At 36.1% G+C, this 63,330-nt stretch overlaps 6 long non-coding RNA genes across 6 annotated transcripts; 4 read left to right on the top strand and 2 right to left on the bottom strand.

Annotated features, from left to right (window-relative positions):
- Nucleotides 1-7,140: 7,140 nt before the first annotated feature.
- On the top strand, nucleotides 7,141-8,134 carry LOC131150827 (uncharacterized). Its single transcript, XR_009135611.1, has 2 exons — nucleotides 7,141-7,446; nucleotides 7,848-8,134. It is a non-coding gene; the product is annotated as an uncharacterized LOC131150827 (long non-coding RNA).
- Nucleotides 8,135-19,374: 11,240 nt separating this feature from the next.
- On the top strand, nucleotides 19,375-20,339 carry LOC131150826 (uncharacterized). Its single transcript, XR_009135610.1, has 2 exons — nucleotides 19,375-19,655; nucleotides 20,048-20,339. It is a non-coding gene; the product is annotated as an uncharacterized LOC131150826 (long non-coding RNA).
- A 7,970-nt stretch (nucleotides 20,340-28,309) lies between these two features.
- On the top strand, nucleotides 28,310-29,272 carry LOC131150825 (uncharacterized). Its single transcript, XR_009135609.1, has 2 exons — nucleotides 28,310-28,562; nucleotides 28,980-29,272. It is a non-coding gene; the product is annotated as an uncharacterized LOC131150825 (long non-coding RNA).
- Nucleotides 29,273-32,290: 3,018 nt separating this feature from the next.
- LOC131150824 (uncharacterized) lies at nucleotides 32,291-33,596 on the top strand. Its single transcript, XR_009135608.1, has 2 exons — nucleotides 32,291-32,490; nucleotides 33,312-33,596. It is a non-coding gene; the product is annotated as an uncharacterized LOC131150824 (long non-coding RNA).
- Nucleotides 33,597-35,313: 1,717 nt separating this feature from the next.
- LOC131150822 (uncharacterized) lies at nucleotides 35,314-37,320 on the bottom strand. Its single transcript, XR_009135606.1, has 4 exons — nucleotides 37,086-37,320; nucleotides 36,948-36,993; nucleotides 36,786-36,848; nucleotides 35,314-35,661 (listed from the first exon to the last, which is right to left on the bottom strand). It is a non-coding gene; the product is annotated as an uncharacterized LOC131150822 (long non-coding RNA).
- Nucleotides 37,321-42,750: 5,430 nt separating this feature from the next.
- On the bottom strand, nucleotides 42,751-44,724 carry LOC131150823 (uncharacterized). The gene is made up of 4 exons (XR_009135607.1): nucleotides 44,511-44,724; nucleotides 44,373-44,418; nucleotides 44,211-44,273; nucleotides 42,751-43,085 (listed from the first exon to the last, which is right to left on the bottom strand). It is a non-coding gene; the product is annotated as an uncharacterized LOC131150823 (long non-coding RNA).
- Nucleotides 44,725-63,330: the final 18,606 nt, after the last annotated feature.

Here is a 63,330-nt window from a genome sequence, read left to right as displayed (position 1 = left end):
CTTTGATCATGGCTCACCGAAATGGTGGTAGCCAAATTAACACCAATAGGTTAATTGGGTGTTTGTTGTGTGATCCTACGGTCTCCATTGGCGAGTTCGCCCTCATAGCCTCTCACACTTTTATTTATTACTTCTTTTTTCTTTTTCTTTTTCTTTTTCTTTCTTTCTTTGTTTATACTTTTTCTTATGAATGCTTCGGTGCCAGTTAAATGTTTCTCGACACCTAACATGATCGTAAGCTGTATTAATGTGGTCTTGACCAGACCTTAAAAAGGTTAATTCTTCCCTTTTGACCGGTTTTCTCACCAAAACAATTGGGTCCTCTGAACCGGTATGAAACTAGTTTAGCCTTTTATTTTATTTTATATTTAAACTTTTAAAAACCCATAAAATTCATAAAAAAATCATAAAAATTACAAAAGATTCAAAAAACTCAGGAGAAAATTTTAAAAATATTTTTGTGACTTGATTTTCATTGTTTTTACTTAATTATTTTTTGTTATTTTAAAATTCAGGAAAATATGGAAAAATCACCTAAAATCAAAAAAAAATCAGAAAAAATGTTTTAAGGCTCAGAGAATTGTTTCCATCCCGAATAAATTCCAAAACCTCTCGGAATATTACTTTGCACTTAGAAAATTTTATAAAGATTTCAAAACCCCGAGAGTGTATTTTTGTAAACTATTTTCTCAATTTTCCATCCCTATGATTTAAAAGGGAGACATAAGCTTTTCGGAGTACAATATGCTCTAGTTCTAAGGGAATATTTATATAGTATTTTATTTTGTGCATTTTCTTTGATTTTTGAAAGGGGTAATTTTCAAAAACTTATTAAACTTGATTTATGGAATAACTTTTGATTAATTAGGTACCGTTCGTAAGAACGAGTGCATAGGGGGTGCAGATACCTTCCATTCGCGTAACCGTACTCCCGAGCCCGACTCTGGTGATGCAAACTGATTCTACCTTTAATTGGGTAGTAATAAAGTGTTTTAAGCACACTTCAAAAGGTTAGTGACAATTCCATTACATTATATTTTCCAAAAAAATATTTTCTTTAAAATTCACATATTTTTCCAATTCGCAGTCGCACCCACTAGTGATGGCAGGTTCGGGACGTCGCGACAATCCTTACCACCTTAGCTTGTGCCCGAGGGCTTGTGTGTGTGTGTGTGTGTGTGTAGGGGGGGGGGGGAGAGAGAGAGAGAGAGAGAGAGAGAGAGAGAGAGAGAGAGAGAGAGAGAGAAGGAGTTTAAAAAAGTGTTAGTGGGAAGGAGTTTAGAATAGTGTAGTGGGGCCCTGTACCTCTACCAGAGCGAGAAAAAAATATGAATGTTTTTTTTAAAAAATTAATGGGTCTGCCTGGTTCCTACCTCTATCAAAGAGAGGGAAAATTTTATTTTATTTATTTTATTTTTAAACTAGTGGGGCTTATGCGGGCCCTTCTTATGGAGAGAGAGAGAGAGAGAGAGAGAGAGAGAGAGAGGAAGGAGTTTAAAAAAGTGTTAGTGGGAAGAAGTTTAGAAAAGTGTAGTGGGCCCTATACCTCTGCTAGAGAAGGAAAATTAAAAAAAAAATGAAAATCTGAATATTTTTTTAAAAAATTAGTGGGTCTGCTTGGTTCCTACCTATATCAAAAAGAGGAAAAAATTTATTTTATTTATTTTTTAAATTAGTGGGGCTCATGCGGGACCCTTCCTATGTCAGAGAGAGAAAGAGAGAGGAGTTTAAAAAAGTGTTAGTGGGAAGGAGTTTAGAAAAGTATAGTGGGGCCCTATACCTCTGCTAAAGAGGGAAAACAAAAAAATAACAAGAAAATCTAAATATATTTTTTTTTAAATTAGTGGGTCTGCTTGGTTCCTACCTCTATCAAAGAGAGGAAAAAATTTATTTTATTTTATTTTTAAATTAGTGGGGCTCATGCGGGACCCTTCCTATGTCAGAGAGAGAGAGAGAGAGAGAGAGAGAGGAGTTTAAAAAAGTATTAGTGGGAAGGAGTTTAGAAAAGTATAGTGGGGCCCTATACCTCTGCTAAAGAGGGAAAACAAAAAAATAACAAGAAAATCTAAATATTTTTTTAAAAAAATTAGTAGGTCTGCTTGGTTCCTACCTCTATCAAAGAGAGGAAAAAATTTATTTTATTTTATTTTTAAATTAGTGGGGCTCATGCGGGACCCTTCCTATGTCAGAGAGAGAGAGAGAGAGAGAGAGAGAGAGAGAGAGAGAGAGAGGAGTTTAAAAAAGTGTTAGTGGGAAGGAGTTTAGAAAAGTATAGTGGGGCCCTATACCTCTGCTAAAGAGGGAAAACAAAAAAATAATAAGAAAATCTAAATATTTTTTAAAAAAAATTAGTGGGTCTGCTTGGTTCCTACCTCTATCAAAGAGAGGAAAAAATTTATTTTATTTTATTTTTAAATTAGTGGGGCTCATGCGGGACCCTTCCTATGTCAGAGAGAGAGAGAGAGAGAGGAGTTTAAAAAAGTGTTAATGGGAAGGAGTTTAGAAAAGTATAGTGGGGCCTTATACCTCTGCTAAAGAGGGAAAACAAAAAAATAACAAGAAAATCTAAATATTTTTTTTAAAAAATTAGTGGGTCTGCTTGGTTCCTACCTCTATCAAAGAGAGGAAAAAATTTATTTTATTTTATTTTTAAATTAGTGGGGCTCATGTGGGACCCTTCCTATGTCAGAGAGAGAGAGAGAGAGAGAGAGAGAGAGGAGTTTAAAAAAGTGTTAGTAGGAAGGAGTTTAGAAAAGTATAGTGGGGCCCTATACCTCTGCTAAAGAGGGAAAACAAAAAAATAACAAGAAAATCTAAATATTTTTTAAAAAAAATTAGTGGGTCTGCTTGGTTCCTACCTCTATCAAAGAGAGGAAAAAATTTATTTTATTTTATTTTTAAATTAGTGGGGCTCATGTGGGACCCTTCCTATGTCAGAGAGAGAGAGAGAGAGAGAGAGGAGTTTAAAAAAGTGTTAGTAGGAAGGAGTTTAGAAAAGTATAGTGGGGCCCTATACCTCTGCTAAAGAGGGAAAACAAAAAAATAACAAGAAAATCTAAATATTTTTTAAAAAAAATTAGTGGGTCTGCTTGGTTCCTACCTCTATCAAAGAGAGGAAAAAAATTATTTTATTTTATTTTTAAATTAGTGGGGCTTATGCGGGACCCTTCCTATGTTAGAGAGAGAGAGAGAGAGAGAGAGAGAGGAGTTTAAAAAAGTGTTAGTGGGAAGGAGTTTAGAAAAGTATAGTGGGGCCCTATACCTTTGCTAAAGAGGGAAAACAAAAAAATAACAAGAAAATATAAATATTTTTTTTAAAAAATTAAAGGGGCTGCTTGATTCCTACTTCTCTCAAAGAGAGGAAAATTTTTATTTTATTTTATTTTTAAATTAGTGGGGCTCATGCGAGACCCTTCCTATGTTGTGAGAGACAATAAAAAAAAAAGTCTGGATGAGAAAAAAAAATTCTTTTTAAAACAAAGTTGATACTAAGTTTCAATGCTCGTTTGATTTTATATTTCAGGATTTATATATTATATAGATAATGACAACAACAACAATAATAATAAAATAATATTTGTAAAAGTAATGATAATTATTATAGAGGTAATGAAAAAAAAAATAATAGTAATAAAAAATTTATTTTTTAAATTTATGGACACTCACATTCCCTAAAATTTACCATAATGATAAGGATCTTTCCTTAAATTTTAAAAATTCCACGGACCTTTCATCAAGTTTAAATTTATGGACACTCATACTCCTTTTTTATTAGTATTCAAACTAAATTTTAAAAAATATATATATTTTCAATTATGCCCACAACCCTTGGGAGCTGCTAGCTTCCTATGCATGATATCTTTTTTCTTTTTTCCAGTTATGTTGTCAACCCTCAACCCAAAGATTGCTATATTTTTTACTCTATTATTTGAAATAGGTAAAATTATAGGAAATTTGATGGGAGTTGCAACTATTGTATCAATGAGAGTCAAAAATTTATTTTATTTTTTTGTTTAAATTGATATGGATATAAAATTGAATGGAAATGTCTATTTTGTTTTGAAGGTAGGCAACTTAATAAGGATAAAGAAGGGGGAGGAGGAATTTTTTCAAAAGCAAATGAATCATGTCGCAATATATAACTAAGAGCAAAAAGGGAAAAAATATTTTTAAAACCAAATTGCACCCTGGAAGCATATAATTTGGGACAAAATGAGCAAAAAATTATTTTTAAAGACATTATGTCAATAAGGGCAAAAAAGGAAGAAAAAAAATGTTCAACCACATCATGTCTAAGAAGCTAGCAGCTCCTAAGGATTGAAGACATAATTGAAAAAATATATTATTTTTTAATTTCCTTTTGAATATTAACAAAAAATTGATGAGGCGATATAGATGTTGATAGATTTAAACTTGAGGAAAGGTTTGTGGAATTTAAAAAACCTTTAGGAAGGTCCTTATCTTTTTTCAAATCTTAGGAGAGGTGAGTATCTTTGTCCTAAATGCTTTTTTTCTTAAGAATGATAACAACAATAATAAAAAAAATAAATAAACAATATTTTTTAAACTTTTCATAATAATAACAATAATACAAAATAAAATAGAATAAATAATAATAACGAAGGGAAAGTAATTGTTCTTTTTTTTTTTTGAAAAGCACTATTTACACCCCAAAATTTACCAGTGGCACTCCACATTTATTTTTTCAATTACTAGATAATAAATTTATACATTAATTTTTCTAATGAAATGACAAAAGTATCCCTTTTTTTTTTGGCTTTTTAATTACAAAATAAAGAGTCAAAAGTTAAAGTTATCAATTGAACAGTCATACCTTCTAGAGTTCCTAGCAACTTTGTTTGGTTTATTTCAGTGAAGATTCATCGTATCATAAGGTGTCACATTATTTTGTTAAGGGTTCTATTAACGTGGGTCATAAGACTATAATAATGACGGCAACCTTAAGGTCTGTGTAGAACTTGAAGAGCATTAGGAGAGGAAATAAAAATATAAAAGCACCACTTTTCATGCTTGGTTATGAAGCAAAGTGAGAAAGAAAAACATAATGTGCAGTAAATAAATTAATAAAAATATGATTTTATGCATTCTTATTATTTGAATTTTCTTAATATTTGACGATATTAAAATAAACTTTTATTTTGAAAGTATTTTATACACACACACACACACACACACACATATATATATATATATAATGGAAAATATTTTTTCTTCTTATTTTCTATTTCTCTCCTTTACTCAAACAAAATTCTTAAGCCTTATTTTGAATTTGGAAAAAAAAAAAAAAACAAGAAAAGGAAAGGAAAATTTGAAAAGATCCACTCTTTTTTTTTATGTGTTTAGTTGTCAATAAAAATGAAAATGAAAAAAAAATAAAAAATATATTATACACCCCATTTTGTCCGATGATTATATAGCAAAACTTTAAAGGTTTAAAATTTATTTTTTAATTTTTAGTCATTTCTAACTATTTGTTTTAGGTGTCATTTATGGTTTTCATCTAATCAAATATCTCATTTTGACTCTCTCAGCCTCGCGCTTTGAATTGAAATTTCTTTCATGGGATTTTTGTATCATTTATTTTACATTCATCCATAAACATTACAAGTACAATATTCAAAGGAAAAAAAAAAATACAAAGAGAGGAAATTTCCATAGACTTCTTTATCACATGCATACACGAAAGGGAGTTTTAAAGTTGATTTCACCTCTTAAGGTATTTTGGGTCAATTTTGTGATTTAAAGTCATTGTGGACCCATTACCTGTATTGCAGCCTAACGATTTGGGGCCCAGTGTGGGTTAATTGAACTTGAAGAACATTAGGAGGGGAAAGAAAATATAAAAGCTCCATTTTTTATGTTTGTTTATGAAGTAAAGAGAGAAAGAAAGATAAAACATATTGCAAATAAATCAACAAAAATTTGATTTTACACATTATCAATATATGAGTTTCCTTCGAATGGATAAGTTGGGTTTCACTTCCATTCGTCGTTAGTTCAACTCTCGTGTTTTTGTTTAGTGGATTTTGATTTGTTTTTTTGTAATTTTATTTAGTCCTATTTAGATTTTTTTCTTATTAGTTTTGTTTGGTTTTGTTGTCCTGATTTGGTTGGTTGTTGATGTTGTTTTTGGGAGGGTTTCAATTTCATATCTGTAATCTCTCCTTTGTTTGCCTTATAATCACGGTATTCTTTCGCCAAAAGTGAGGGCATATCAATAAATAAAAAGAGGTGCCGTCCTCTTTTAGTATATGTATATATATATATGAGTTTCCTAATATTTGACGATATTAAAACAAATTTTTATTTTAATAGATTTGATACAAAAAGAAAATATAATGAAAAATTTTCTTCTTATTTCCTTTTCCTTTCTTTACTCAAACAAATATTTTAGGCATTATTTTGAATTTGGGGAAAAAAAAAAGCAAGGAAAGGAAAATTTAAAAGGGATCTACTTTTTTATTTCTATGCTTAGTTGTCAAGAAAAATGAAAATGAAACAAAAATAAAAATATATATCAAACAAATGAACAAATAATTAATTTTGCACATCGCTAATATTTGATTTTAAAAAACATTTAATCATATTATACTTAAATTTCATGTTAATAGTATTTGAAATAGAGAAAAAAATACGACGATAAATGATATCCTTCTTATTTTCCTTCTATTTCTTTTTTCAAACAAAATTTTTTATGCAAATGGGCTCTTAACCTAAATGGAACCTACTTGTTAGATGTCCCTTAGAGGATAACAAATTCAAATCTTTAAAATATTTTGTTTTATTCAAGTCATGCCCTATATTTCTATTTTAGTTGAATAACAGGAGGTAATCCATCTCGCATTTAACCCTTTCCCATAAGAAATTATTCAGGAGATCTCCTCTCCCATGTGTTCATGTGTCTATTTATTAAATTATACAAATATTAAAAATAAGTCCCCCTCTTTATATATATTATATTAAAGAATGTAACACCAATTTGTCATATATGTAACATTTAAAATATAGACACATGGATAGATGGAGGAGGAGGTCCCCTGTATAATTTTCCTTTGCCACCATTATCGATTTAAAATAATACTATGAAAATTTTAACAAGTTAGATATCTCTAAAGGGACAATAAATATGAGTGTTGAGACTCATGTGCATATTTTTTATTTTAATTAAACAACTTGTCTATTATTCTTGTCGGGTAGGATCAACACATTAATTAGTCTTTATAATGCAATCTATATAAAAGGTGCTTCGAAAGGAAGTAATTCATCCATCTAAAAAATTTTGTTTTTAAAGTTTATTCAACTTTTTCTTGAAAATAATGGCATCTTTGAAGTTTTTCATCTGCTTATTCTTTTTAATTATGACTCATGTCTATGTTGAAGGAGCTGTTGATCGATTGTCAACTACCATTGACAATAATAGCAAAGGTGATTTTTCTTGCTCTTTTCGTATATTTTTTTTTTTTGAAAAAAAATATATTCAAGAACAAATCTTCTGTTGGGTTTGTATGTTGTGTCGGGGGAGACCTTGATGGTTGCGTTGCCAAGGGAGATCCCTTGCCAGGAGAGATCCTAAAGTGTGAGGAAGAGATTGTTAGATTATCTCGCATTGGTTGTGGAAATGGCTAGTGAGAAAGTCTTACCTTTTGAGCTAATTTTTGAGATTGAGAAGGTTCTAGACAACCCAACATCTTCTTTACTTTGTATTTTAATGCTACGAACATGATGAGATATATATATATATATATATATATATATATATATATATATTGAAATAAAAAGTTGTTTAGTTTGATGTTTTAATTTGGTAAAATAATTTGCGAATGCAGCGGCGGGTTGCGAAACGGGTTTACTGTGCCGATATGGATGTTGCGAGTGCATCGACTTTGAATGCAGGAAATGTTGTGCTGCGAAAGAGATTATTACAAGCTCCTTTGGGATTGATGCGACCAAACCTTAATGATGGATGGTTCAGCAGGGCATGGCAATATTGATCTACAACCATGTTTGTTCTTAAACTTTATATGTTTATTTTGATGGGAAAATGCTTCATGTACCTGCATTAATTTATTCTATTGGAAGAATAAAAATGTAATAAAATAATAATTCCCTTTTATCTCTTTGGATGCATCTTCTGCCAACTTAGAAAAGAATTTCATCATATTTTTGTTGTTGTAAGACAAATATGAGCATCTATATGGATGTGGGTATGCAATATATGGTTAAAAGTTAAGAAAAAGCAAATGTAGGTGATGCTTAAAAGGAAAGTTTTGTTAATTTGGAAACCTATTTTCTATTATACTTTTTGCCTTACTACATATTATTAAAAATAAAAAATTATTCTAATATAATAAAAAATGAAGAAAAAAAAATCCAATATTAGTGATGTTTAAAATCAAAATTTTATCTCCACCAATTCCCTTCCACTAATTCCACATTTAACCTCTTCAAGTCCATCTTGATCTGATGTTGTACAACAACCGCTGAATCTAACGCACCCACCAATTTTCGACTCAAAGCATTAGTTACCACATTAGCCTTTTCTGGGTGGTAACTAATAGTATAGTCGTAATCTTTAATCAACTCAAGCCAACTTCTCTACCTCATGTTCAATTCCTTTTAGGTGAAAAAGTATTTAAGACTCTTATGATCAGTAAAGATCTCGTACTTTTCACTGTATAGGTAGTACCTCCAGATCTTTAATGCAAAAACTATAGCTGTCAGCTCCAAGTCGTGCATCAGATAATTCTTTGGCGAGAAGCGTACGCAATAACCTTTCTTTACTACATCAAGACACACCCGAGTCATTTCTGAGATGCATCACTGTAGATCACAAATCTGCCATCTCCTAACAGAATGGTCAACACTATAGCAGTAACTAGTCGTTGCTTCAATTCTTGAAAACTCTGCTCGTATTCACTAGTCCATTCAAATTTCTGGTTCTTTCTCATAAGCAGCATTAAAGAACCTGATAGCCCCGAAAACCCCTCAACGAATCGGTGATAGTATCCTGCCAAAACCAAGAAACTTCTAACCTCGTGCACGTTCTTCGGTCTCGCCCTATCAACTACGGCCTCTATTTTGCTCGGGTCCGTTGAAATTCCTGCCGTAAACACTATATGTCCCAGAAATGCAACTTTTTCCAGTCAGGACTCGCATTTCTTAAATTTAGCAAATAGTTTTTTTTCCCTAATGACCTAAAGTACCAGTCTCAAATGAGCTTCATGCTCCGCGGGGCTCCTCGAATAAACCAGGATGTTGTCGATGAACACCACCACAAATTGATCCAAATACTGGTGGAAGACCCTGTTCATCATATCCATGAACATTGCAAGACCATTTGTCAATCCAAACGGCATAATCAGGAATTTATAATGGCTATAACGAGTCCTGAATGCTGTCTTTGGAACATCTTCCACCCTAACCTTCACCTGATGATACCCAGATCGTAGATCGATCTTAGAAAAAACTTGTGTGCCCTTTAGTTGGTCAAACAAATCGTCAATATGGGATAATGGGTACTTGTTCTTCACTGTCATCTTATTTGTAAAGACCCAAACTATAATAAGCTGGGCTTGTCGACAAAGGAGTCACGTTCGTTGATGAAGTGTTTTAAAGCCTCCTCGACAAAATTTAGAGCCTCGTCAACGAGCAAATACCGAGTGGGTCAGAGAAATATCCGGAATTGGGCTCGGTGACAAAGGAATGGCGACGTCGACGAGCTATGTGGCAGATTCGTCAAAGAAGATGCTGCCTCGTCGATGAGTTTGACTCGGTCAAAGGTTCTATAAATATCCATTTTGGGTTACTTAGAAGCTAAGCTTCTTCCCAAAGCGCTCTCTCTCTCTCTCTCTAAACCAGCGAAAACTCTATCTCTCTCTAAGGTTCTTCGTCGTTCGAGGTCTGTTTCTAAAAACGGAAGTTGCTGCGAGGATCAGAGGAGGAAGTTCTACAAGTTTAACAGATCAGATCGTTGTTTCAAAGATTTTAGGGTTTTCCAAAAAATCGAGGTAGGGATCTGATCTCAAATTTGATTGAATCTTGGGATAAAAGTCAAAATTATAGTAAGATTATGTTCTGTGGTTTTTAGGTTTTGAGGATCTCAGGTTGTCTATTTCGATCGGTTTCGTATGTAGTTTCGTTTCGAGTTTAAGGTAAAGGGAATTTGATTACAACAATATTTTTTTAAAATTAAACCGCTAACAAGTTAGTTTATACTTATATGTATGATTTGACTGCCTATTTGCTAAATTCTACCGAGTAGAAATGCCGATTTTACAATTTTTAACAAAAACGAGGATTTTGGCGTATGATCTCCAAATTTTACAAAAATCACTTCTTTACATTTATACTGTAGTAGGAGATGCTTGAATCCTTTACTTTTTCATTTAAATGATGTTTACTAGATTTTTTTTATCATTTAGTGAATTTTTGGATTAAACTCGTGTGATAATGCTGAAATGGAAATGTATGAATTTTCTATACTATGTATATGGATTATGGGAACGGAGTTCCAACTTGTTATACTAAGAATGTGGAAAACAGAGGCCGGTTATATACCGAGCTGTATTAGTGAAACAAAAAAGGGTAAACCGAGTGGATAGGCGCCAGTTTGAACCCGATGTGATTATCTAAATTTGTGAAAATACTGAAATTGCACAGATTACTATATTTTGATATAAATTATATATATGATACTGGAACCACAACTTGCTACCAAAAGCAGTTGAAAAAAACTTCAGTGATGGGGTTGAAAAATACTCTAAACTATTATAAGCATAGTTCTGATGCTGGTAGTATAATGCAACCATACATAAGGGATCGGTATGGGTGCTTTAGATGGTTGACCTGCAAGGAGTTAGTAAGCTACTGGTAAAAATAAACCAGGGGGCGGTCGGACTATAAAAGATGCTCGACTTTTTCTACACGAATAGGACACTGTCAGAGGTATCAGTGCACAACTTGGGCCACGAGGGTAAACAGGAAAATTGTCATACCAAGCTGGAAGTGTTTTAAAATTCATATGCATGATTTAAATACTTGATGTGCAGATAAATTTTATATGTTACAGTATTATAAAAATGTTCCAAATGCATGAGTTTTTATGAAAATGTGCATATATTCAGTCACACACTATTGTAACACTTTCTTCCTTACTGAGAAGTGTCTCACCCCATTATATAACCTTTGTTTTCAGGTCCATCGGTACGTCAGTCCAAGTAATTAGAGGGACTGGGGAGGTTGTTTTTGTTTTAGCCTACTTAAGCGTTCAAATCATGTATTAAACTTTGATGAAGTTCGTATTTTGGAGGATTGTAATAACTGGTTATATTTTATGTCTAACTTTGTATATTTGAGGATGTAATAGTAAACTCTGGTACAAGTCTAGTAGAAATCCCAATGAATGTTTATATTTTTCCGCAACATTTACATTGTAATGAGGTACGGTTTACACCCGTATATCCCTATTTAGGTCGGGTTGTCTACGTATCTTGAACAGGTACAGGTATTGTGTATTCGGGTTAACGATGCTGGTTTGTATAAAGGATCGGGTTGTTACATTATTAATTTCCCGGTAGTCGAAGCACGTTCTCATCGACCCATCCTTCTTCTTCACAAACAACATCGGTGCTCCCTAGGGTGACACGCTCGATCTGATGAACCCCTTGTCAAGTAGTTCCTACAACTGCTTCTTTAGCTCCTTTAATTTTGCTAGAGCCATTCTGTATAAAGCCTTAGGAATTGGGGCTGTCCCTAGATTTAATTCAATGACAAACTCCACCTTGCGATCAGGAGGCAATCCTGGTAAATCCTCAGGAAAAATATCCAAGAACTCCTTTATCACTAGTATATCCTCCAGCTTAAGTCTTTCCTTTAGTGCTTCTTTTACAAATGCAAGGTACCCCTGGCTACCCTCTAGAAGTAACCTCTTTACCTAAATTGCTAAAAGGATTTGTGGTGCAGAGCGCACACATGACCCGAAGAATTTAAACTCTTGCTCCCCAGGAGGTCTAAACACTACCTCTTTCCTATGGCAATCAATGCTCACATAGCTAGATGTTAGCTAGTCCATCCCCAAAATGACATCTAACCCATACATGTCAAAAACTATTGAGTTAGCAGGCAGCAACATTCTCCCCTAAATTTCCACTCGGTAGTCTTTGATCACCTTACTACACACAAAAATTGACCCTGTCGGCGTGACCACGCCTATCTCGGCATCTAACAACTATGTATTTACCTTATACAATTTAACAAATCCCCGAGATATGAAGGAGTGCATCGCACCTGAATCAAATAACACAAGTGCACCATTCAACAAAAATTGAAATAGTACTTGTCACCACATCGTCGGCGTTCTCCGCATCTCCTGGCGTAAGCAAGTACACCCATGCCTGGGCGGTGCCCCTCTGGTGACCACCTCGGGGTGCCTGGTTACCTCCCCGATACTAATGTTGTGGAGGAGTGTGAGTCAACATTGCGCAGTAGTCCCGCACCATATCTCTAGCCCCACCACACCGGTAGCTGCTAGCTAGTCCACCCCTGCACTAGCCCCAATGCCCCTTATGGCATCTAGGACAGGCCTTTTCTTCTGGTTTACTGCTAGTCTCTCACCCTCTTGAATGCTGGCCTCAACTATCATGGTCTTCAGACCACTAACTTAGAAAAATTCTAAGTCATCAATGTCATCACCTGTGCGCGTATACCCTGCCTCAAACTTTTATCAAACCTCTGGGTCTTCTTCTGCTCATCCGGGATCATATATGGAGTAAAGCAGGATAGCTCCACAAACTTGGCCACATACTGCTATACAGTTAAGTGTCCCTGAGTCAAATTTAGGAACTCCTTTGCCTTAGCTTCTCGGCTAGTAGTAGGGAAGTACCTGACAAAGAAAACCTCCCTGAAATGACTCCAGGATATAGTTGCAGGTCCTGGACGCTGTTCCTCCACCAGTTTTGCCAACCTCCGCCACCTCTTTTCTTCCCCCACTAATTTAAAAGTGGCATACCACACCTTTTGCTCCTCCATGCACTCCAGCACACCCTGCAATTCCTCAATCTCCTGAACCCAATCCTCAGTTGCGATTGGGTTCGCTCCTCCTGCAAATGCCAGCGGATTCGTTCGGGTAAACTACTAAAAAGTGCAGCCCTGACCAACCGGTGGTTGATCTCACTCTCTAGAGTCCCTCCGATTTTCCTTCCTGGCCTGCCGCGCTATACTTTGCAGCACTGCTAAAGCATCCATATCATCCTCACTGGAAGTATCCACGTGATTATCCCCTCCAGCTACGATGTCCTTCCCCCTGGAATCCATCCTAAATATAGGATAGAAACCGATTTAGAAATTCCACATTTACTATGGTTGATGTTAATATGGAATGAAGAAGCATTATAACATATGAGTTTGTAGTTAAAAGAATCATTTCACAATCCTTCCACAAAACCGTCAAGATATCGGCCTCTAATCATAACTCTGAAATTAAACACCTACTCAACCGACCTAACATCCCTACCTAAGTTTCCAAGTTCCAGTCTCTCAACCCAGTAATGAAACCATCAATAGATTTACCATGGTTTTCCTAAAATCGTCATTCTAGGAAAAACACAGAAAACCATCAAAGGATTTCCGCCCCTAAGCTTCTAGACCATGACTCACCTAATCTACCCATTCCTATCATTAACTTATCTCAACCTATACTCTAGTAATTATCAACTATCAAAGTCTGCAGAACTTAACAAACCTAGGCTCTGATACCAACTGTAATGCCCCGACCTGCCACGTGGGGCAACCCGGGGTGCTACTTTAGTGACGTATGTATACCTAATACTATATTCATCATATAAAAGCAGCGAAAACAAATAACACATTCTCCAAACATTATCAGATTTCTAAACTACCTTTATGCACAAAGGTCTCCAAATATCCATATTATAGACCATAAAACAGTACAAACAAAAACAACTCAATCCATACATCCCACGTACATACACTATACATCTAACTCAACCCGTCTAGCCTTCTAAGCACGATCCCTAGTGTATCTTGAAAAGATGATTTATATATTAGGGTGAGACACTTCTCAGTAAAGCAGATTAAGTTAATATCAGTGTGTGGCCAACATGAGTTTTTAATGTGTACAAAATATCATCAGTTGTTAATAAACCACGGTTATAAAATCATTTTCAAACCATACCCACACACACACGCACACCATTTTTTATAAGTGAAAGCTCTTGAGAATAGGGGAGATTACACGCTCATACATGTAGCTCCCCTTTACTCTAATACGATATGCGACCTGCTAGGGTTACATCTGATACTTATCAGGGTCCTCGCCTTTCTCAGCAAGCCCTCGGGCAGAGAGTTTACTTTGCCATAAATATTTATGCATTTGTTTCCTCAGTATAAACAAATTCAATAAATAATAACACCATTTACATAAATTAACAAATATGCATAAAAGACACTCCCTAGGACTAAACACCATTTACCTCCCCCATGGTATGGATTGTGTAGCCCAAAGGTTGGACTTATGCCCTAGGGGATCATCCAAGACACAGTCAAAGTAATCATCTGCAAGTATGTTTGCAGGCATCCATAACCAAGTTGCAGGTTCGCTAGCCTTACCACTTCTTGTTCCGACCCCCAGGAAAGGTACTTCATCCTTACGCAGGCTAAACGGTGGAGACCACCCTATACCTCTCAGTACAGTGTGGGCACACACGGTCTTAATATAATTTCCTAGCAACGGTACTGTTAGATTTGGTGTGATCCCAAGAGGGGAGGTGAATTGGGTTTTAAAAACTTTTTGGCTAATTTAAATGTTTCCCTGATTCACCACATATCATATCCCATTCAACATATACACATATATGTAAAATGATTTTAACACTAAAAGCAAACATACACATGTGCAATATCTTATTTAAATTAAATGAGTGTATGCAAATAATTATGACATTAAATAAACATTCATACACATGCTGAAATTAAAGTACAGGAATTTAAATAAGATAGAGAGGGCGACACCGGATTTGTTATCGAGATTCAGTCAAACCAGCCTACATCCCCACCTTGGGCATACCCCCCAAGGATTCTACTAAACCTGCTCACTTACGAGTGGAGTAGAAACTATTTACATCCTCTCCTTACGGAGCAAGGAAAATCCCAACTCAATTGCTAGACTAAGTCGAACTAGTCTCACTTACGGGGTTGAGACTCTCTAGTTCAATTTTCGGACTGAACCGAACTAGTCTCACTTATAGGACTGAGACTCTCTAGTTCAAATAACGGGCTGAACTGAACTAGTACAATAAAAAAAATTTTGTACAAGATAATGCTTTTGAAAATACAAGCAAAGATGTACACGTTTAAGCTCATAAAATACGTGCACTCTCTAATGGTATGTAGTAATGCTCAGTAGAGTAAGGGTGCCATTAAATGATTTTTTACAAGTAGAATGTGTATAGAAAATGAGTATTATGTTCTCCAACAAAGATTTATATGCAAATGAGAAATACTTAGAGAATCTAGGAGTTAAGCTCAAGAAAACATTTGTGCAATAAACAATTTTTTCCCAAAAATATTTATCAAAGAAATAACTGGGAGAAAACCTAAACAATACTCTCAAAAATATTTTTCAAAGATTTGGTGCCTAGTGAGAATATGTGCAAATAAAATGCCCTAAATAAAATACTCTCCTCAAAGATGATTTTGAAATAAATGCATGAAAGAGAGTTAGAGAGATTTGTATAAAATATTTTGTTCCAAAAGAATGATTTAAATAATAAAAACATTTTGGGGAAACTTTGATTATTAATGGATTAAAGAGAAAATTTGGGTTAATCAAAGTAATGAGGGGGTATTTATAGAATTTGTGAAAATTATGACCGTTGGGGACACGAAGGTCATTTTAGAAAAAGATTAATGATGTTTAATTAAAAATAACCTAGTTTACCGCCAGTAAAAAATTCAACAACCTGACAGGCTCGGTCAACCGTACATGAGGTTTTGTTGACCGTATTATCCAGTTCGGTCGACTAGGAAAAAATTGAACTGAAAGTATGGTCGACCACTTGAAGGTTTCAAAGGCGATTTTCCAAATCCGCACAGTTCGGTCAACCGGGTCAATTTGAACTACGAGATTCAGTCGACCAAGTGGTTGGCATTTCCCACGTGGGGGTTCGATTCACCAGGGCGTTGCGCATATATTTCTAGTCGGTCGACCGAGCGGTCAACTTGTTGACTCAAAGATGTTCGGTCGACCAGGGCTACCTATATATATCCGGTCGGTTGACCGAGCGGTCAACTCGTTGACCCCAGACACTTTCGGTCGACTGAAGTTCTGTGTATTCTAATTAGGTCGACCGAATAGTCAACCTATTGACCCTAGTGAGTTCGGTCGACCGAAGCTTATATATAGCTTCAAGTTCGATCGACCAAGGCTTTTCAAATGAAATAACTTTCCCCAGCCTGTCGCAAACTCCCTGATGCTTAATTTGAAACTTATTCAAAATCTTAATATCTGACTTCTTCAATTTTTGAAAAGAATTGTTGCTTTCAGCAATAAAACTAACCCAGAATTGAACATTTCTCCACATCTGATCTGCACTTTGATAAACTCCTTCCATTCTCGATTTATATTTTCGATTCTAGAGGCACCACGTAATCAAATACAGAATCAATCTGATTAAAGTACCTTTAATAGACGATTTTTTAGCATAGTGAAACCAATTTGCAATTTTGTTTTTCCAGAAAACGTTGGAAAGGAATCCCCAACGCCACGCTAGCCCGACGCCAAACCTCTGAAACCACCTCACCTAAAGAAAGAATATGATCAATGTTTTCCTGACTTCTCTGAATGCAACAATCACAAACCGAAGTCATCTATATTCCTTTGACCTGAATTATATCATCTACAACCAAACATCTAAATCAGGCTCTCTATAAATACATTGAGATTCTTCTAGGCAATAAATAATGTCAAAACCAGTCATTCCACACAAAATTAATACTTCTGCTCCTTACTATCTCCCAAACCGTTTTGGTAGAGAAATTATCGTCAAGGGCAAGTTTCCAGACAAAAATATCTTGCCCACTTTTACCCGCTGGCACCTAGAGAAGATCCACTTTTTTTTTTTTTTTTTTTTCTATGTTAAGTTGTCAATAAAAATGAAAATGAAAAAAAATAAAAATAAAAAATATATTATAGACACCCCATTTTGTTCGATCATTACCAAAACTTTAAAGGTTTAAAATTTATTTTTTAATTTTTAGTCCTTTCTAACTATTTGTTTTAGGTGTCATCTATGATTTTCATCTAATTAGGTCTCTCGTTTTGACTCTCTCAGCCTCGCGCTTTGAATTAAAATTTCATTCATGGGGTTTTTTGTATAATTTATTTTACATTCATCCATAAACATTACAAGTACAATATTCAAAGGAAAAAAAAAAAAAACAAAGAGAGAAAATTTCAACAGGGTTCTTTATCACATGCATACCCAAAAGGGAGTTTTAAAGTTGGTTTCACCTGTTGAGTTATTTTGGGTCAATTTTGTGATTTAAAGTCATTGTGGACCCATTACCTATATTGCTGTCTAACTTGGGCTAGAGGTGATTTGGGGCCACTGTGGGTTAATTGAACTTGAAGAACATTAGGAGAGGAAAGAATATATAAAAGCTCCATTTTTTATATTTGGTTATTAAGTAAAGAGAGAAAGAAAGAAAAAACATATAACAAATAAATCAACAAAAATTTGATTTTACATATTATTAATATATGAGTTTCCTTCAACTCTTGAGTTTTTGTTTAGTGTATTTTGATTTGTGTTTTTGTTTTATCTAGGTCTATTTAGATTTGTTTCTTTTTAGCTTTTGTTTTGTTTTGTTGTCCTGATTTGGTTGATTGTTGATGTTATTTTTGGGAGGGTTTCAATTTCATTATCTGTAATCTCCCCTTTATTTGTCTTGTAATTACAGTATTCCTCTGTTAAAAGTGAGAGCATATCAATAAATAAAAGGAGGTGTCGTCCTCTTTTAGTAATATATATATATATATATATATATATGAATTTCCTAATATTTGACGATATTAAAACAAATTTTTATTTTAATAGATTTGATACAAAAAGAAAATATAATGAAAAATTTTCTTCCTATTTTCTTTTCCTTTCTTTACTCAAACAAATATTTTAGGCCTTATTTTGATTTTTTTTTTGGGGGGGGGGGGGGGGAAACAAGGAAAGGAAAATTTATAAGGGATCTACCTTTTTTTTTTTTTTTTATTACATAGGAACTCCAACCACCAATGAGCCCTTCAGACCCCCTGGTGCGGCACCAAACCTATGGATTTGCGTTCTCCACCCCCAGGTCTCGCTGATCAGGGTAAAGTCCAGAATGCGAACACAACTTCTGTGCATCAGTTGGACGTTCGGTCAATTCGACCCACGAGACACATTTCCATTACCATCCACGGACCCCCGCTGTCTCACAGAACGAACTCTCACCATCCACGGTTCCTGCTGGCTCACAGAATAAATTCTCACCATCCACAGGTACCACTGGTTCCATGAGTATATCTACCTGGAATTGAACTCCTGTTACTCCTTACTTGCTAATGTTTTTCCACCATGTCATGCCTGTGGGGGTAGGGATCTACTTTTTTATTTCTATGCTTAGTTGTCAATAAAAATGAAAATGAAAATATATAAATAAATATATATATATATATATATATAAAGAACAAATATTTAATTTTGCGCATCGCTAATATTTTATTTTTAAAAACATTTAATCATATTATACTTAATTTTCATGTTAATAATATTTGAAATAGAGAAAAAAAATCGACAAGAAATGATATTCTTCTTATTTTCCTTCTATTTCTTGTTTCAAAAAAATATTTTTATGCAAATGAACTCTTAACCTAAATGGAACCTACTTGTTAGATGTCCCTTAGAGGATAACAAATACAAGTCTTTAAAATATTTTGTTTTATTCAAGTCGTGCCCTATATTTCTATTTTAGTTGAATAACAAGAGGTAATCCATCTCGCATTTAATCATTTCCCGTAAGAAATTATTTAGGAGACCTCCTCTCCATGTGTTCATGTGTCTATTTTTTAAATTATACACATATTGAAAATAAGTCCCCCTCTTTATATATATTATATTAATGAATGTAACATCAATTTGTCATATATGTAATATTTAAAATATAAACACATGGACAGATGGAGGAGGAGGTCCCCTGTATAATTTTCCTTTGCTGCCGTCATCCATTTAAAATAATACTATGAAAATCTTAACGAGTTAAATATCTCTCAGAGGACAATAAATATGAGTGTTGAGACTCATGTGCATATTTTTTTATTTTAAATAAACAACTTGTCTATTATTCTTGTCGGGTAGGATCAACACATTAATTAGTTTTTATAATGTAATCTATATAAAGGGGGCTTTGAAAGGAAGTAATTCATCCATCTAAACAACTTTGTTTTTGAAGTTTATTCAACATCTTCTTAAAAATAATGGCATCTTTGAAGTTTTTCATCTGCTTATTCTTTTTAATTATGACTCACATCTATGTTGAAGGAGCTGTTGATCGATTATCAAATACCATTGACGATAATAAAATAGGTGATTTTTCTTGCTCTCTTCGCATATCTTTTTTTTTTTTTTAGAAAAAAAAAAATATTCAAGAACAAACCTTTTGTTGGGTTTGAATGTGGTGTCGGGAGAGACCTCAATGGTTGTCTTGTCTGGTGAGATCCCTTGCGAGGAGAGATTCTGATGTGTGAGGGGGAGATTGTTAAGTTATCTCGCACCGGTTGGGAAGATGACTAGTAGTTAGTTATTATGCATGAGGGAAAGTCCCACCTTTTGAGTTAGTTTTTGAGATTAAGAAGGCTCTACACCAACCAACATCTTCTTCACTTTGTATTTTAATGCTATATATATATATATATATAATGAAATAAAAAGTTGTTTAGTTTGGTGTTTTAATTTGGTAAAATAATTCGCGAATGCAGATTTTCGTTGCGCTGCGTATTCACGGTGCCCACATGGATGTTGCGACTGCATCGACTTTGAATGCAAGAAATGTTGTGCTGCGAAAGAGATTATTACAGACTCCTTTGGGATTGATGCGACCAAACCTTAATGATGGATGGTTTAGCAGGGCATGACAATGTTGATCACAACCATGTTTGTTCTTAAACTTTATATGCTTGTTTTGATGGGAAAATGCTTCATGTACCTGCATTAATTTATTCCATTGGAGGAATAAAAATATAATAAAAGAAGTATTCCCTTTTGGAATTATCTTATCTCTTTGGATGGATCTTCAGCCATACTTTGTAAAAAATTTCATCATATTTTTGTTCTTATATGTTAGAGGATTCATCCTCAAAATCTAGGTGTTAAGGAGAGAGAGTTAAGATGATCTTATATTGGCTTTGAAACTGCTCACAGAGACGATATGGGACTGGACGGACATTAATACTCCTCCTCGAGCTCATGGAAAAATGAGGCAATGAGAGTTTATGGGGGAAAATGAGACGAGGAGAAGTCTTGCCCACGGAAGAGTTAAGTAGCCCAATGCTTACCTTTGATACCATATTAGAGAGCTCATTCTCAAAACTTAGGTATTAAGAAAAGAGATTTAAGAGGATCTTCTACTGCCTTTGAAACTGCTCACAGAAACGATGTCGGACTGGACGGACATTAATATTGTAAGACAAATATGAGCATCTATATCCATGTGGGTATGCAATATATAATTAAAAGTCAAGAAAAAGTAAATGTTGGTGATGCTTAAAAAGAAAGTTTTGTTAATTGGGAAACCTATTTTTTATTATATTTTTTGCCACACTAAATATTATTAAAAATAAAAATTATTCTAATATAATAAGAAATGAAGAAAAAAAAAATCAGATATCAATGATGCTGAAAATCAAAATTTTATCTATTAATTTGGTATATATTTTGTTTTTGTTATCACTGGCAATTAGTTCATGACTAAATATTAAATAAAAAAATTATTCTTTCATATTTTTATTTTACATTTCTAACATTTTCAAGTTCCAGTGGATTCTAAAGGTTTCTATCAAAGTTGGATTTAAGAAAAACTTTTAAAATATAGAATATATTGCTACGATTATAAGGCTTATATTTAATCAAATAATTAAATTTCATAATTTAATTTATAAAATTAAATTTTTATATTTTTATAAAAAAAAGTGTAGTGGGGCCCTCTATCCTAGCCAGAGAGGAATCAGTCGGTCTGCATGCTTCCTAAAAAAGCAAAATCTGGATGAGTAAAAAAAGAATAAAAAAAGGAAAAGAAAACGCTGATTCACTCTATGCTCCAGGATTCATAATAAATTTGGGGTTTTTGGAGGTAAAACGATAATAGTATTAGTAATAAAAAATTAAAAAAAAGGTAAAAGACACTCATCTCCTCTTATTTAAAACTTAAAATTAAAAATTAAATTAAATTTATAAAATTAAATTTTTATATTTTTATGGACTTATAATTTAATGATTCTCTATAAAGTTTATGCACAAGTCTCCCATAGTGTGTGTGTGTGTGCGCGCGCGCACATTCTATTTTTGGTAATGAGGGACTCCAACCACCGACGAGCCTAATTAGACCCCCTGGTGTGGCACCAAACCCTGCCTACGTTGACAGTGCCCTCCACCGGCATAGGATGTAAATTGCGGATATGCACTTAAGTGATAAGGCTCGAACCCCAGACGTACCTCTCTTTCAAGGCTATCTGGCTTCCGTCCTTACCATCTGAGCTTGTGCCCGAGGGCTTGTATGTGTGTGTGTGTCTCTATATATATATATATATATAGAGAGAGAGAGAGAGAGAGAGAGAGAGAGAAGGAGTTTAGAAAAGTGTTAGTGGGAAGGAGTTTAGAAAAGTGTAGTGGGGCCCTATATATATATAGAGAGAGAGAGAGAGAGAGAGAGAGAGAGAAGGAGTTTAGAAAAGTGTTAGTGGGAAGAAGTTTAGAAAAGTGTAGTGGGGCCCTATAATTCTACTGGAGCGGGAAAAAAAATCTAAATGTTTTTTTAAAAAATTAATGGGCCTATTTGGTTCCTACCTCTATCAAAGAGAGGAAATATTTTATTTTATTTTTAAACTAGTGGAGCTTATGTGGGGCCCTTCTTATGGAGAGAGAGAGAGAGAGAGAGAGAGAGAGGGGGAAAGAAATTTAAAAAAATTGTTAGTGGGAAGGAGTTTAGAAAAGTGTAGTGGAAACCTGTACCTTTGTCAGAGAGGGGAAAAAAATGAAAATCTAAATATATTTTTTTTAAAATTACTAGGTCTGCTTGGTTCCTACCTCTGTCAAAGAGAGGAAAAATTTTATTTTTAAATTAGTGGAGCTCGTGCGGGCCCTTCCTATGGAGAGAGAGAGAGAGAGGGAAAGAAATTTTTAAAAAAAATGTTAGTGGGAAGGAGTTTAGAAAAGTGTAGTGGAACCCTGTACCTCTGTCAGAGAGGGAAAACAAAACAAAATGAAAATCTAAATATTTTTTAAAAAAAATTACTGGGTCTGCTTGGTTCCTACCTCTGTCAAAGAGAGGAAAAATTTTATTTTATTTTATTTTATTTTTAAATTAGTGGGGCTCATGCGAGCCCTTCCTATGTCGAGAGAGAGGATAAAAAAAAATCTAGATGAGAACAATTTTTTTTTTTTTTTAAAGAAAAAAGCTGATGCTAAGTGTTAGTGCTCGATTGACTATATTTAAGGATTCAAATATAATATAGATAATGACGACAACAACAACAACAATAATAATAAAATAATATTTGTAAAAGTAATGATAATTATTATAGAGGAAATGAAAAAAAAAAACAATAATAGTAATAAAAAATTCGTTTTTGCCTTTCCAATGTTTCCTTTTTTTTTTTTTTTCTCATAGTAAAAACATTGAAGACATTTTATGGGATTTAAAGGTAAAATGATAATAGTAGTAATAAAAAAAAAAAAAAAAAGTAAAAGACACTTACATTCCCTGAAATTTACCAAAAAGATAAGGATCATTCTTAAAATTTTAAAAATTCCACAGACCTTTCATCAAGTTTACATTTATGGACACTCATACCCCTTTTTATTAATATTCAAAATGAATTTAGAAAAATAATTTTTTTTTTCAATTATGCTCTCAACCGTTGGGAGCTGCTAGCTTCCTATGCGTGAATTTTTTTCTTTTTTCCAGTTATTTTGTCAACTCTCAACCCAAAGATTGCTAGATTTTTTACTCTATTAGTTGAAATAGGTAAAATTATATGAAATTTGATGGGAGTTGCAACTAATGAATCAATGAGAGTCAAAAATTTATTTTATTTTTTGTTTCAAATTGATATGAATGTAAAATTGAATAGAAATGTCTATTTTGTTTTGAAGGCAAGTAACGTGAAAAGAACTTAATAAGAATAAAGAAAGGGGGGGAGGGGGGGGGGGGAATTTTTTCAAAAGCAAATTAATCATGTTATAGTATATAACTAAGAGCAAATCTCAGGAATTTAAAAAACCTTTAGGAAGGTCCTTATCTTTTTGCAAATCTCAGGAGAGGTGGGTATCTTTTGTTCTAAACACTTTTTTTCTTAAGAATGACAACAATGATAATTAATAAATAAATAAAAATTATTTTTTAAACTTTTCATAATAATAAAAATAATAGAATTATGTTGTAGTATATAATTAAGAGCAAATCTCAGAGAATTTAAAAAATCTTTAGGAAGGTTCTTATCTTTTTGCAAATCTCAGGAGAGGTGGGTACCTTTTGTTCTAAACACTTTTTTTCTTAAGAATAACAACAATGATAATAAAAAATAAATAAACATTATTTTTTAAACTTTTCATAATAATAAAAATAATAGAAAATAAAATAGGATAAATAATAATAACAAAGGGAAAGGAATCATTTTTTTTTAATAAAAAAAGCACTATTTACCCTCCAAAAATTACCAGTGGCACTCCGCATTTATTTTTTCAAGTATTAGATAATAAATTTATACATTAATTTTCCCAATGAAATGACAAAAGTATTCCTTTTTTTTGGTGAGTCAAAAGTTAAAGTTACCAATTGAACAGACATACCTTTTAGAGTTCCAATAGCAACTTTCTTTGATTTATTTCAATCAAGATTCATTGTATCATAAGGTGCTACATTATTTTGTTAAGGGTTCTATTAACGAGGGTCATAGGACTATAATAATGACCGCAACCTTAAGGTCTGTTTAAAACTTGAAGAACATTAGAAGAGGAAATAAAAATATAAAAGCACAACTTTTCATGTTTGGTTATGAAGTGAGAAAGAAAAACATAAAACGCAGCAAATAAATTAATAAAAATTTGATTTTATGCATTCTTAATAATTGAATATTCTTAATATTTGACAATATTAAAATAAAATTTTATTTTGATAGTATTTGATACCCAAAAATATATAATAGAAATTTTTTTTTCTTTTTTTCTTTTTCTTTCCTTTACTCAAACAAAGTTCTTAAGCCTTACTTTGAATTTGGAAAAAAAAAAACAAGAAAAGGAAAGGAAAATTTGAAAAGATCCACTCTTTTTTTTTTTTTTTAAATAAAAAGTGCGACACCTCCATTTATTTATTAATATACCCTCACTTTTGGCGGAGGAATAGCGTGGTTACAAGATAAAACAAAAGAGAAAGTACAGAAAACCCTCAAAAAAAAAACCAACACTAGCAACCAACCAAATTAGGACAACAAAATTAAAACATGAATAACAAAGAAGATAATAACATAAACAAAAAAAAAAACACCAAGTGAAACTCTAGAGATGAACTAACGCGAACGGAAACGAGACCCCACTTATCCATCCGAAGAATACCTTTCAGATAACGTGGTAGAAGATGTTGTTCTTTGTAGATTACATTATTTCCCATTTCTTCTTTTTTAATAAGAAAATCAACTGCACTATTGTCTTCCTTATATTGATGCATCACCATGACGTTCACTCTTTCTAGCTCCACCACGAGCTCCTCCCAAAATTTCCAAAGATATCACAAAGTACATCTACCTTTCTGAAATTAATCAATTACAATTCGCGAGTCATATTCAATAATCATATTAAAATAATGCAAACTTTTGCACAAACGAATTCCTTCCCTGATTGCTTTTAATTCCGCACTATTATTCGTATCATTGCCAAAATAACTTGAAAAAGCTACTTTTACCATGCCATGACAATCTCGAATGATTCCTCCACATCCTGAAGTACCCAAATTGCCCCTACAACTCCCATCACAATTAAGTTTTATCCACCATACTGGAGGTTTAACCCATGAAATAACTTTCCCAAACCTGTCGCAAACTCCCTGATGCTTAATTTGAAACTCATTCAAAATCTTAATGTCTGACTTCTTCAATTTTTGAAAATAATTGTTGCTCTCAGCAATAAAACTAACCCGGAATAGAACATTTCTCCACATCTGATCTGCACTTTGATAAACTCCTACCATTCTCGCTTTACATCTTCGATCCTAGGGGCACCACGTAATCAAACACGGAATCAATCCGATTAAAGTACCTTTTATAGACGATTTTTTAGCATAGTGAAACCAATTTGCAATTTTGTTTTTCTAGAGAAGGGATCGTTGGAAAGGAATCCCCAACGCCACACTAGCCCGACGCCAAACCTCTGAAGCCACCTCACCTAAAGAAAGAATATGATCAGTGTTTTCCTGACTACTCTGAACGCAATAATCACAAACCGAAGCCATCTATTTTCTTTTGACCTGAATTCTATCATCTACAACCAAACATTAAATCAGGCTCTCTATAAATACATTGAGATTCTTCTGGACAATAAAAATGTCAAAACTAGTCATTCCACACAAAATTAATACTTCTGATCCTCACTGTCTCCCAAGCCGTTTTTCTAGAGAAATTACTGTCAGGGGCAGGTTTCCAGACAAAAATATCTTGCCCACTTTTACTTGCTGGCACCTAGGGAAGATTCACTTTTTTTTTTTTTTTTTTCTGTGTTTAGTTGTCAATAAAAATGAGAATGAAAAAAATAAAAAAAAACATATAAATTATAGACACCCCATTTTGTTCGATCATTAGCAAAACTTTAAAGGTTTAAAATTTATTTTTTAATTTTTAGTCCTTTCTAACTATTTGTTTTAGGTGTCATCTATGGTTTTCATCTAATTAGGTCTTTGGTTTTTACTCTCTCAGCCTCATGCTTTGAATTAAAATTTCATTCATGGGGTTTTTTGTATAATTTATTTTACATTCATCCATAAACATTACAAGTACAATATTTAACGGAAAAAAAAAAAAAAAAAAAAAAACAAAGAGAGAAAATTTGCACATGGTTCTTTATCACATGCATACACAAAAGGGCGTTTTAAAGTTGGTTTCACCTGTTAAGGTATTTTGGGTCAATTTTGTGATTTAAAGTCATTGTGGACCCATTACCTGTATTGCAGTCTAACTTGGGCTAGTGGTGATTTGGGGCCCACTGTGGGTTAATTGAACTTGAAGAACATTAGGAGAGGAAAGAAAATATAAAAGCTCCATTTTTTATATTTGGTTATTAAGTAAAGAGAGAAAGAAAGTTAAAACATATAACAAATAATTCAACAAAAATTTGATTTTACACATTATTAATATATGAGTTTCCTTAGGATGAATAGGTTGGGTCTCACTTTCGTTCGTCGTTAATTCAACTCTTGAGTTTTTGTTTAGTGTATTTTGATTTGTTTTTTTGTAATTTTATCTAGGTCTGTTTAGATATGTTTTTTGTTTGCTTTTGTTTTGTTTTGTTGTCCTGATTTGATTAGTTGTTGGTGTTGTTTTTTGGAGGGTTTCAATTTCATTATCTGTAATCTCCCCTTTGTTTGTCTTGTAACTACAGTATTCCTCCGTCAAAAGTGAGAGCATATCAATAAATAAAAGGAGGTGTCGCCTTCTTTTAGTAATATATATATGTGAATTTCCTAATATTTGACGACATTAAAACAAATTTTTATTTTAATAGATTTGATACAAAAAGAAAATATAATGAAAAATTTTCTTCCTATTTTCTTTTCCTTTCTTTACTCAAAACAAATATTTTAGGTCTTATTTTGAATTTGGGGGAAAAAAAAAAGCAAGGAGAGGAAAATTTATAAGGGATCTACCCTTTTTATTTATTTATTATTACATAGGAACTCCAACCATCAATGAGCCCTTCGGACCCCCTTGTGCGGCACCAAACCCATGGATCAGCGTTCTCCATCCCCAGGTCTCGTTGATCAGGGTAAAGTCCGGAATGCGAACATAGCTCCTGTGCATCAGTTGAACGTTCGACCAATCCGACCCCCGAGACATATCTCCATTACCATTCACGGTCCCCCGCTAACTCACAGAACGAACTCTCATCATCCACGGCTCCTACTGACTTACAGAATAAACTCTCACCATCCACAGGTACCACTAGCTCCATGAGTGTATCTACCTGGAATTGAACTCTTGTTACTCCTTACTTGCTAATGTCTTTCCACCATGTCATGCCCGTGGGGATAGGGATCTACTTTTTTATTTCTATACTTAGTTGTCAAGAAAAATAAAAATGAAAATAAATAAATAAATAAATATATATATATAAAAGAACAAATATTTAATTTTGCACATCGCTAATATTTTATTTTTAAAAACATTTAATCATATTATACTTAATTTTCATGTTAATAGTATTTGAAATAGAGAAAAAAATTCGACAAGAAATGATATCCTTCTTACTTTCCTTCTATTTCTTGTTTCAAAAAAATATTTTTATGCAAATGAGCTCTTAACCTAAATGGAACCTACTTGTTAGATGTCCTTTAGAGGATAACAAATACAAGTCTATAAAATATTTTGTTTTATTCAAGTCGTGCCCTATATTTCTATTTTAGTTGAATAACAAGAGGTAATCCATCTCGCATTTAATCATTTCCCATAAGAAATTATTCAGGAGACCTCCTCTCTATGTGTTTATGTGTCTATTTCTTAAATTATACACATATTGAAAATAAGTCTTCCTCTTTATATATATTATATTAATGAATGTAACACCAATTTGTCATATATGTAATATTTAAAATATAAACATATGGACAGATGGAGGAGGAGGTCCCCTGTATAATTTTCTTTTGCTGCCGTCATCCATTTAAAATAATACTATGAAAATCTTAACGAGTTAGATATCTCTCAGAGGACAATAAATATGAGTGTTGAGACTCATGTGCATATTTTTTTATTTTAAATAAACAACTTTTCTATTATTCTTGTCGGGTAGGATCAACACATTAATTAGTCTTTATAATGTAATCTATATAAAGGGGGCTTCGAAAGGAAGTAATTCATCCATCTAAACAACTTTGTTTTTGAAGTTTATTCAACATCTTCTTAAAAATAATGGCATCTTTGAAGTTTTTCATCTGCTTATTCTTTTTAATTATGACTCACATCTATGTTGAAGGAGCTGTTGATCGATTATCAAATACCATTGGCGATGATAAAAAAGGTGATTTTTCTTGCTCTCTTCGTATATATATATATTTTGGGAAAAAAAAATATTCAAGAATAAACCTTCTGTTGGGTTTGTATATCGTGTCGGGAGAGACCTCGATGGTTGTCTTGTCGGGTGAGATCCCTTGCGAGGAGAGATCCTGATGTGTGAGAGGGAGATTGTTAGGTTATCTCACATCGGTTGTGGAAATGACCAATGGTTAGTTATTATGCATGGGGGAAAGTCTCACCTTTTGAGTTAGTTTTTGGGATTGAAAAGACTCTACACCAACCAACATCTTCTTCACTTTGTATTTTAATGCTATATATATATATATATATATATATATATATATATATATATATGTATATAATGAAATAAAAAGTTGTTTAGTTTGGTGTTTTAATTTGGTAAAATAATTTGCGAATGCAGAGTTTCCTTGCTCTGCGTATTCACGGTGCCCACATGGATGTTGCGACTGCTTCGACTTGGAATGCAGGAAATGTTGTGCTGCGAAAGAGATTATTACAGACTCCTTTGGGATTGATGCGACCATACCTTAATGATGGATGGTTTAGCGGGGCATGACAATGTTGATCCACAACCATGTTTGTTCTTAAACTTTATAAGTTTATTTTGATGGGAAAATGCTTCATGTACCTGCATTAATTTATTCCATTGGAAGAATAAAAATATAATAAAAGAAGTTTTCCCTTTTGGAATTATCTTATCTCTTTGGATGGATCTTCTGGCATACGTTGTAAAAAATTTCATCATATTTTTGTTCTTATATGTTAAAGGATTCATCCTCAAAATCTAGGTGTTAAGGAGAGAGAGTTAAAATGATCTTATATTGGCTTTGAAACTGCTCACAGAGACGATGGACATTAATACTCCTCCTCGAGTCCATGGAAAAATGAGACGATGAGAGTTTATGAGGAAAAATGAGGCAAGGAGAAGTCTTGTCCACGGAAGAGTTAAGTAGCCCAAGGCTTAACTCTGATACCATGTTAGAGAGCTCATCCTCAAAACCTAAGTATTAAGGAGAGAGAATTAAGAGGATCTTATACTGACTTTGAAACTACTAACAGAGACGATGTCGGACTGGACGGACATTAATATTGTAAGACAAATATGAGCATCTATATCCATGTGGGTATGCAATATATAATTAAAAGTTAAGAAAAAGTAAATGTTGGTGATGCTTAAAAAGAAAGTTTTGTTAATTGGGAAACTTATTTTTTATTATATTTTTTGCCACACTAAATATTATTAAAAATAAAAATTATTCTAATATAATAAGAAATGAAGAAAAAAAAAATCAGATATCAATGATGCTGAAAATCAAAATTTTATCTATTAATTTGGTATATATTTTGTTTTTGTTATCACTGGCAATTAGTTCATGACTAAATATTAAAAAAAAAAAATTATTCTTTCATATTTTTATTTTACATTTCTAACATTTTCAAGTTCCAGTGGATTCTAAAGGTTTCTATCAAAGTTGGATTTAAGAAAAACTTTTAAAACATAGAATATATTGCTACGATTATAAGGCTTATATTTAATCAAATAATTAAATTTCATAATTTAATTTATAAAATTAAATTTTTATATTTTTATAAAAAAAAAAAGTGTAGTGGGGCCTCTATCCTAGCCAGAGAGGAATCAGTCGGCCTGCATGCTTCCTAAAAAAAAGAGCAAAATCTGGATGAGTAAAAAAAGAATAAAAAAAGAAAAAGAAAAAGAAAAAGAAAAAGCTGATTCACTCTGTGCTCCAGGATTCATAACAAAAACAAAGAAGGCATTTTTTTTTTTTTTTTTGGGGTTTTTGGAGGTGAAATGATAATAGTATTAGTAATAAAAAATTAAAAAAAAGGTAAAAAACACTCATCTTCCCTAATTTAAAAGACAAGAATTTTCTCTAAAATTTTAAAAATCTGATAAACCTTCCCTTAAGTTTGAATTTATGGACACTTATACCCTTATGTCAACTTCATGTTAGTATTCAAATAAAAGTTAAAAAAATATTATTATTATATTTTCAATTATGCCCTCAACCCTTAGGAGCCGCTAGCTTCTTATGTGTGAAAATTTTTTTTTTTTTTTCCTAATTATGTTGTCAACTAGACCTAAAAACTAAAATAAAAGCACCTTGGGTGCTGGCTATGACAAGAGCAATCAATTCACCTCGAGTTGGGGAAGGAGGTAAAGGTTTAAAGAGCCCTGGCCCCACCTTGGTTCCTAGTCATAAAAAATTTTAAAAAATAAATTAAACAAATTAAAAAACTTAATGGAAGACATTAAATATCTTGAAATTAAATTTAAGTTCAAAGTAAAACAAATTCATTAAATGATTTGTAATTAATATAAATTATTTCAACAATTAAATACTAGACCTAAAAATTCAAACAAAAGAATTGATTTTTTTGAAGTTGCATTTAAATTTGACCTGTAATGATTTATTAAATACTGAAACCAATACAAGTTATTTTCCTAGACTTAAAAGCTCAAACAAAAGTATTTATTTTCTTCAAATTGCATTTTAGTTTGTAGTATAATAGATTTATTAAATGCTCTGTAATTAATACAATACTTAAAAGTTCAAAAAAAAGCATTATTAATATTTGAGTTTATACATTAAACATATAGCAAATAAATCAACAAAAAGTTGATTTTATACATTATTAATATTTGCGTTTCCTAATATTTGACGACATTAAAATAAATTTTTATTTTAATAGGCTTGGTACAAAAAGAAAATATAATGAAAAATAAATTTTCGTCTCATTTTCTTTTCCTTTCTTTACTCAAACAAATTCTCTACGCCTTATTTTGAATTTGTAAAAAAAAAAAAAAAAAAAACCAAGGAAAGGAAAATTTAAAAGGAATCTACTTTTCTTTTCTATGATTAATTAGTTGTCAAAAAAATGAAAATGAAAAAAAATAAATAAATAAATAAATATATATATATATATATATATATATATATATAACAAATGAACAAATATTTAATTTTACACATTGCTAATATTTGATTTTTAAAAATTTTTAATCATATTATACTTAATTTTCATATTAATAGTATTTGATATAAAGAAAAAGTACGATGAGAAATTATTTTCTTCTTATTTTCTTTCTATTTCTTTTTTCAAACAAATTTTTTTTGTTACATAAGAACTCCAGCCACCAACAAGTCCTTTGGACCCCTTAGTGCAGCACCAAACCTACGGATCAGTATCCTCCCTCTAGGTCTCGCTGATCAGGTAAAATTCTAAATACAGACACAGCTTCCGTGCATTAGTTGGACGTTCGGCTAACCCGTCCTATATTTCTATTTTAATTAAATAACAGGGGGTAATCCATTTCGCATTTAACCCTTTCTCACGAGAAATTATTCAGGAAACTTCTTCTCCATGTGTTCATGTGTCTATTTCTTAAATTATACACATATTGAAAATAGGTTCTCCTCTTTATATATATTATATTAATGAATGTAACACCAATTTGTTATATATGTAACATTTAAAATATAGACACATGGAAGATGGAGGAGGAGGTCCTCTGTATAATTTTCCTTTGCCACCGGTATCCATTTAAAATAATACTATGAAAATCTTAATGAGTTAGATATCTCTAAGAGAATAATAAATATGAGTATTGAAACTCGTGTGCATATTTTTTATTTTAATTAAACCACTTGCCTATTATTCTTGTCCCCACCCATTAATTAGTCTTTATAATGTAATCTATATAAAGGGAGGTTCGAAAGGAAGTAATTTATCATATAAACAACTTTGTTTTCGAAGTTTATTCAACACTTTTTTAAAAACAATGGCATCTTTGAAGTTTTTCATCTGCATATTCTTTTTATTTATAGCTGACATCTATGTCGAAGGAGCTGTTGATCGATTGTCAACTACCGTCGACATTAATATCAATGGTGATTTTTCTTCTTCTCCTTGTATTTTTTTTTTTTTTTTAAATCATTCAAGAACAAATCTTTTGTTGGGTTTCTATGTCATGCCAGAGGAGATCTCGATGGTTGCCTTGCCAGGGGAGATCTTGATGCCTAGGGCCAACTCTTCACAATATGAGGCCTTATGTGAATGATTTAACTATGGGCCCTTAATATTTTTTTTTAATTTTTATTTTTTTAAAAATTAATTTTTTTAATTTTTTAAGATGCAAAATCACTAATTAAAGTTTTATATTCAACTTGTATTTCATTTATTTGATAATGGAAAAGTCAATGTATGGGAAGAGAGCATCATAAATATGTTAAAATTATTACATTAAAAAAAATTAGGGGCTCCAAAATTTACTTGAAAAATAAAGAATTAAATTGCATTTCCTTTATATTTTAAAATACAATTTTATTTACTTGATAGTGGGAAAATCAATATATGAGAATAGAGCATCATAAATAATGTTAACATTCTTACATTAAAATAAATAAATTTAGGGCCCTCAAGGTCAGGCCGGCCCTATTGATGCCTTGCTAGGAGAGACCCCGATGTGTGGGGGGGAAATTAGTGGATTATCCCACGTTGGTTGTGGAAAGGATTAATGATCAGTTATTAAGTGTGAGAGAAAGTTTCACTCCTTAAATTAACTTTTGAAATTGTAAGGTTCTAAACCACCCAACATCTTCTTCACTTTTTATTTTAATGCTATGAACATGATGAAATATATATATATATAATGAAATTAAAAATTGTTTAGTTTGGTGTTTTGATTTGCTAAAATAATTTGCTCATGCAGCGTTTCCTTGCTCTGCGGTTTCACTGTGCTCAAATGGATGTTGCTTGTGCTTCGAGTCCTCATGCCTGAAATGTTGTGCCGCGAAAGAGATTATTACAAACTCCTTTGGGATTGATGCGACCAAACCTTAATGATGGATGGTTCAGCAGGGCATGGCAATATTGATCTACAACCATGTTTGTTCTTAAACTTTATATGTTTATTTTGATGGGAAAATGCTTCATGTACCTGCATTAATTTATTCTATTGGAAGAATAAAAATATAATAAAATAATTATTGATGGATCTTCTGCCATGCTTGAAAAAAATTTCATCTTATTTTTGTCGTTGTAAGACAAATATGAGCCTATATATATATATATATATATATATATATATATATATATATATATGTTATAATTGAATAAGAGGATTTTTCTATATTATATTATTCAACAATACAAGGGTATATTTATACATGAGTTAATGATCCCAAATTATTCCTAAATATCTACTCTATAATAAATACATAATAAATAATAAAGAAAAAGTGTATATGTATCTCTAATACTCCTCCTCAAGTTGGAGCATGGAGATCCGTAATGCCGAACTTACGTGATAAGTCTAGAAAATATTCATGACCCAAAGTGTAAGAACCCGAACCATAATATATGAATTTAATTAATTAAGAAAAAGGAAAAATGGTAATTGAGTAGGCTTCGTTGACGAAGCCAGAGTTTGTCGATGAAAGCTTAAGTTGCTCGACGACGAAATGCAGGAGCTCGTCAACGAGGAGAAGCCGAGAGGTTTCGGGAATCCGAAAATCTTAAGCTCTTCGACGAATTATCTTTAGCGCCTCGTCGATGAAGACACCATCTCGTCGACGAGGGCGGCCGAGTCAAATGGTTATAAATATCAATTTTCATTACTTCTTAGCTAAGAAATCTCAAATCCTCTCTCTATCTCTCTAGAAACTCAACATGCTCTCTCTCTCTCACTAGATTTCTTTGTCGTACGTTGCTGGAATTGTAAATCAAACGTTACCACGAGGATCAGGGAAGGATTCTCTACAAGTTTTATGGATCGGATCTTCGTTTCGGGCGTTTTCGGGTTTCGGCTCAAAATCAAGGTAAGATTCTGTTATTAATTCTGTTTCTGTAGTTGTGTAGAGAATAGAGTTGTGAGCATGTTCTGTACTATGGTTTGTCGGTTTTGGGAACTCAGTTCACTGTTTAGGGGCCATAGAGTTCGGGACTGACCATTTGGGGAAAGGTAAGGGGATTCAGTTTATGTCGGTACTGTGTGCGTTTCAGTTACTCATTTGGGGGAATCTAATGGGTACAAACTATGAGTTTTTCATGTTATAGTTTTGGGAAAAAGGGGGCAACGGGTTGCATTCCTGGTTTTGTTGGAAACCCGTTAATATATTGTGATATATATTGTGTTATATATGTTTGGAAAATCATGATTTTAGACTACCAAATGTGTATGGTTTGTTTGGTTATATGAGCATGCATAGTTGTGTTTTTGTGGAAATGCAATAGGAACATGGTTCTGAATTGTTCCAAGTACTGAAAGAGCATTTGGCTCTATATCCAAGGGCGTGAGAAATCACCTACCATGTTTGGTAAGAGTGTCCGACTCTACATCCAAGGGCGTGAGCCTTACCAGTTGATCATCGAAGGGTGTGAATCCACCAGTTGTACCGGTACGATGCCATGGGAGCCTAGGGCTACGCCATGTGCCGGGGACGCCGTGTAATGCGAATCGACTTCGGGCCAAAGGGTGTGACAACACCGAAGCTTGATCATGTGTGTGTGCATGTATGCACTGTACTAGAACTATTTTGTGAAAATACTGGAATTGCATTTAACTATGTATATTTTGTGTCATGATAACACTCAAATGCCACACACTGATATAACCTGTATCTGCCTTACTGAGAGGTGTCTCACCCCTACTGTATGTACATATTTTACAGGTCCTTCGAGTAACCAGGACTAACGTGTAACGACCCGCTCCTTTTTCGCATATTATTTTTTTTTTATATAAATAAATTATCATCACATCATACAATCCAGCTCAGCAGGTCACAATCCACCTGGACCCGTGGGCACCAGGGATATAACAAAACATACAGCAGAAGCCTACGCAGCAGAAAGTACAAAATTATATACATCTCATCACAATGTGCATAACACATACCAGAGTCACTACAATTACTATCTCACAGTATATACATCCCAAAAATGAAATCTAGGGACAATCCCCACAAAAACCTAACTGTCCCTACCAAAAACTTACCCTTCCAAAGAGGGCAACCAACTGATCTAGATCAGCGGGGCTTTTCCCGCTCTCCTATCAGGGGCTCCTGCAAAATGTATAAGATTTAGGGGTGAGACACCTCTCAGTAAGGGAAATAAACTAATACCAGTGTGTGGCAACATGAGTATTCTGTGTTCTACATATACCATACATAACATATTTAATACTGTTTATCAAATCTGGGAAAACATATGCATATCAACACATAACAGAACATACTGCATTTTCATAAACATATCTCATCTCATACACTAATAATAACATAAAACAATCCTGGTAGGTTAGCTGGCTGTTGTCATGTATTACCCCCACATGACTGGGTTGTGTGGCCCGAAGGCGGGACTTGACAATAGTTGGCCGACCACTGCCAAGTCAAACAGTAGTCTGTAGGTTCGATGGGTTTACCCAGACTGGTCCGTACACCAGGGGCGATAACAGCACACTTCTTGAAAATAACCACATCGACCATCCAATCTCACACCACTCCGTCCAGCGGCGTTAACACAGATATCATGATCACGAAGACCATGGACACATAACAACGGTACCGTGCAAGTGCTAGCCTAGACCAAGCCAACCAGGTTCTGATATCATATACATATACTAAAATCGTGATACATAAATATCTCATATCATTTATTTTCGCATCAATCATATCATTTCACATATATACGTGTATCATAAAAATCATCGGCCCGTACGCCGGTATTACACATTTTAACATAGCATGGCCCGTACGCCGGCAAATCACATAGCACAGCCCGTACGCTGGCAATCCACATAGCACGGCCCATACGCCGGCAATCACATAGCACAGCCCGTATGCTGGCAAATCACATAGCACAGCCCATACGCTGGCAAATCTCATCCACATAGCACGGCCCATACGCCGGCAAATCACATATACATATAAAAATATCTCGGCCCGTACGCCGGTTTTCCATCATAGAAATCCATATCATCCCCATTCCAAAAAAAAACAGTACAAAACATTTTTATACTCATGCCACACTAAACAAATTTTCCTCGTATTCAACATATCATCTTTTAAACAGTATTTTCCAAATATAAATCATATATATAAATATATTTATTTTTCCTAAAACCAGATGCTATATATATGTATACATGCATTTTCTTAAACAAAACTAGCTTAGTTTATCCCCTTACCTGATTCCTGAAAAGCCCCTAAGAAAATCTCCCCCGTACCCACAAGGTTCTCAACTCAACACCCTGAAAATGAAAACTCGCAGAATTAAAGTTCAGTATTTTCGTACGTACAACATTTTCTATAACTACCACTAAGTCAAATTCGACTTTAAAAAGTCTTACCTCAACTTAGGGATGATTTCCCACGTTCCCAATCAACACCCTGGAACTGAAAATTTCCAGTATTAAAGTTCAGTATTTTTACGCGTATATCACTTTCTTCAACTGTCAAAAATCCAAATATTGAATATAAAGCCTTACCTTGGATTTGGGATGAAATCCAATTTCGTTTTCCTGACGATCCGTTCCGGCAAACTTGTAGAGAATTTCGCCAGGAGCGTCGTGGTGGTTTCGGTTTGTCGATCCGGCGTAAAACTAACCCGAAATCGAAGAGAGAGAGAGAGAGTTGTAGGAGAGAGAGAAAGAGAGAGAAAGTGAGAGAGAAGAGAGACACGGCCAACAAATCCAAAAATTGGATTTCCTTCCAAAGCTTCTTAAAGAAGCTTGCTAATTTAATAATATATATATATAATAAACCTAAAGTAAAGTAAAGAAACTTTCATACCTTTTATATATATATATATATATATATATATATATATATATATATATATATACACACACACACACAAGTATATATATATATATATATATATTTGTTCCTTATCATACTGTTTATTTTATTTATTAATTTAATTAATTAATTTTATTTTATTATTTTATTATTATTATTATTATAATTATATTTTTATTTTTTTTCGGGTTACTACATTCCTCCCCCCTTAAAAGAATTTCGTCCTCGAAATTTACTGTTTCCGTACTCGCCATCCTTTAATCAGGAAAAAGGGTCTACTCATTTTATTACCTATCCTCACTTATGGCGGAGGAATACCGTGGTTACATCTCGAGTCTTGGAAGATTACATATAAAAAAAGAAAACCATTCTCCCAAAACTAAAGTACTACACTATTCAACCATTACATGTACCTGCAACAGAAAACTACTTAACTATTTACATTTATTCACTCAGACTTCTTGAAATAAATGCGGATACCTTTGCTTCATCTGCTCCTCAGACTCCCAAGAAGCCTCTTCTACTGCATGATTCCTTCACAAGACTTTTACTTGAGGAATCATCCTGTTACGTAGCTCTTGCACTTTCCTATCCAGAATCTGTATTGGTATCTCCTCATATCCCAATGAATCACTAAGCTCTAACTCATCATAATTGATGACATGAGAAGGGTCTGGGACGTATTTCCTCAACATAGCTACATGAAATACGCTGTGAATCCTGGACAATACAGGTGGCAAAGCTAGCCTGTAGGCTACCGGTCCCACTTTATCTAGAATCTCAAATGGACCGATAAACCTAGGACTAAGTTTACCCTTCCTCCCAAATCGCATAACCCCTTTCATCGGAGCTATCTTCAAAAATACGTGATCACCTACGTCAAACTCTAAATTCCTGCGGCGATGGTCGGCATAACTCTTCAGTCGGCTCTGAGCTGCACTGATCCTGTCCCTGATAAGACGAACTTTATCACACGCCTGCTGAACCAGCTCTGGTCCCACTACTCGCCGCTTACCCACTTCATCCCAAAACAAAGGAGAACGACATCTCCTACCGTATAAAGCCTCAAATGGTGCCATGCCAATGCTAGATTGATAACTGTTATTATACGCAAATTCTACTAATGACATGAACTGAGTCCAACTACCCCCAAAGTCTAGTATACACGCTCTGAGCATGTCCTCTAATATTTGTATCGTCCTCTCAGTCTGCCCGTCTGACTGAGGATGGAATGCCGTACTAAACGATAATTGAGACCCCAGAGCCTCCTGCAGACTCCTCCAAAATCGTGATGTGAATCGTGGGTCTCGATCCGACACAATAGATACAGGCACCCCATGAGAACGTACTATCTCCTGAATGTAAATCTCCGCTAAACGGCTGAGGGAGTAGCTGATCTTGATGGAAATAAAGTGGGCCGCCTTTGTCAATCGATCAACAATCACCCAGATGGCATTATGACCATGTAATGCCGTCGGCAGTCCTGACACAAAGTCCATCGATATGTGATCCCACTTCCACTCCGGGATGAATAACGGCTGCAACTGCCCTGCCGGTCTCTGGTGCTCAGCCTTTACCTGCTGGCACGTCAAACACTGCGCTACATACTCAGCAATCTCTCTCTTCATACCACTCCACCAGTATGACTCTCGCAGATCTCTGTACATCTTCGTACTACCGGGATGAACTGTATACAAAGATCTGTGAGCCTCCTCTAGAATAGTCTTCCTGATCTCAGTATCGGCAGGAACACATAATCTGGAACGGAACCGCAAAGCTCCGTCATCTGCAATACTGAACTCCTCCCCCTGCCTACTCTGTACTCTGTCTATCACCTCCACTAGCTCTGGATCTTGCTTCTGGGCAGCTTTAATTCTCTCCTGTAGAGTAGGCTGTACCACTAGGCTGGCAATATATACTGGGAGATCACTCTCCACCAACTCTATGCCGAGTCTCTCCAGATCCATAATGATCGGATGCTGGATCCCCATAGCCGCCAACACCGGCTCCCTGGATTTCCTGCTCAACGCATCAGCTACCACGTTTGCTTTCCCTGGGTGATAACTGATGGTACAATCAAAATCCTTAATCAGCTCCAACCACCTTCTCTGCCTCATATTCAGTTCTTTCTGTGTAAAGAAATACTTCAAACTTTTATGGTCGGAGAAGATCTCACACTGCTCACCGTACAGGTAATGCCTCCAAATCTTCAGTGCGTGTACCACTGCAGCCAACTCAAGATCATGGGTAGGGTAGTTCTTCTCATATTCTTTCAACTGCCTAGATGCATACGCCACTACCCTGCCATGCTGCATTAATACACAGCCAAGTCCCTTCAAGGACGCATCACTATAAATGGTATACCCTTCACCCCCACATGGGATGATCAACACTGGTGCTGTGACTAGTCTCTGCTTCAGCTCCTGAAAACTCTGCTCACAACTATCGTCCCACTCAAATCTAACATTCTTCCTCGTCAATCGTGTCAAGGGCCCTGACAAAGTTGAGAATCCCTCAACAAAACGACGGTAATAGCCTGCTAGCCCCAAGAAACTCCTGATCTCCTGGACATTTCTCGGTCTAGCCCAATTCACTATAGCCTCAATTTTGCTAGGATCCACAGAAATACCGCCTCTAGATACAACATGCCCCAAGAACACGACCTTCTCCAGCCAAAATTCACATTTACTGAACTTGGCGTACAACTTCTTTTCCCGAAGTGTCTGCAAAACCTGCCTCAAGTGCGTCTCATGCTCCTCATAGGTCCTAGAATAGACCAGTACATCATCAATAAAAACAACAACAAACTGGTCTAGGTATTGGTGGAAGACTCTATTCATCAAGTCCATAAATACCGCAGGAGCATTCGTCAAACCAAACGGCATCACTAGAAACTCGTAATGCCCATACCTAGTCCTGAAGGCCGTCTTTGAGACGTCTTCTGCTTTCACCTTCACCTGATGGTAGCCAGATCTGAGGTCAATCTTCGAATACACCCGGTACCCTGGAGCTGGTTCAAACAAATCATCGATACGGGGGTATGAGGATACTTATTCTTGATTGTCACTTTATTTATCTCCCTATAGTCTATACACATCCTCATAGTCCCGTCTTTCTTTTTCACAAATAAAACTGGAGCTCCCCACGGAGATACACTGGGCCGTATGAAGCCCTTATCTAGCAGATCTTGCAACTGATTCTTCAATTCTGCTAACTCCACTGGCGCCATTCGATAAGGTACTTTAGAAATCGGCGCTGTACCGGGAGGTAGATCAATAGAGAAATCCACCTCACGGTCGGGTGGCAAGCCTGGTAACTCATCTGGAAAAACATCCACAAACTCCTTCACTACAAGGGTGCTAGCAAGTTTGACTCATTCTCTGACATCTCTTTCACAACCGCCACAAACCCCTGACAACCCACTCAGCAGTAGTCTCCTGGCCTGAATAGCTGAAACTAGCTGAGGCGGGGATTGTACCTGTGACCCCTACAAACTTGAATTCTGCTTCCCCCGGGGGTCTAAATATCACCTCTCGTGCACGACAATCTATGCTGGCAAAATTAGCTGCTAGCCAATCCATACCAAATATAACGTCAAACCCATGCATGTCTAACACTATCAAATCAGCAGACAATGTTTTCCCCTGAATCTCTACTGGGCAGTCGCGGAGTACCCTACCACACCTCACTACCGACCCAGTCGGTGTAGATACCAACAGTTCAACATCTAATGATTGTGTTTCAGCCTCACAAAATTTAATACACCCCAAGGACACAAACGAGTGTGTAGCTCCTGAATCAAATAATGCAATAACTTTAAAAGAAAGCATAATGACCATACCTGTCACCACGTCACCTGATGCCTCAGCCTCACTCGGCGTCAGAGTAAACACCCTAGCTGGAGCCGTATTCCTCTGCTGGCCCCCCCGTGGTGCTTGATAACCTCCCCGGTATGGTCTAGGAGCTGGAACTGCATCTGGTGGAGTAGGGTAGTCTCGTACAATGTACCCCGATCTACCGACAGCGATAGCACACCGGAGCTGCATCTGGCGGGGGTAGGACAATCTCGCACTATATGTCCCGATCTACCGCAGCGGTTCTAGCACACTACACCACCAGCTCGGACACTCTCCCCAGTGCCTCCTACCACAAGTCTGACAAACTGGAGGACCTGCCCTGTCTGCACCCTCGCGTCCTCCCGGCTCCTGTCTCCGCCCCTCTACCATGATTACATCTCCTTCATGGACCCGGCCTGTGACCCTGCTGGTAGCTCGTAGATGCAGATCTCTTCCCCTCAGTCCCTGCTCATCCGCATCAAGACGCTCACCAATCTCTGCCCAAGGACGCCCTGTCGACCAACTCAGCGAAGTCCTGGATCCGCAAGCAACACCACCTGCCTAAATATACTCCGCCTCAAGCCTCTCTCAAACTGCCTCTCGCCTTCTTCACCTCATCAGGAACAATGTATGGGGCGAATCGAGAGAGCTCGATAAAACGTGCTGATATTGCTGAACGGATAGCTGTCCCTTGCTTCAGACTCAGGAACTCTTCTACCTTAGCCTCCCTCACAGTAGCTGGAAAATATCTGTCAAAGAACCAAATCTTTTAAACCGGGTCCCATGTCATAGCTATTGGAGTCACCCTTTGCTGCTCTAATAGTCTCACCGCAGTCCACCACCTCTCAGCCTCTCCTGTCAATTTATAGGTGGCAAAGAGGACCCTCTGTTCCTCAGTACATTGCAGCACAGCCAAGATTTTCTCAATCTCCTGCATCCAGTTCTCAGCGGCTACAGGATCAACTCCACCTGAGAACGCCGGAGGATTCATCTTCGTAAATTTCTCTATAGTGCACCCATGGCCTGTAGATGGACCACTCTGCTCCCTCGAGCTCCTAGCAATCTCAGCCATAACCTGCTGAGCCACGCTACATAATACCGCATCAGAGTCGGTCCCAGCTGCACTTGATGGTCCTGCTCCATCACTGCCACTCGCATGGGCACTATTTCCTTTTGGATCCATCCTGGAAAATAGCAGTTGCAATTCAGTAATCCTATCCTCATAATTTACCCACCTAACCTCACCACTCATCTCAACATTTCTAACTCATTGTTAATCCCCAGTCCTACATTCTAGGAACACAACCCGACAATAGCTTACTATGGTTTTCCTGAAATCGTCACCCCAGGAAAAACACAGAAACTACCACGGAAGTCCTGCTTCTAGACTGTAGAACAAAACCTCAAATCATTTCCTAAACTCTGGTATTGTTCCTGCTGCACTCTAAAGTCTACAGAACCTAGTAACCTAGGCTCTGATACCAACTGTAACGACCCGCTCCTTTTTCGCATATTATTTTTTTTTTATATAAATAAATTATCATCACATCATACAATCCAGCTCAGCAGGTCACAATCCACCTGGACCCGTGGGCACCAGGGATATAACAAAACATACAGCAGAAGCCTACGCAGCAGAAAGTACAAAATTATATACATCTCATCACAATGTGCATAACACATACCAGAGTCACTACAATTACTATCTCACAGTATATACATCCCAAAAATGAAATCTAGGGACAATCCCCACAAAAACCTAACTGTCCCTACCAAAAACTTACCCTTCCAAAGAGGGCAACCAACTGATCTAGATCAGCGGGGCTTTTCCCGCTCTCCTATCAGGGGCTCCTGCAAAATGTATAAGATTTAGGGGTGAGACACCTCTCAGTAAGGGAAATAAACTAATACCAGTGTGTGGCAACATAAGTATTCTGTGTTCTACATATACCATACATAACATATTCAATACTGTTTATCAAATCTGGGAAAACATATGCATATCAACACATAGCAGAACATACTGCATTTTCATAAACATATCTCATCTCATACACTAATAATAACATAAAACAATCCTGGTAGGTTAGCTGGCTGTTCTCATGTATTACCCCCACATGACTGGGTTGTGTGGCCCGAAGGCGGGACTTGACAATAGTTGGCCGACCACTGCCAAGTCAAACAGTAGTCTGTAGGTTCGATGGGTCTACCCAGACTGGTCCGTACACCAGGGGCGATAACAGCACACTTCTTGAAAATAACCACATCGACCATCCAATCTCACACCACTCCGTCCAGCGGCGTTAACACAGATATCATGATCACGAAGACCATGGACACATAACAACGGTACCGTGCAAGTGCTAGCCTAGACCAAGCCAACCAGGTTCTGATATCATATACATATACTAAAATCGTGATACATAAATATCTCATATCATTTATTTTCGCATCAATCATATCATTTCACATATATACGTGTATCATAAAAATCATCGGCCCGTACGCCGGTATTACACATTTTAACATAGCACGGCCCGTACGCCGGCAAATCACATAGCACAGCCCGTACGCTGGCAATCCACATAGCACGGCCCATACGCCGGCAATCACATAGCACAGCCCGTATGCTGGCAAATCACATAGCACAGCCCATACGCTGGCAAATCTCATCCACATAGCACGGCCCATACGCCGGCAAATCACATATACATATAAAAATATCTCGGCCCGTACGCCGGTTTTCCATCATAGAAATCCATATCATCCCCATTCAAAAAAAAAAACAGTACAAAACATTTTTATACTCATGCCACACTAAACAAATTTTCCTCGTATTCAACATATCATCATTTAAACAGTATTTTCCAAATATAAATCATATATATAAATATATTTATTTTTCCTAAAACCAGATGCTACATATATGTATACATGCATTTTCTTAAACAAAACTAGCTTAGTTTATCCCCTTACCTGATTCCTGAAAAGCCCCTAAGAAAATCTCCCCCGTACCCACAAGGTTCTCAACTCAACACCCTGAAAATGAAAACTCGCAGAATTAAAGTTCAGTATTTTCGTACGTACAACATTTTCTATAACTACCACTAAGTCAAATTCGACTTTAAAAAGTCTTACCTCAACTTAGGGATGATTTCCCACGTTCCCAATCAACACCCTGGAACTGAAAATTTCCAGTATTAAAGTTCAGTATTTTTACGCGTATATCACTTTCTTCAACTGTCAAAAATCCAAATATTGAATATAAAGCCTTACCTTGGATTTGGGATGAAATCCAATTTCGTTTTCCTGACGATCCGTTCCGGCAAACTTGTAGAGAATTTCGCCAGGAGCGTCGTGGTGGTTTCGGTTTGTCGATCCGGCGTAAAACTAACCCGAAATCGAAGAGAGAGAGAGAGTTGTAGGAGAGAGAGAGAGAGAGAGAGAGAGAGAGAAAGTGAGAGAGAAGAGAGACACGGCCAACAAATCCAAAAATTGGATTTCCTTCCAAAGCTTCTTAAAGAAGCTTGCTAATTTAATAATATATATATAATAAACCTAAAGTAAAGTAAAGAAGCTTTCATACCTTTTATATATATATATATATATATATATATATATATATATATATATATATACACACACACACACAAGTATATATATATATATATATTTGTTCCTTATCATACTGTTTATTTTATTTATTAATTTAATTAATTAATTTTATTTTATTATTTTATTATTATTATTATTATTTTTTTTTTTTCGGGTTACTACATAACGTCCTGGTGTTGGGAGCGTAGTGGTCGGAGTACTGCGAGAGGTACTTGGGTAAGTACTAGGATTGTAGTGGGTTGTCATTTTGGGATGTTGACTGGCACTTGAGTTGTATTTTGTATTATAGATCCAAGTTTCTTCTGTATAGACTCTGGTATGGTACAGAATGTGTATAGGAGGACTATTTTTCGCTGTGTATATCCGGGTTGTATGTGAATGTGTATAGGGTGTCTGGGAACCCCGCGGTGTCAAACCCTCATTCATTGTGATGTATCGTTGGATTTGTATGATACAGTGATAGGTTAGGTTACTAATTCACCCCTAGGTTCCATTATCGGGCTTGGGGCGTGACAGCTTGGTATTAGAGCTAACCAGGTTGTTAGGTCTTATAAACTTGGTTAGGCATAGCCGTGTGTACATACCAGAGTATAGGATGATGGAAATAGGTAGAGTAGGTCGAGCGTTATTTTGTTGCTAGATCGGGACTCATCGGCGATGTTCTGTGTTTTTCTTGGAATGACGATTTCAGTAAAATCACAACAAACCATCGATGATATTTCGTGTTGGAGTGATAGGACAAAGTTGGACCTGTCAGGTGGTAGTTAACATGATTAGTAGTAGATAATTGTGTTCACTGTATGTGTTGTTGGAGTATTAATAGATTCCTATTGTTTTTTTAGAATGGAACCCAAGGATAACAACCTGGGGAGTGGCTCCGAGGAGATGGCGAGTGATGAGTCTCCTTCTGTGCCTCGAGGATTGACGAGGCAAGTCCTGCGGGAGATCGGGCGAAGTGTCAAGAGACGCAAATGTTTTACTACGTCTGCGGGGTGCACCATTGAGCGGCTCACATGCATGTACCCTTCGACATTCTCAGGGGGACCTGACCCGATGATAGCCGAGGACTAGGTTGAGAAGATTGAGAGGATCTTGGAGGTTCTACACTACACGGATAGGCAGAGAGTCCTCTATGCCACCTTCCAGCTATCTGGGGAGGCAGGTTGATGGTGGACTGCAGTGAATCTGTTCGAGAAACAGAGGACTAGTCCTGTGGAGATGTCATGGAGCCATTTCAAGGAGGTGTTCTTTGACAGATATTTCCCGGCTTCCACACGTGACGCTAAAGCGGATGAGTTTTCTGCTCTGACTCAGGGGAGTATGATGGTGCAGAGGTATGCTGCTCAGTATATAAAGTTATCTCGTTTCGTACCGTGTTTGATCTCGAACGAGTACGAGAAAACTTGGAGGTTTGAGAAGGGCCTGAGGAAGAATATCCACAGATTGGTGGGAATGCTTCAGATCCGTGAATTCTTGGTTTTGGTGGATAAGGCCACTATGATCGAGATCAGTATCCGAGAGGATAAGGTGGATCAGGAGCCGAAGAAAAGGCCAGTACCTTCTCGTTCTCAGTCAGGATTTTTCCAGGGATCATGGAAGAAGAAGTATAGGAGCTCGGGTTATCGTCAGAATATCGAGCATCAGGGTTCTTAGATGAGCCAGTCAGGTGAACATTTTATCAAGTGCCACAGATGACATAGTGGTGAATGCCAGCTGTTTGGGGGTAACCTCTACAACTATGGGCAGTTAGGTCACATGGCTCAGGATTGTCATGCACTGAAGAGGGGTACGCCTTCTTCGAGTCAGAATCAGGGAAGTAATAAGGTATCCCAAGGAACATATCAGGCAAACATAGCTTTAGCAAGGCTGTACTCGCTTACTCCAATGGATGTTGAGCATGCGGGGAATGTGGTGACAGGTACTATGATGTTGCTTTTAAATAGAGCTGTGGTTTTATTTGATTCGGGTGCGACCCACTCCTTTATATCTGTTAATTTTGTTAAACTATGTGGGGTGGAGACCCAAGTCATGGACGAAAGATTGTCTGTAGCTACACCATCTGAGAGTGTATCATTTTGCAAGAGGATGTTAGAGGACTTCCTAGTGGTAATTCAGGGAAAGTTGCTACCGGTGAATCTTGTGGTATACGATATATCAGGCTTTGATGTTATACTAAGGATGGATTGGTTATTCTCCAGTTATGCTGTGATCGACTGTCATAGGAAGATGGTAGTGTTGAGACCTCCTAGAGAGCAGGAGTATAAGTTTGGGGGATCGTGTGTGCATTCGATGCCATAGATTCTATTGGCACTACAAGTAAGGAGGTTACTCTTGGACGGATGTCAGGGGTACCTGGCTTGCGTTAGGGAACCACCGCGGGATGAGTTGAGGCTCAAGGATATTTGGGCGGTCAGTGAGTTCCCGGATATGTTTCCAGAAGATTTACCCATTTTACCTCCGGATCGTGAGGTTGAGTTCGCGATAGAGTTGCTGCCTGATAAGGCACCGATCTCTAAAGCTCCATACCAAATGGCTCCAGTAGAACTTTAGGAGTTAAAGGAACAGTTGCAAGAACTACTAGATAGGGGCTTCATTCAACCTAGTGTTTCGCCCTAGGGAGCTCCAGTTTTGTTTGTGAAGAAAAAGGACGAGTTGATGCATATGTGCATTGATTACCATGAGATCAACAAGGTAACTATGAAGAATTGTTACCCTTTGCCTCGTATAGATGATCTCTTTGACCAGTTGCAGGGGACATGGGTTTTTTCGAAGATCAACCTACGGTCAGGGTATCATCAGGTAAGGGTTAGATCTGAGGATGTGGTGAAGATTGCTTTCCGAACCAAATATGGTCACTACGAGTTCTTGGTCATGCCTTTTGGCTTAACGAATGCTCCGGCGGTGTTTATGGATCTTATGAACAGGGTTTTCCATAAGTACTTGGACTGGTTTGTAGTCGTGTTTATAGATGATATTCTGGTATACTCAAGGAGTTCGGAAGAGCATGAAAGCCATCTAAGGTTAGTGTTACAGAATCTTTGAGAGAAGAAGTTGTATACTAAACTGAAGAAGTGTAAATTCTGGTTGATTCATGTTGCATTCTTAGGCCATCTGGCGTCTAAGGACGGTATCTTAGTGGATCCTCGCAAGATCAAAGTTGTGGTCAACTGGGTGAGGCTGAAGAATGTGTAGGAGGTTCGGAGTTTTCTAGGACTAGCGGGTTATAATCGTCTGTTTGTGGAGAGGTTCTATAAGTTGTCTGGGCCTCTGACTCCATTGACCAGGAAGGGGGTGAAGTTCGAGTGGACTAGTGATTGCGAGCAGTGCTTTCAGGAGTTGAAGCATCGGCTGGTTACTGCTCCATTTTTTACCATTCCTTCTAGGGATGGCAGTTTTGTGATCTATAGCGACACGTCTCTAAAGGGCTTGGGATGTGTACTTATACAGTAGGGTAAAGTAGTAGTATATGCTTCTTGGTAACTGAAGGAATACGAGAAGAATTACCCTACACATGATCTGAAGTTAGCTGTTGTTGTATATGCATTGAAGATCTGGCGACACTACTTGTATGGTGTGCAATGCAAGATTTTCACTGATCACAAAAGCCTTAGGTACTTTTTGACGTAGAAGGAGTTGAATATGAGGTAGAGACATTGGCTTGAGTTGATCAAGGACTACGATTGCACTACCAGTTATCACCAGGGGAAAGGTAATGTGGTAGCCAATGCATCGAGTCAGAAGTCAGAACATGCAGCTGAATCTGTAGTGGTAGCTCAACATCATATCAGGCAGGATCTAAAAAGCCTGGGTATAGAATTGGTGGCCGATGATCATCAGGCTTCCATTGCTAGTTTGGTGGTCTAACTGACTTTGTTTGAGCATATTAAAGTCGCGCAGGCTAGTGATGCGAAGTTGGTAAAGGTTGTGGAGAAGTTACAGAAGGGATTGGCTATGGAATTCAACATCTTTGAGGGAGGTGTGTTGAGGTTTGGGACCAGGATATGCGTTCCAAACAACACCGAGATCAGAAGGACGATTCTAAATGAAGCACATCGTTCATTGTATATGGTACATCCGGGTAGTACGAAGATGTATCGAGATTTGCGCGAGACATTCTTGTGGAGTGGTATGAAATGGAAAATTGCTCAGCTCGTGGAGCAGTGTCTAACATGTCAGCAGGTGAAGGCTGAACAACAGAGATCGGCAAGACCGTTACAGCCCTTAGCTATTCCGGAGTGGAATTGAGAGCATATTTCCATGGATTTTGTGATTGGATTGCCGCCAGCACTTCACGGGCATAATGCTATCTAGGTGATTGTGGACAGGTTGACGAAATTTGCTCACTTGTTACCGATGAAGGTTAGCTACCCTTTGAGTAGACTAGTAGACATATACCTACATGAGATAGTTAGAATGCACTGGGTACCTGTTTCTATTGTGTCAAATCGAGACCCAAGGTTTACTTCTCGATTCTAAACAAGCTTATAGGAAGCACTAGGGATGAAGCTTACTTTCAGTACAACATTCCACCCCAAGACTAATGAACAGTCGGAGAGGAAAATACAGATTTTGGAAGATATGTTGCGGGCTTGTGTGCTAGATTTCGGTGGTAATTGGATACAGTTTATGCCACTGGTAGAGTTAGCCTATAACAACAACTTTCAAACTAGTATCGAGATGGCACCGTTCGAGGCTCTGTATGGTCGGAGGTGTCGATCTCCTCTATATTGTGAGAGGTTGGTGAACGTTAGGTGTTAGGACCTAAACTCGTGCAGCAGGCGTCTAAGAAGGTGGGTTTGATTTGAGATAGGATTAAATCCGCTTAAAGTTGGCAGAAGAGTTACACAGATTTTCACCAGCGTGAGTTGGAGTTCGAAGTGGGGGTTAAGGTATTTCTAAGGATCCCTTCGATGAAAGGGGTGATGAGATTCGGGAAGAAGGGCAAGCTGAGCCCAAGGTTTATTGGACCATTTGAGGTTCTTGAGCGAGTGGGTCCAGTAGCCTATAGGATTGCACTACCCCCAGCACTCTTGAGGATCCATAATGTGTTTCACGTATCCGTACGTGTTGGATCTGTCACATGTTGTTAGTTGCAAGGACTTGGAGATTGGGGATACTTTAGCGTACGAGGAGGTACCTATACAGGTTCTGGATAGTAAAGTTCAGAAGCTACATACCAAAGACATACTGCTAGTAAAGGTATTGTGGCGGAATCATGAGGTTGAGGAAGCTTCTGGGGATCTGGAAGCGAAAATACACCGAAATTATCCACAGTTATTCTGAGTATGTGTACAATACCTTACTTTGTATTGGAATAGGTGGTTAGACGTTGGGACTATGTATTACTGTAGACTTTCGAGACGATTTATGTATGTAACCATGGTATTCCTCTGCCATAAGTGAGGGTATGTGTATGTTGTGATGGGGCTGCATTATAGTGGTCGCTGATTTTCTTTCTAAAGTCAAGTGTGTATTTGATTGTACGAATGAGTTTGTGAACGAGAGATTGCAAATTTCGAGGACGAAATTTTTTTAAGGAGGGGAGGTTGTAAGTGTTGACCTAACTAGGCTTTTTAATCCTGTTTTGATGATAACAAAATGAATGATGCTTTAATATATGATATTAAGTGATGTGTTTTAGGTAAAAAGAACTCTCAAGGTTGATAGGTTGAAGCTCAATGTTAATCTAGTGAAAGCTCCTCAGAATATTGAAGGCAATGAATGACAAATGAAGAAGTTTAAGGGCAAGCAAACTCATAGTCAAAAGTGAACCTCAAAAGGCTGAAGGAGGTTGAAGAATTTAAGAAGACCATAATTAGAAGAACTGTTGTAAGTACTTCAAAGCCAAATGCTAGTTAAATATGTAAAGCTCTCATAAGTCAAAAGAAACTAAGAAACACCTTGTTAAAAGAGCTTAAAATATGTTTTTTATTTTTATTTTGAAGCTCATTAGGCAAAGAGACTTAGAGACTTTAGTTTAAGTTTTGGAACACATTTTTCAAGGTTAAACAAGTTAATATTCTAAGATTAATTAAGCAAAGAAGAGTTTAATTCAACAATTTAATTAAATGAGGAAATTGTTCTTTGGAAAAATTTTGAATTTCAAAGTTAATTCAATAACTTAATGCTACCTAATTAAATGAGGAAATTGTTCCTTGGAAAAATTTTGAATGTCAAAATTAATTAAATCATTTAATTAAATAAGGAAAATTTTCTTTTGAAAAATTTTAAATTTCAAAATTAATTCAATAATTTATTGCTACCTACTTAAATGAGAAAATTGTTTTTTGAAAAAATTTGAATTTCAAAATTAATTCAATAATTTAATGCTACCTAATTTAATGAGGACATTATTCTTTGAAAAAGCCTATAAATATCTCTTTGGGTAATGAAAAAACAAGATAGAGAAAACACAAGAAAAGAGAGAAATCAGATAAAATTTGAAATTCATCTTGTGCTAAAATTCTTTTGAAGTTCTTCTTTGCTCACATCTTTTGCTGGAGAGGAATTCTACAATTTTGGTTCAAAGCTCGGTTTTGGGTTGCAATTTTATTTCTCTTTTAAACAAACCATTGAATTTATATTATATTCTTGTAGATTGTGATGATTCCAGGTTTTCTGGATCGTTGGCTAGGCGAGGGATTATCGCTTAGAGAGGTGCTGTTCTAGCCTTCTGAAGGAGTGTGTAAAGGTATTGTTTCGCTCGGTAAAGGAACAGGTTTAGTGAATCCTTTGGTGGTTTTTCCAAAGGCAAGGACGTAGGCTGTGTTGAAGTCGAACCTCGTAAAATCCTGTATCTCACTCTCTCTTTCCCTTACTCTTTATTTTTAGCATATTTATATTGCGTGGATAGTTTAAATTTGAAATCATATACACTACGTATATTTGGAAATCAAACAAACTTAAAGTTTATTTTTGATTTGGGTTGCGGAAACCGAAAGGGAGTATGTTGGTTAAACCATACTTTGCGAAAACCATACGGGAGTACGTTACTTGGTTAAAACGCCCAATGAACTAATAGTTTACTTGAATTCTGAATTTTGGGAAGAGTGTGGATGTGTGGTTGTAAATCATATAAAAGAAGCAAATTTATTTTAACAAGCATATCATTCAACTACAGGGCTTGATTCATATTTATAAGGCATACATAAACAAAGAACCGTCCTAATTTCTTACTACTGTATATCTTAATTTTGGTTTGGTTGTTTGCTTTCAAATTGTGTTTGATTAGTTTGGATAGTGTGGTTGATTGAAAGGTTGTTTGGTGATTTAGTTGTTTAAGTGGTTGTGTTGTTGATTGTATAAAAGAAACCAAGTTATTGTGTGTTTGAAAAATTAAACAAACAAGTAAAAGAATTGGTTAAACAATAAAAGAAGTTAGTATTCTTAAAAGGAACGAAAAAGAAATTTTTTAAATTCCTAATTCACCCCCCTCTTGGGAAGCTATCCTAATTTCAGTAAGAACCCGAACCGTGATATATTGATTTAATTAATTAAGAGAAGGGGAAAATGGTAATTGAGCAGGCTTCGTCGACGAAGACTGAGTTTGTTGATGAAAGCCTTAGGTTGTTTGGCGACGAAATGTAGGAGGTCATCGACGAGGAGAAGTCGAGAGGTTTCGGGAATCCGAAAATCTCAAGCTTGTCGACGAGATCACCGTCTCGTCAATGAATTATCTTCAATGCCTCGTTGACGAAGACGCCATCTTGTCGACGAGGGCGGCCAAGTCAAAGGGATATAAATATCCATTTTCATTACTTCTCAACTAAGAAATATCAAATCCTCTCTCTATTTCTTTAGAAACTCAACACTCTCTCTCTAGATTTCTTCGCCATACATTGTTGGAATCGTAGATTTAACGTTACCACGAGGATTAGGGAAGGATTCTCTACAAGTTTTATGGATCGGATCTTCGTTTCGCGTGTTTTCGGGTTTCGGCTCAAAATCAAGGTAAGGCTCGGTTTTTGATTCTGTTCCTGTAGTTGTGTAGAGAATAGAGTTGTGAGCATGTTCTGTACTATGGTTTGTAGGTTTTGGGAACTTGGTTCGTTGTTTAGGGGCCGTAAAGTTCAGGATTGACCATTTGGGGAAAGGTAAGGGGATTCAGTTTATTTCGGTTATTTTTGAAATCGGACTCAATAGAACTGTGGTTCACGATACTGTATGCGTTTCGGTTACTCATTTGGTGGAATCTAATGGGTAAAAACTATGGGTTTTTCATGTTACAGTTTTGGGAAAAAGGGGGCAACGGGCTGCATTCCTAGTTTTTTGGAAAACCATTAATATATTGTGATATAGGGATGGTCGTGCCTTGACTTGTTTAAACTGTATATGTTTTGAAAATCATGATTTTAGACTACCAAATGTGTGTGGTTTGTTTAGTTATATGAGCATGCATAGTTGCATTTTTGTGGAAATGCAATAGGAACTGGGTTCCAAATTGTTCAAGGTACTAAAAGAGTGTCTGGCTCTATATCCGAGGGCATGAGAAATCGCTTGTCATGTTTGGCAAGAGTGTCCAGCTCTATATCTAAGGGCGTGAGCCTTACCAGCTAATCACCAAAGGGTGTGGATCCACCAGTTGTACCGGTACGATGCTATGGAAGCTTAGGGCTATGCCATGTGTCGAGAATGCCATGTAATGTAGGTCAACTTTGGGTCGAAGGGTGTGACGACACTAGGTTGCTTGATCATGTGAGTATGCGTGTATGCATTGTACTGGAACTGTTTTGTGAAAATACTGGAATTGCATTTAACTGTGTATATTTTGTGTCATAATAACACTTAAATGCCACACACCGATATAACCTATATCTGCCTTATTGAGAGGTGTCTCACCCCTGCTGTATGTACATATTTTACAGGTCCTTCGAGTAACCGGGACTCATCTTGGTGTTGGGAGCATAGTGGTCGGTGTACTGCGAGAGGTACTTGGGTAAGTACTAGGATTGTAGTGGTTAGTCATTTTGGGATGTTGACTGGCACTCAGGTTGTATTTTGTATTATGGATCCAAGTTTCTTCTGTATAGACTCTGGTATGGTACAAAATGTGTATAGGAAGGCTTTTTTCCGCTATGTATATCCGGGTTGTATGCGAACGTATACAAGGTGCCTGGGAACCCCGTGGGGTCGGACCCTCATTCATTGTGATGTATCGTTGGATTTGTATGATACAGGGACATGTTAGGTTACTAATTCACCCTTGAGTTCCATTACCTGGCTTGGGGCGTGACACAAAGTTTTGTTGAATATGTCAGTAAGCTGACTGTGGGTAGGAATATGCTTAGTGAAGAAGAGGTCAGCCCATAACTTTTCACGAACAACTCGACAATCGATTTCTATATGTTTCGTACGTTCGTGAAAAATAGGATTTTGGGCAATGTGAACAACCACTTAGTTGTCACAATATAAGAGCATAGGCTGGAAATGCGGTACACCAAGATTATTTAAAAGAGTTTCGAGCCATGTAAGTTCACAAGTAGTGGAAGGCCTGGTACTCAGTTTTGGCGGAAGAGCGAGACACTGTAGGTTGTTTCTTAGTGCACCAGGAAATTGGATTAGTGCCCAGCTGAATGAAAAAAACCAGTGGTGGAGTGGCGAGTAAGGGTACAAATAGCCCAATCCGAATTAGAATAGGTGGAGACGTGAAGAGTGTTGGCAATAGGAAAAAATAAGCCTTGGCCTAGAGAGGCCTTAATGTATTGAAGAGCACGTACAACAGGATCATAATGTTGTTGTCTGGGTTGGTGCATAAATTGACTGAGAATGTTGACTGGAAATACAATGTCGGGACGGGTGATGGTGAGATATATCAAACGTCCAACGAGTCGCTAAAACAAGCTTGGATCGGAGAGAAGATCACCATCAGTATTATTGAGCTTGAGATTTTGCTCCATGGGAAAGTTGGTGGGAAGAGCACCAAGATGATCGCTATTAGTGAGGATGTCAAGAGCATATTTTCATTGATTAAGAAATATGCCAATTGGAGAGCGAGCAACTTCGAAGCCAAGGAAATACTTCAGTTTTCCAGGATCCTTTAGCTTGAATTTTTGAGCAAGCATGGCTTTGAAAGTGCTAATATCGGAGAGATCATTACCTGCCATGAGAATGTCATCAACCTAAACAAGTATGAGAGTAAAAGATTGACCCTGAGAGTGGGTGAAGAGAGAGTGATCGGCCTGAGATTAGGTGAACCCCTTAGCAAATAAAACAGAAGATAATTTAGAGAACCAATCGTGAGAGACTTGCTTAAGGCCATAAAGGGATTCTGAAGACGATAAACACGAATCTCCCCTTGTTTGCAATAACCCAGTGGAGGGGTCATATAAACCTCCTTATCGACGTCATCATGGAGAAAAGCGTTGTTGACGTCCAATTGAAGGAGATGCTAATTCCAAGCTGCAGCCACTACAAGAACACACCTAACAGTAATGAGTTTAGCAATAGGAGCAAAAGTGTCATGATAATCCAAACTTTCTACCTAAGTATAGCCCTTGGCCACCAAGTGAGCTTTGTGTCACTTTATGGATCCATCGGCCTGAATTTTTGTTTTGAACACCCATTTACAGCCAATTGGTCTTTTTCCAAGTGGAAGATGTTGAAGAACCCATGTATGATTGGCTTCTAAGGCTTGGATTTTAGAAGCCATGGCATCACGCCAATGCGGGTGTAGCACATCTTGAGAATAGAAGGTGGGTTTGGGACGTTGGGATATAATAGAAAGAAGAGTCAAATGTTGATTGGAAAAACGATGACAAGATAAAAAAGAGGAGAGACAATGAACTGTACTTGAGGAAGATGTTGAAACTTGTGAAGCCATGAAGGACTTTGGTAAGTAGGGCAAATATAATCTTCCAAGTAAGAGGGACGTGTGATAGCTCGTTTGGGTCGTGAAAAATGGGTGGTGGGGGCAGTGGGGAAAGGGGCGAGGGTGAGGGTGTCAGTGAGAATACCAAGGAAGAAGGAGAGAGAGGTGAGGGGCTAGGGGTAGGTGTGGTTGAATGGGTAGGTAAAGTGTAGGAAGGGTGTATATCACAAATGAGAAGGGGAAGGATGGAAGAAGAGGTAGGAGTTTGAGGTATGAGATCATAGGGAAAAACATTTTCTTCAAAGGTGACATCATGGGAGATGAAATTTTTTTTTGTTTTTAAGATCGTATACATGATAAGCCTTATGATGAGTAGGATAACCTAAGAAAACACATCGAAGAGCACGAGGAGAGAATTTATTGTGATGTTAGTGAGCGGTTTGGGCATAGCACAAGCACCCAAACACTCGCAAGTGTGTATACAATGGTAGTTTCTAAAAAAGAATTTCATAAGAGGACTTATGATTGAGGCTGGGTGAAGGAGTGCAATTAATTAAATAGGTGGTTGTGAGAATGCATTCGTCCCAAAAAGAGATGGGAAGATTAGCTTGAAAACGTAAACACCGATTCACATTAAGAACATGGCGATGTTTACGCTTAACAACACCATTCTGCTGAGGTGTATCCATACATGTGCATTCGTGAAAAATGCCTTGATCATGGAAAAAGGTTTGAAGTGAAGAGGATAAAAATTCTCGACCATTATCAGTGCATAGGTGCTTGATAGTGCAATTGAAATGATTTTTGACTATGGCGCAAAAATTTGTAAGTCAAGTGAAAGTATTAGATTTCATGCGCATAAGATAGACTCATGTAGCACGCGAGCAGTCATCCATGGTTGTTAAAAAATAATGTGCACCAAAGAGTGAAGTTGTAGGATAACCACCCCATATGTCACAATAAATTCGATTAAAACAAAATGTACTCGTATTTGTATTCAAAGAAAAAGGTAAACGAGTGTGCTTTGCTCTAACACAAATATCACAAGGAAAATGAGAATAAGAAATATTTAGAGGTTTTGGAATACATGAAATAGAAGAATGACCAAGACATTGATGCCAAAGAGTAGTGTTAGAAACACGTTGAGAGTCGAAAACTGACGCGGAAGGAGGTTTATAGTGGTAAAGTCCATTTCGTACTTCACACATTCCAATCAACCTCCTCGTTGATAGGTCCTGAAAAACAAAAAAGGTAGGAAAAAATATAGCAACACAATTAAGATCAGTGGTAAGTTTGTTAATGGACAATAAATTAAATTTAAATGAAGGCACATAAAGAAGATTAGAAAGAGAGAAAGTAGGAGAAAAATGCATAGTGCCAGTATAAGTAATAGGAACAATGTCACCATTTGGAAGCACCTGAATCAACAATCCATTCAGTATTAGAAAAAGAAGCAGAATGACAAGAAGTATGATTACCAGCAAAATTGGCAGAGTTAGTGTTCGAGGGCGATAAAAGATCCAAGAGTTAATGGTATTGTTCGCTGGTGAGACCAAGGACAGCAATCTTAGAAAAAGTTGAAGAACGTGTTACAGTATTTGCAGCCATTGAAGAACCAGATGTGGTGTTGAACATAATGTCAGATCAGTTCAGATGAATCAAACCATTGAATCGGGTCAGATCCGATCAGTTCGGGCTTGTTAGTGGTTGAAGTTCCCACATCATCAATATATATATATATAGGTCTAATCAAGACCTAGCGGTTTAAATTTTTGAATTGGGCTATTGTTGGATATCACACGCACGCGCGTGCGCACACACACACACATTCTATTAGCAGATTCATACGAACGCATGCAAACTGTCTAGCTAAGTAAATTTTTGATCCCACATGAAAATTTTGATGAACATTTTCCAAGATCTACCCTTGGTTTGCATATCAATCAGAAAACTATTGAGAACATGAAATATAGAATTTATATCTTATGACACTTGAAGGTAAATTTATATTAGAAGTGACCAATTAAGTATTTCATGACATATTGTTTGTAATTTTGAAAAAAATTATAAAAACTCATGTAAAACCAATCAACATTAACACGATTATCATGGATTAAGCAATTCATAGTATGGTAACCGTCTTAAGGGAGACATCCTTGTTTAAGGTTTAGAGTTTTGATATTGGAAGTTATATGTAAGAAAAATTTCATAAATATATTGCAGCCAAGGACCTTCAATTATCATGAACTTCACATCAATTACTTTATGCGGAAAATAAATAAATCATAAACTGTAAACTTTACATACCGGAATCAGCCATATCAAATCTATCGAGAAGAACACCCGGAGAATTCGAAGAAATCGTTTCTCCCACTTCTTCTCTTTCTCTTTCCTTCCTTCACCAGATCTATGGGATCTCCTGATGATTAGAGAAGTAAAGGCAGAGAGAGGACAATTCCTTTCTTCCTATCTTTTCTTTAATGCTAACACCACCATGTAGCTAACCCCTTAGAGCTTAACTTGATGTATAGCATACCTTTATAGCTACACCTATAATAGTAGCTAATATATATATATATATATATATATATATATATATATATATATTATATACATATATATCTATAATATTTATGTATAGGAATCTCTTCAAACTTCCACCATTAATTTCTCATATTAAATAAGCTAACCTTTTAGTTAACCCATATAACTATTAATTCATATCCTTATCATATGGGACACATTCCCTATATGTGGGACCCACATCATTCATGTGGGACATGACCTTTGGGATATAAATCCTACATTCTCCCACTTGATCCATATGAATGATATTAATATGGATTAACAAATATCTATAATGTGCCCAAAACATTAGCTTATTTATACTTTTTAATGAGATTAACATAATATCATAATCAAGCAACCCATTAGTATGAGTCATGGCGGTAAATATCATTAGAGCAACATCTTCCCTTCCATGTACCACAAAACTAATAAACCACTTAACTATTATCTATAATAGGAAGTTACCAGATTGTCCCTGTAATGTCTTTGTCAAAGACCATTTTTGTTTAACAGTGAACCATCTCCATAATCACGTAATTTATGGTAAACAGAAATAATGTTCAGAAACACTTTTATTGATATCATTATACATATTATAGAACAAAACATAAAGATCCACTATTATACATCAAGGATTACAACAAAGACCCATGTGATCCGCATGTTCTTTAAATGCCTTTGGTGTCAATCCTTTCGTTAAAGGATCTGCTATCATGAGCTCAGTCCTTATATGTTCTATAAGTACTGTCTATTTTCGAACTTCCTCCTTAACGGCCAAATACTTGAGCTCCATATGCTTGGCGCCATTAGAGTATTTGTCATTTTTGGAGAAAAAGACTGTTGCAGAATTATCACAACAAATTCTCAACGGCCTGGCTATACTGTCGACAATCCCAAGTCCTAAGATAAAGTTCCGCAACCACAAAGCCTGAATCGTGGCCTCAAAGCACGCCACAAATTCAACTTCCATAGTAGATGCTGCTATGATAGTCTGTTTGACGTTCTTCCATGATATTGCTCCTCCAGCTAACAGGAACAAATAGTCATACGTTGACTTATGACTATCAACGCATCCAACAAAATCTAAGTCAGAGTAGCCAACCACCTCCAACTGATCTGTTCTTCTATATGTGAGCATACAATGTCTGGTTCCTTTTAAGTACCTCAAGACTTTCTTTGCCGCTTTCCAATGCTCCATTCCGGCATTACTTTGGTACCTCCCGAGCATCCCAACTGCAAAACTAATATCTGGTCTCGTACAAGTTTGCACATACTTCAAACTCCCAACAAAAAATGCAAGAAGAATATTTTCCATACTTTTCTTTTAAAATTCATTCTGTGGACAATCTTTTAGACTAAACTTGTCCCTTTATAAATAGGAGCGGGAGTTGATTTACAATCAGTCATATAAAATCTCTAGAACTTTGTTAATATATCATTTCTAAGACAACCCTAACAGTCCAAGTGATCTGTCCTGGAATATTTCAATTCCAATCACATAAGTTGCATCACCCATATCTTTCATTTCAAAGTTCATAGAAAGAAATCTCTTGGTATCATTCAATAAGCCAAGATCATTACTGGCAAGTAAAATATCATCAACATATAGAATCAGAAAGATAAACTTGCTCCCACTGACCTTTAGATATATACACCGATCAATAGTGTTTTTTTCAAGACGAAAGATCGTGATGGTATCATGAAATTTAAAATACCATTGTCTAGAAGCTTGTTTAAGTCCATATATTGATTTCTTTAATTTGCAAATCATGTGCTCTTTTCCTTTAATCATTAAACCTTCAGGAAGATCCATATATACCTCTTCATCTAAATTCCCATTTAGAAAAGCAGTTTTCACATCCATTTGGTGTAACTCTAAATCAAAATGAGCCACCAAAGGTATAATGATTCTAAGAGAGTCCTTTTTAGACACAGGAGAAAACGTCCCTTTATAATCAACACCTTCTCTCTGAATGAAACCCTTTGCTACAAGTCTAACTTTATATCGTTCAATGTTGCCATTACAGTCGTGTTTGGTCTTAAAGACCTATTTACACCCAACTGTTTTAAACCCCTCAGGAAAATCAACGATGTTCCAGACTTTATTCTGTTCCATAGATTTCAACTCATTATTTATGGCTTTGATCCATTTTTTAGAATCATCACTTTCAATGGCTTGTGAAAACGTAACTGGATCCTTACTAGTTCCTAAATCATAATCAGCCTATTGCAGATATACTGAATAATCATCATAAATAGCTGGTTTCCTTACTCTTTGAGATCTCCTTAATGTTATTTCTTGTAATTTTTCTGCAATTGGCTTGATGGTGACATTTTCATTACCAAGTGATACATCATTAGATTGTTGTTCAGTGTTATCATGCCATTCAACAACTAAAGAAATAACAATGTCTGTTAAAGGTCTAGATTATGGTATAGGAACCTGAATTTCTTTAATGACCACATTTCGTGATATATCACTCCCACTGATTTCACCATTTTCAAGGAACTTTGCATTACCAGATTCAACTATTCTCATATTATGATTAGGACAGTAAAACCTATACCCTTTAGACTTTTCTGGGTATCTAATAAAATTCCCACTCAAAGTCCTTGAATCCAATTTCCTTTCATTTGGATTATAAACTCTAATCTCTGCTGGACAACCCCAAACATGAAAGTTTCTTGAACTCAATTTCCTTTCCGTCCATAGTTCAAAAGGAGTTTTCTGAACTGCCTTACTAGGAACCCGATCAAGCACATACACTGCTGTTTTAAGGGCTTCAATCCATAATGAAATGGGTACAGAGGAATTACTCAACATACTCCTAACCATTTCTATAGAAGTACGATTCCGCCTTTCAGCCACACCATTCTGCTGAGGCATACTATGTAACGACCTCAAAATTTTATCCATTTATATATATATATATATATATATATAATTATATACAATAAACATTCCTACGCAGCGAAAATACAAATCATAAAACCATTTATACAGAAACTGTACAATACCAGAATCCAGAATATAAAGACCATACAAAAATGCCCCTCCAGTGTCATCTATCCAAAAACATACACCACACTAACAAAAACTCACCTTATAACCAAGGTGATCTGAGCTATACTCTACTTGCGAGCCTGATCTGCTTGCCTTACTAGCTCACCTAAAAAATGTTAGAGCAATTGGGTGAGTTGACGCTCAGTAAGTGGAAATATGCTATTACTAGTGTGTGGCAATTAAGTTAAGGATACTTTTAAAAATAATAACTGAACTGCAATGTAATAAATCATCTGTAAAACATATCTTTCTTTCACAATTTAAAACATATTGTATCATATGTTTTTCTACTATTCATACTGGTAATATCATATTATACTCATCATTTACCGTAAAACTGTAAACCTATATATATAACTGTGCTTTTATCCCTGGGACTCTGTACGTCGTGATTTGACCCCTCATGACAGGGTTATGCGGCCTGTAGGCGGAACTCTATCTGGTCAGCCCTCCAGATAAGTCATCATACTCTACACTACCTCAGCCCGGACAAACTGCATCCTCTCCTAAGCTCGGGATTGGCTACCACCTCGTCAAACCGGCCCCCTTAACCCAGTGTACTAGGGAGCTGCATACTCTCCTAGCACAGCTGACGGTACCCATATACTATCTGAGATATGTGGTTGCACTCTATCTGTATCTAGCAACGGTACCATGCTCTGTAATCTGTATCTGTCTATGTATCCTTCCTCAGGGATCTGATACTATATACATATATACATATATACTCTTTTACTGTTTTCATCATGATTTCAAAATTACCATAACTCTATCTTTCTGTACTGTAAATACTGTATCTGTAGCATCTTAATGCTACCTCTGTATATTTATTTGTGTATTCTATATATAGACTCTGTCTATGTGTTCTGTATGTTATGGTAATAGGAAAACATGGCATGCTATAACATTGTATATATGTATATATACTGTTCTATATAAAGCTATAATATAAAATACTGGTATGAGTATCTGTATACATGTATATGGATATATGTATATATCTGTTTCATGAAACCATTCATATAAAAGCTCTATAAGCATGTACTGTCAATAATTATGTATTCAGTATAGTATGATACATCATAAAACTATTTAAATTCTTTATCTCATGGAAATCTACTCAGGCCACACAAGCATTTAACTCATATTCTGTATAAACTATATAATATACTGATATGAGTATATGTTTATAAATTCTCTAATAACTTTATAAAAATTCCTAGCATAGCATATTTTCCTTACCTCAACTCTGAAAAGCCCCTATAAAAATCTGGCTCTATACTCGCAGGATTTCTAACTCAACATCCTGAAAATACAATGTCTCAGAACAAAACATCAGTATTTCTTAGTCTACATCATTTCCTGTAACTGCTAGAAATTCAAAAACTCAATAAAAGACCTTACCCTGAATTTGGGATGAAATCCAACTTCCTTTTCTCGACGATCCCCCCCAGCAAACTTGTAGAGAATTCTTCCAGGAGCGTCGTGGTAGCTTCGGATCGTCGATCCAGCGACTGGTGGGGCCGAAAACGAAGAGAGAAGGGAAAGAGAGTCATAGAGAGAGAGAGGAGAGAGAGAGAGAGAGAGAGAGAGAGAGAGAGAGAGAGAGGAGAGATTTCTTAAAATGAAATAATTCCCGGATTCCGCTTATATATAAACCAGGGGATTTCGTCGACGAGACCCTGTATTCGTCAACGAGTCCTTCACAAATATCGTCGACGAGACCCTGTATTCGTTGACGAAATTCAGGCTGCCTCAGAACCCCTCTCGGTATTTTTTCGTCAACGAAGCCCTGTGTTTGTCGACGAAATTCTGAAGAACTTCGTCAACGAGACCTTGTGTTCGTCGACGAAGCTTGGCAAATTTCTAAAATTATGATTATTTAATATTATCTCCAAAATGCAATGTCGTCAACGAACGCTAAGTCTATGGCCTCCTTCTGTTTCTGTATCTATTTTCCTCTTTCTTTAATATTTGAATATCAATATTTTTCTGGGTCGTTACATACCAAGCATTGTGTATTGAGCACAAATACCATGTTG

The sequence above is a fragment of the Malania oleifera genome, chromosome 3, assembly GCF_029873635.1.
Source record: "Malania oleifera isolate guangnan ecotype guangnan chromosome 3, ASM2987363v1, whole genome shotgun sequence".
Classification (NCBI taxonomy): domain Eukaryota; kingdom Viridiplantae; phylum Streptophyta; class Magnoliopsida; order Santalales; family Ximeniaceae; genus Malania; species Malania oleifera.
This window is presented reverse-complemented; position numbering and strand designations above follow the sequence as displayed.